This window comes from Musca autumnalis, unplaced genomic scaffold (assembly GCF_047663935.1).
Source record: "Musca autumnalis isolate F117 unplaced genomic scaffold, ASM4766393v1 scaffold_1, whole genome shotgun sequence".
NCBI lineage: Eukaryota > Metazoa > Arthropoda > Insecta > Diptera > Muscidae > Musca > Musca autumnalis.
Genome location: NW_027411644.1, coordinates 69,601,388 through 69,673,476, shown reverse-complemented (window position 1 = coordinate 69,673,476; position 72,089 = coordinate 69,601,388). Strand labels below are relative to the sequence as shown.

Below are 72,089 nucleotides of genomic sequence, written 5' to 3'. Positions count from 1 at the left end.
GTAATGAGACAAATTGGTCTTCTCAGAGGAGGTCGTTTCTATTGAAAATTGAGAAAATTTTCACCAAAAGGCATACTAAATGGCAGTTCCCCATGTGACAAATCAGTTAGGTTAGTTACCACTAGTGAGATGGAGGAGGAACCGAGATAAATCCTGCACATTTTAAAACTGATCAACAACTTTCTTTTGCATATCCTATATGGGAAGTCCAAAAGTTCTTCTACTAGACAGACTACTAAAAGACCTGTGGGCATACTCTCTAACTTCTTAACGACAGTCGATATTGTTTTTTTTTTTTTGTTTTGAGAAACTCGTTTTCACAACATAAATAACAACCTTTGTATTCTGTAAACAAATTTTGACAACTTTTGTTAAAAATGACGTTATGAAAACAATACAAAAATAGTCGTTGTTTAAAAATCGACAAAAATGGTCAATATTGGATTTGCCTTTGGTTTGTGTGTATGTTTTGTTTATGAATACAATCAAAATTGAAAGCTTTTGAAAGTTTATCGACAATTGTCTACATTTTTACAGAATAGCACTATCGTTACTGCAAACAATTTTTAGTGTCGACAACGTTGTCGATTATCGGATTGTTAAAAAGTTACAGAATAGGCCTACTGGAGTTTGATTACAATTTATAATGGACAAACGGACGGACGCACATCGCTATATCGCTTTATCTCGTCAAGATATAAGATATATGTATATAAGATTGGGTCTACGATGAATATTTCGCGGTGTTGCATGAATTTTTAGCAAACAAATTTATAATACGTTTCACACATTGTGGAGATGGGTATAAAGGAGGAGTGATTAAAAGAAGCGATCATATAATGTCTGGAAAGTTTTCTTACAATCATTAGCGAACAAGTTCATGTTCCACTAATTTTTATATTTTCAGTTTCCATTTCTAGTAAAAATATCCCCAACACTTTATCTTAAAAACCACATATTTTATTTTTCTTTCTAAAATCAATCGAGCATGGAAACCAGCAGCTGCAAATGAGCTTTATTTTTGGTTCTTATAATTTTCTTCTTCTACATGCTATAATAAGCAAATTTTCCTTTTCTTAATAACTGCAAAGAAACAACAAGAACAACAACAACAATAATTTAGGGACAAAAATAAGTCCGCTGAAAACAATAAAAAAAACTTGACCAAAGAAACTGCCACAAAAAACACCGAAACGAAACGGAAGTCATTGAATTGGCTGGCCATGACAATGAAAATCTGCAGAACAGAGAAAAAAGCATGCCATTTACATTTGGGTAGTCAGAGATTAAAACTTATTTCGAGCGTATCCTAATCCTGTAGGCGATGGTCCTTTTTTGTTTAGGATTCAATGAAAATGGAAATTATAATTTGTCAGGGCTTATTGTTAAACTTTTTCAAACTTTTTTTGTTATTTCAAGTGCACACAGAGAGAACAATTTGAGGGCAACAACAAATTTAAAGTCAATTTGAAATGATGTTTTTCTGTGGATTTTTTAATGAATTTAATAACATCCCATAATTAAATGAATTGCAATTAGCGTTAGAAAGTGAAAAATATTGGTGTTGCAATTTATTGCCACGTAATTGTTGTAACTAAATTCGTGTGCGCAATTAAAATCGGATGCCCTACAATATAATGCAAGGGCGGATAGAAAAAAACTTTATCGTTGCTGTTCCCACACTTGCAAATTCATACCTTTTTGCAATTTTATTACTGTAGGCTCCAAGGTAAGATCGAGGAAATATTCGAATTCATGACCCGAAAAAATATCGTGTTAGCGGTGGTGTGTAAAACCAAGCTCAACAAAAACTACAGATCACAGCGTTAGGATCGCAACCTATCTCGTTTGAACCTGGCTCTAATTGCCCGCACATGGAAGGTATTTGGGTAACAGTCAAATGGGGAAGTGCCAAGTTAGAGTTTCTTAACGTATACATCCAGCCGATAATTAGCTGTACTCCTGGTTATAGATCCAATATTAGTCCGTTTTTAGATTGTCACAGGGTGTATAGCACTTGCTGAACAGATTGATAGCTTCAACTTTTGCGCAGTCAAAAAGGACTCCCACACATAATTAGCTGAGAGTGCCACAGTTCGACAGACATAGCCATCGTATGACCTTGCCGGCCTGCGACGACGAGTTTGTCACCAAAGTTCTCAACCTGAAGCTAATCATAGATCCCAATGTCTGGGAAAGGGGCAAGAGGGTCACCAGTAATGGTGAATTGTAAAGACCGATTTCTCAAAAGTTCTTTAAGCCAGAGCACAGTGGTTCCGCACGTGGACAAAAATCGAGAAATTTACGGCGACCAATTTGATTGTAAATGAAATAAATATTCTCTAAACACATCAAATTTTTAATATCGAGAATTATTTTTGTCAATTTACAGCGGTAATATGTTATGTTAAGTCAAAGAAGTTGTGATTTGTATGTGGTGCCCTGAAAAAGTAAAATGCATCCGCGAAGCATTCGTAGGTTAGGTGCGAAATTATAAAAAAATTAAGAGGTAAATGTACAGTTTTCAAAATTGAAGTGATAGTCGATGGTATTGGCAATGTTTTTTCGAAAAAAAAACATATTCATAATTCGTTTTCTAACTTCTTTGGCTAAAATCGGCAAAATACCGAAAATCGGGCGGTACCTTTATATGGGGGCTATACCTAAACGTGAACCTATATTGAACTTTTTTTCGAGGAGGTCTCAAAATCCAAAATTTTAACCAAATTGGTTGGAAAATTTGTCTAAATTCTTCAAAATACCACAAATCGGGCGAAACCTTTATATGGGGGCTATACCTAAATGTGGACCTGCACCCACAAAAATTTTTTTCTATCTTTTTGTCTCGTTATAAGAACTATTTTTGGCACACTTTTCCATACAAGTGGGACCACTGTGCAAAGCTCCGATATACTCGCGAGCGAAAATTTGGGGGTATTGTTTTTGTTTTGTTTTTAGGTGCAATGTTTTTGGTGTGTGTGGGGCAAGTTTATTTCGAGGTGCTCGAATTCGAGAAAAGTTTTACTCGCGAGTAAAATTCGAGCGAATTCGAGAAGTATTCGTAGCTCTGCTTAAAGCCATATTTTTCCTCGGAGTCATTAATCAAGCAATGGAAAATGTTGTAGAGGCTTTTCACCGCTACAACATTTTCTTTAGTCCCATTTCGATACGACTTGCCGCTTCCAAGCAAAATCCTAAAAACCTAAAATAAACCTAAAAAGGTGAACTTCGTCCGCGCTGTAAGCGGTTTTCACTTAAAGTTAGTTAAGGTGAACCCTGCATGACATTGTTTTTATACCCTCCACCATAGTATGGAGGGTATATTAAGTTTGTTTTTCCGTTTGTAACGCATTGAAATACTCATTTGCGACCCTATAAAGTATATATATTCTTGATCAGGGTAAAATTCTGAGTCGATCTGTGCACGTCCGTCCGTCCGTCTGTGGTAATCACTATAGCATCCACAAAAATGGAGATATGACGCTGAAATTTTGAGAAAATGCGTCTTTTGTTTGCAGGCAGGTCAAGTTCGATGATGGGCTATATCGGTCCACGTTTTGGTATAGCCCCCATATAACGGTACCCCCCGATTTACGGTATTTTGACGTTTTTAGCTACATTTTCAGACCGATTTAGCTATAATTTGACATTTAGGGTTATTAGGTGTCAATAAACTTATATAACAAAAGTTGTGGACATAGATCAATGTTTTGGAATAGCCCCCATATAACGTTACCGCCCGATTTTAGGTATTTTGACGATTTAAGTCGCATTTCTAGACCGAATTAGCTATAATTTGATATTTAGGGTTCTTAGGTTCGAAAAAATTATGAACATAGGTACATGTTTTGGTATAGCCTCATATAACGGTACCTCCTGATTTTCGGTATTTTGAGATTTTTACCTACAAGTTTTAACCGAATTAGCTGTAATTTGAATATTTGATATTTGAAGTTCTTAGTGGTCACCTCTCCACCAATATTGTCTGAAATGTTGGGAAAATGCGTCTTTTGTTTGCAGGCAGGTCAAGTTCGATGAAAGGCTATATCGGTCCACGTTTTGGTATAGCCCCATATAACGGTACCCCCGATTTATGGCATTTTGACGTTTTTAGTTACATTTACAGACCGATTTAGCTATAAATTGACATTTAGGGTTCTTAAATGTCAATAATATAACTAGTGGACATAGCCCCCATATAACGGTACCTCGGTATAACGGATTTCGGCATGCCCATATAACGGATTTTCGGTATTTTGAGAATTTTACCTACAAGTTTTAACCGAATTATCTGTAATTTGAACATTTGACATTTGAAATTGGTGACCACACCTCTCCACCAAAAATTGCCGAGAAAGGTCGATGTATTGATAAAGCTCCCATATAAAAGTACCTCCCGATTTTCAGTAATTTGATGATTTTAACTACAATATTAAACCGAATTAGCAGTAATTTGACATTTGGAGTTCTTAGTGGTCACAACACCTCTCCATAAAAAATTGTCAACATAGGTCCATGTTCGGATATAGCTCCCATATAACTGTACCTCCGAATTTTCAGTAATTGGCAATTTTAGCTAAAATTTTTAACCGAACTAACTGTAATTTGACATTTGAAGGTTGTAGTGGTCACCACACATCTGCATCAACAATTTTCAACATAGCCCCAATATAACGATACTTCCCGATTTTCGGTACTTTGAGGATTTTACTTAAAATGTTTAACCGAACATAGGTCCATGTTTTGGTATAGCCCCAAAACAAACCTCCCAATTTTCCGTACCTTAGCCTTATTTTTTGGACGAACTTTCTGTAATTTGAAATTTAAAAGCCAACAAAAATTGTTAAGTTCATATTTTCGTATAGCCCACATACATCCGAACTAGCTGTTAATGGCATTTGAAGTTCCCACGTTATGTACCGATTTTGGTTATTTTGAGGATTCTAGCTACAATTTTTAACCGAATTAGCAGTTATTTGACATTAAAGGCTCCCATCAAAAACTGTCAACATAGGTCCATGTTTTGTTATAACCCCTATATAACGGTACCTCCCAATTTCTAGCCCACCAAAAATTGTCAACATACATAGTTAAGTATGGGCACCATAAAAAAGGGCCTCCCGAATGAAGCATTTTATGTAAATTATCTGACATTTTAACGTACCCACTTAAAGTTGGGGACAGGAATGAAAACTAATTATTCCATTTTAGTTCAGAATATTTTATGGTGGAGGGTATGAAAAGTTCGGCCCAGCCGAACTTAACGCTTTTTTACTTGTTTTCATTTTCACTGCTACAAAATTTTCACTAATCCTATTTCGATAGTGCTTGTGCTTTCCAAGCAAAATCGTGAAAACCTAAAAAAGCACTAAAAATGTAAATTTTGACCGCGATTTATTTGAAAATCCCTCCGCCGATTTTTTTTTTCTTTTTTCATCTATGAATATTTTAGTTTCAGAATCCCAGAATCCCAACCTATAAACTTTCAGTGTCAGCTAGCTTATTTTGAGGTCACTGGGTTTGGCTCTACGAAGCTCATCACATGGAAAAATATTATATACATATGTATGTATATATTTTGAAGTTTATATTTTTCAAACCGAGAAAGGCAAAGATTCAAACTGGGAAGACTAGGATTCGCTAATAAGGGCACTCAACTGAGAACTTGTATAATATGCCAAAAAACTTATGGGTTTTCTCGCAGGGTTGCCAACGTTGGACACAATTGTACTGAAACGAGGGAATGGAAAAATATACCTGGAAAATACATACCCGAAGGAGTTGATCAATATGGCCTCCAACAAATATCCAATATAGCATCCAACAGTGTCGACTCCATTCATCCATTGTTTCATATTTTTTCAAATACCTATATGTTTCATTATATTACAGTTATGATTCGGCAATTTTGGTATTGTTGTAGTTATTTTTGCCATGCACATTTTTTTTAGTTTTAACATGTAGTTTTCCCATGACTGCAGATAGAAAGACAGATATTTGTTTTTATATTTTATGCATTGTTGTTGTGTATGATGCTGCTGCTGTTCCTACCAAACAACCGCTATATAAACCAAACCCTAAAACCCCAAAAAAAACATCTGAAACTTTTCATTCGTAAATAATTCCATTTGCAATTTTGTTCCAGTTTTAGTGTTGCATGGGGATTTTTGTGATAGTGATTCGTTTAGTTGATGTTGGCGGTGGTTTGTTGTCGTTATGTGTTTTTTGTTGCGATTTGGACTCCGGTAACGTGGTTTGGTTAACAAATTTGTTACAACTTTGGTGGGTGCAGGGAGATTTTTATTTTTGTTAAATTTATTTTAATAATATTTTTTTCGTCCTGGTTTTCGGAAATTTTAAGTAAATTTTGGTTGCCGGGACTACCTGGATGGCTGGTTTGTTGGTTATTCGACTGGAAATATGTACATAAATCATAATGAAAATTTAATTGTTGCATTCATGATGAGATAACAAGAAATATGTAGAGAATTTTAGCAAAAAAAGCTTTTCCGACATTTGAAGTAAAATCCAATAACACGGAAATCCAATTATCGAATTTATTGCCATAAATATTTATTCGTGGCCGGTCAGTGTTATTAACGTGAATTTGCGAAGAATGTTGTTTGGGTAATTTCAGATACATACAGTGACTGCCACTGAAAATGATGCAACATGAAATAAAAAATGTAATCGTTTGATAACTTCTAAAGGAGTAGAGATATTTTAACAATTGAAACTGTAATTTTGTAGGAAAGTAAGATGGCATAGAAACATGTTTCATTTACAGTATCGTTATACTAAAATTTTACCGGAAAACTAGAAATGGACATTTTTAAATTGAGCATTAAAAATGATGCACTACAATAACATGTACAACACAAAAAATAATTACAAGATAATTCGACCAGATTATGAGAGAGGACCGAAAAAAGAAGACACGTGTATCGGCGTTTTGAAAGTTTACGTCGGGAAGTAACCTAAATAGTCGTGGCAAGTTTCGCCCATTGTTTTGAAATATTCGACATCACATTCCTTGGAATCCTTGCATTTTAGGTATAAAGTGTCATTGACAATATTACTGACAACAATGCGGGGTATCTTTTTATGAAAAAAAATTAACCCTCATGCGAGTCACTAAAAAATTAACCCTCATGCGAGTCACTTTGTGGTCCCTTTTTTCAAAAACGTTTAAAAACTCATTTAAAATGTGATTGTATCAGATCAAAATATTCTACAAAATTATTTATCATAATATTTTACTATAGGTCCCCGAATACACCAAAACTCTAAATCGTACCTACACGCTAGGAATCTACCAAAAGTAAAACCTCGTTTTAGGGTTAATGTTGTACTTTATCTGAGTTTATTAAGTTTTGTCCCACAAAACTTCATTCTAGATAGAAGACGTCAAAGACATACATAATCTCAATCAAATTTAAATATAAGCCGCCGAATAAATATATACATACACCCAAATATTTTTTGAATAAATTTGTTTTGTTCTTTTTCGATTTGATGCTTGAATGTAACATAAAATTTAGTTTTAGACGAAATGTGTTAAAAGAAGAAATGTTCTACACAACATTTCACTGTAAGTCCCAGAGCAAAATAGATATCTAAGTAAACACTTTGTTAAGAAAATGACGTTACAAAATTAGATATTATAGGTAGAAATTACTTGTAAACGTTTAGACTCTTAATTAAAATTTATTCAATACTGAGTCAAAATCTGCTAAAATACCTCACTTTTTGGGGGTTGTGTCAAAAGAAGATATGTTTCAATTCAAATTTCATTATGAGTCTCTGAACAAAAGTAATTTGTTGCTATAATATTTAACATCTCCAGAAGCTTTCGCTTTTTATACCCTCCACCATAGTATGGAGGGTATATTAAGTTTGTCATTCTGTTTGTAACACATCGAACTAATCATTTGCGACCCTATAAAGTATATATATTCTTGATCAGGATAAAATTCTAAGACGATCTAGCCATGTCCGTCTGTCCGTCTGTCTGTCCGTCTGTTGTAATCACTCTAGCGTCCGCAATAATTGAGATAGAGTGCTGAAATTTTGCACCCGAGGGTCTTTTTTCCATAGGCAGGTCAAGTTCGAAGATGGGCTATATCGGTCCACTTTTTGGTATAGCCCCCATATAACGGTACCTCCGGATTTGAGGTATTTTGACGTTCTTCGCCACATTTGCAGACCGAATTAGCTATAATTTGGCACTTAGGGTTCCTAGTGATCAACAAACTTATATCCCAAAGGATATGGGCATAGATACATGTTTTGGTATAGCTCCCATATAACGGTACCTCCCGATTTTCGGTATTTTGAGAATTTTAGCCACAATTTGTAACCGAAATATCTGCAATTTGACATTTGAGGTTCTTAGTGGTCAAGAAACATCTCCACCAAACATCGTCAACATAGGTCCATGTTTTGGTATAGCCCCCATATAACGGTACCTCCCGATTTTCGGTATTTTGAGAATTTTAGCTAAAATTGTTAACCGAACTAGCTGTAATTTGCCACTTGAGGTTCTCAGTGGTCATGAAATATCTCCACCGAGCATCGTCAACATAGGTCCATGTTTTGGTATAGCTCCCATATAACGGTACCTCCCGATTTTCGGTATTTTGAGAATTTTAGCCACAATTTGTAACCGAAATATCTGCAATTTGACATTTGAGGTTCTCAGTGGTCATGAAATATCTCCACCAAACATCGTCAACATAGGTCCATGTTTTGGTATAGCCCCCATATAACGGTACCTCCCGATTTTCGGTATTTTGAGAATTTTAGCTAAAATTTTTAACCGAACTAGCTGTAATTTGCCATTTGAGGTTCTCAGTAGTCATGAAATATCTCCACCAAGCATCGTCAACATAGGTCCATGTTTTGGTATAGCTCCCATATAACGGTACCTCCCGATTTTCGGTATTTTGAGAATTTTAGCTGCAATTTTTAACCGAACTAGCTGTAATGATCGGTATTTTGAGAATTTTAGCTAAATTTTTGTCTATTCAAAAATAATTGTCAATATAGGTCCATGTTTTGGTATATCCCCCCATATAACTGTACCTCCCGTTTTTCGGGAATTTTCAGTGGTCACGAAATTTCTTCACTAAAATTCGTCAACATGGGTCCATTTTTGAGGGTCTACATTGTTTTGATGAAACCACCTTCAATTTGACTCTTGATGTTCCCTGCAGCTATAAAACTTTTCCGCCAAAAAATTTAATGATAGGTTTACTCTTTGATATAGCCCCGTAGGTGGTACCTTTCACCTAGCTGAACACATTTTTTTAGATTAGATCAGATAACACTGTGCAACAAAATGGAGGTGAAAGCCTGGGGCACGGAAAATTCCTCTTGGGGAAGAAAGGCCTTGGTGAGTATATTATGAACCCCGAAGGACAGATCCGCCGTGAGTCGAACTTCCGCGTTATGGCGTGATGAAATTTTTGTTAGAGACCCTGTGGGCCATCAGGAATTATTTGTTCACTGTTGCTTAAGTGCTCTACAAAAACAACAAACAAAGATATAATGCTCATTCATGATGGCTTACAGGGTCTCTTGCAAAAACTTCATCACGCCATAACGCGGAAGTTCGACTCACGGCGCATCTGTCCTTCGGGGTTTTTAATATGCACACACCAAGGGCTTTCATCTCCAAAAAGAATTATCTCTGCCCCAACATTTGTGTTCACAGTGTAATTTAAGCAATAGTGGGAGGCAGTAGGACTCTATCCATTGTCGAAAAGTTGTTCCACCTAAAATTGTAAAAGGACCCTAATTATTCCATTTTAATTAAGACTATTTTATGGTGGATGGTATAAAAAGTTCGGCCCGGCCGAACTTAACGACTTTTTACTTGTTATATATGATTTAGGACCATATTGCACCGTTTTTATTCACATTTTCGTTATCTGCCGTCACAAAATATATTTTATTGATGTTTTTCATAATAAATTCGTTCAGAAGATTATGTGTGCTCGATCCAAACTGTTTTTGAAATATATATGGTGAATATATATAGGGAAAATATTGATAACCCAGATCGGACTTTGAAAAATTACGTATTTTAGTACTATAAACTAAAATAACGTCATCAGGGGATAGTCTACGGATATATATTTCATTTATTCGGCAACTTATATTGAAATTTGATGAAGATTATTTATGTCTTTGACGTCTTCTATCTGGAATGAAGTTTTGTGGGACAAAACTTAATAAACTCAGATAAAGTACAATATTAACCCTAAAACGTGATTTTACTTTCGGCAGATTCCCGGCGTTTAGGTACGATTTACAGTTTTAGTGTATTCGGGGACATATAGTAAAATTTTACGACAAATAATTTTATTTAATTTTGATCTGATATGATCACATTTTAAAGGAGTTTTTAAACGTTTTTGAAAAAAGGGACTAAAAATACCCCTTTAGTGACTCGCATGAGGGTTAATTTTTTTCTTAAAAAGATACCCCGCATTGTTGTCAGTAATATTGCCAAAGACACTTTATACCTAAAGTCTGAGGAATCTGAGGTCGAATATTTCAAAATCGTTAGAAATGGGCGGAATTTGCCACGCATATTTAGGTTACTTCCCGACGTAAACTTCCAAAACGCCGATACATGTGTCTTCTTTTTCTTTTTTTTTTTTTTTTGTCCTCTTTCATAGTCTGTGCGGGGTTTCTTGTAATTTTAAAAAAGTTCGATTTTGTTGTACAGTGTAATCGATTAACAATTTCCAAATTGTTTACTTTTTATGGAAGAATAATTGGTTCCCTATCGTTTTCAGTAATTTTGTCATTGATTCTGATAGAAAAAATGATGTTCCTGACGTAATTTTGGCATGATTGTATGTAATGTTCCTTTCTAGGCAATTTGACTAGAATTTCTAGGTTTTGTAGCTATTTTCCAAAAAATGACAAAAATTTCCAAAAATTACTAAAATCATTAACGGTTATTTCTAGAGTACGTACAAACAATTTAATGGTATATAGAAAGTCCTGTATCGTCCAGTCTTGTCACATAATATACTAGTCTTTAACGGCGTTGCTCTGATAGAGGTAAAAATCTGGGCATAGAACAACTTTTTTGCACTTTTCTATGAAAATAGTTTTTATACCCTCAAAATGTACCTCATCGAAATAATGGTTTTAGACCCCAAGTATTTTTGGACGAAATACGAACCCCCACAAAAGTTCGAAAATGTTCGGAAATTTTGTGCGAATGATAACTCTTGATGGGAGTCACCGATTTAGTTAGTCCGTGCGTTGCACATCCTTAAACTTCAACCAGTTTAAGATGAGGTTCCAATGTGGACTCAATCAGTCCACTCCTTCGGGTACCTCCCACACAACATTTCGGAAAAGTTCAGTTTAGGACTCGAATCGTTTTGATTTTTGTTGTAGCAACTTGTATTCACTTCCCCCCATACGACGGTACAAGTTTCATCAGGGGCAAGCCCATACTTCCTGACAAAATAACCTGAAAGTTATGAAAAAATCCCCGTGACACCGTGTATAGTTGTTGGAGCGCAAGATAACTCGCGAACGGATCTGCCGTTTCGATCTAACATTTGGCCTTCGTAATATTTTGTCTAAACTTAGTTTAAGTTCAAAGATAAGCCATATCGGTCCACTCCTTCATGTACCTACCCCACAAAAGTTCAAAACTGTTCGGAAAAATTGTGCGCACGATAGCTCTTGATGGGATTTGCCGATTTGGTCCATGCTTTACACATCCTAGTATATCTACCAGATATAGATCAGGTTCGAATATGGGCTATATTTGTCCACTCCTTCGGGTACCTCTCACAAAAAATTTTGGATAATTTCACTTTCAGACCTGCTCTCGAATCACTTTGATATTAGTTGAAGCAACTTGCATTCACTGACCCCCTTTACGATGGTACAAGTTTTTCAGGGGCAAGTGAATACTTCCTGAGAAAATAGCTCGTCAGTTGTAAAAATCCCTATGGCACCATGCGTAGTGGCTGGAGCGCACTCGAACTAGTCAACCGATTTGATCGGAAATTTGGCCTTCAACATATTTTGTCCAAACTTAGTTCGAAGATGGGCAATACCAGTCCACAACTTCCAGTACTTCCCCCGCAATTTAAAAAATGTCACTGAAACTTTTCGGACGATACACTTTCTTGAACGGCGTAACCAATTTTGTCTAAACTTTGGATCTTCTAATGTTTTGTCCAAATTTAGTTTAACTCCCAAAAATGGCCCATATTGGTCCTCTCCTTAAGGTACCTTCCCTGCAAAATTACAACATTTTTGTTTAAAGATCCTTTGGAAATGTATACCTATGCTATTCGTTGTGGTCCTGTTTACAGCGATATTATATTCTCCGTGGACAAGTTAATGCTTCCTGGCATACTGGTCCAAATGTTGTACGATGACCCATCTATAGAAAAGATATGACTCCCAAAATAATATCCACTTTTATAATGGACTATGTCCGTTTATTCCTTCAAGTATCTCCTTCGCAACAATGTTTAACCCTAATACACATTTTTATCTGTAAGTTCAAATGTTCAAAAAGGGCCTCAAAATTCTGGAAAGACACTAAATACATTCGATCTGTCCGTAGATGAAAGTTTCAATTCACACAGGCTGAGGGTACAACTCTGTCGGTAACGCCGACTGATACTTTTTTACTTGTTCATATCAGTAACAATTTTGTAGCTAAAAACATCCAAAAACGACAAAAACAAAAACACTGTTTATATATTATTTACATTTGCTGCAATTCGTATTGTCCAATATTGTCCACAGAAGAAATTACCAATTCACACATGCTGATGGTATTCCTTAGAGTTGGGCAATCTCGTTCAATTGAACGATCCGGATCACTGCCCTCAATAAAAGACGAATTAGTAACATCATAAAAATCAACGTGTGATATTAAGTATACGCAGTTTTTGTCAAAGACATTACCGGTGTCCATTGAACGAGATAGTGATCCGGATCGTTCAATTGAACGAGATTGCCCAATTCTAGTATTCCTTTGTCGGCAAAGTCGACTGATATTTTTTAATTCTTTATGAAAATTATGATAAAACGACAACCCTATTTCTTCGACAATTCCAACATCCAACAAAATCCATTAAAATATCTGAAAGATATTCATTTTGAAACAGGCAACAGCGAGTACCAAACATGTTGGGTGGCAACATGGATGTGCCTCGGTTTGCATCATACCGCCGTTGTTCAAACCGTCGTGAATTTGTTCGATACTCTTGCCACAATGTTTAAAGTTGCACTACCTGAATGGTTTGCATTGCATTTTCATATCCGTTGTTGTTTTGTTTGTCGTTTAATTTTGGAAAATTTCTGTTGTTGCTACGTATTTTGTTTTTAAATTTTTTTTGTTAATGCACAATGTTTGAGTATGAGAACATCATCATTATTATTTTTTTATGATTATCTTCACACAAAGTTCTTGGACAACTATTTCAGTTGTCGCGCCACCTTCTCGTAAGTGTCTGTGTTGTTGTTGGTTTGCTTGTGCGGCATGGAGTTTTGTTTTTGAAATTGTTGTTATTTAGACTTCGAGTACTTTCTACTACTTCCCCTCCCTCCCACTTGAATCATACGATTGTCGACGATTTACACAATAACAAAGCATCACCAATAAAGATAGCAAAAAACAAGTAAGAAAAGTCTATAGTCGGACGGAGCCGACCATGGGATACCCTATACCACTATCCCTGGACAATCGCTCTCCACGGAACTTATTTTCAATGATTGTGAAAATTTAATTACCAAATATCAGAGATGTAATGTTTAATACTTATGACCAAAACCAAAAAGTTATCTAGCATGACAAAGACATTTTTGTAGCAGGAAAGGAAAATTTAGTTCACACAAACTAAAATGTAATGAAACCCACTTATGTAACTTAACCGCTACGTTATTGAAATTTTTACCAATTTCACACAAAAGTTCCAGTCCATTTATCCCGCTAAGTATTCTCTGATCTTCACGTTGGTTTGTACGCTTCTTCTTCATCATAAACTCAAACTTTGTTCAAAATTTTGCGGGTTATTATTTTGACCTACAGAGCCGCTACAAAATTGGTTAAAATTTTGTTTTTGGTCCATTTCATCCCCTGAACATTTCACGATCATCACCAAAAACTAATCATTTCTACTCTAGCCCGAACCCAACCTCCTTAAAAAATTCGTTACAATCGGTCCATAATTGCGGCCCTAAGTTTGTTTACAATTTTTAATGGAAGGACACACATCGCTAAATCGCTTTATCTCGTCGAGATATGAATTTTGGCAACCAAATATGGGGTCTAGGACGAATATTTCGTGTTGTTACATAAACTTTTGGAGAGACAATATGTAGCATGGGATAAAAATGTGGTTCTCTACACAGAACCCATTATATATTAGGCAGTAGGCCCGTTATCTAGCAAACACTTTATTGCAAATTACATAAGAGGATAGGTCAGTAGTTTTTTCCCATATGTAGGCTACTTTGCGAAATATATATGTCCTCAAGGAATTAAAATATCGACCAAAAATAAAATTTTTATATTTCTTACAAAAGTAATGGTCCATTTCACCCGCTAAAGAATATCAGATCATCATTCAAAATTGTAGGCATCTTTTTCGACCTATACTCTTACCCGGTGCAAAACTTCGTGACTATTGATGTATAATTGCGACTTCTAGCGAGTTTATTATTACACTACAAACAAATAACGGAATATATTAGGCTGTAACTCTGTTATCTGATCATGCCCACCAATATAATTGGCATCAATTGAAAGGTCAAGCGTTCCACTTTCAAGTATATCTCACTTGTCCGGAATGTCACTTCCAGGAATTAAGATTTAAGCTGTATATTAAAAATTTTCACAATTTTCACACAAAAGTTTTGGTCCATTTAACCCTCTAAATATTATCCTATCGCCATCTCAAATTGCAAGCTTCTCCTTTGTGATATACTCTTACCTTATTTAAAATTACGCGTTGATCGGACTATTATTGAGACCTACAGAGCCGCTAGAAAATTGGATAAATATTATGTTTTGGGTCCATTTCACCCGCTAAATATTTCACGATAACCACCAATAAGAATAGGGATCTATTCTGATCTGAACCCGACCTCCATACAAAATTTCGTGATGATCGGTCCATAATTGCGGCCTGGAGCGTGTTTACAATATATAATGGACAGACGGACGGACGGACTGACGGACGGACACACATCTCAAAATCGCTTTATCTCGTCGAGATATGAAGATTGGTATACCACATTGGGGGTCTCCGACGAATATTTCGCGGTGTTACATGAATTTTTACCAAAACAAACTTATAATACCCTTTTCCACATTGTGGTATAGGGTATAACTACAAAATTAATAACAGGGCCATAGAAAAACAAAATAAAACATTTCAAATATTATAGTAGGAGGGTTGCAAAGGTTAAGAGTAAGTGGGAAAGGTTTTAGGCAATTAACTTCAAAACAGTTTAGGTATTAATTTACTGGATTTTCCACATAGTGGAGTGTGCATCCAAATTTAACGTTTTTTACTTATTTATATTTATAATGATTTTTTCCACTCAAAACTGCCACCATCAATGTATGACTTCGATTTTGAATACCTACTACCGGATATATCGCGGCAACCCTGTTGGTGTCCCCCATTGAGTTAGTTGCTTGGGTTCGCAGCTGTTACGAAACTATTCATTAGATTGGCATCAAACAACAGCGAACGAGGACGACAACAATTCTGAATCGATGGTTGCGAGTATCTGTGTGTGTCTGTCGTTGAATGTGTGTTCGTTCGTGATTTCCTTTTCCCCCAAACTTTTTGTTGAACACTGGGACAACAAAACTCCAATCCAATCAGTTTGTTTATAACCGGTCTCTGGCTTAGTTGTGTGACGGCGGTAATAAAATCGTGTATAAACAATTAAGCGAAGATGTGCGGATAAAAAATAAATAATGGGAATACGACGACAACGACATAAAATTCTATGAAAGAAATTAAATTAATGGAAAAATAATTAAAAAAGCAGTTAAGAAAGATAAAAGGTTTGAAAAAAATAATTGCAAATTGTGGAAAAACGTTTCGAAAAATAAAAAGAAAGAATATTAAAAATTTGAAAGATATTAAAAAAATTACAAAATATCAATTCCTATTGTGCTGAAAAAAAATCCCATGGTGAAAGGAAATTTAAATAAATACAAAACACACAAATTCAGTAGGCCTATTCTGTAACTTTTTAACAACTTCACTCATTATTTATTTTACAACAATTTCATTTGTTTTTTTTTTTTTTGTACTTGTTACAAAAACAAAAGAAATTTTAACAACTTTTCAATCGATAAAAGTTACAGAATAGGCCTACTGATAACCACAAAACACGGTGCTCTTGAAGCAACTTTAAATGGAAGGTGCTTACACCTGGGATGTTTTTGCGGATTCTGAAACTACAATGTTCACAGATGAGAAAAATAAAAAAAAAAATCGCAGGAGCGCTTTTTAAATAATCGACATCGTGCGTCTTCTGCTTCCACTTTGAATTATGCGATTTTCAACAAAATCAACATAAAAACAAATATTGTTTTACAGCGACAACAAAATATGAAGGATAATAAAAGTTTATCAAAGCGTATAATACCTCCCGCTCTGTTGCACCACGCTCATCAACAAAATCAACAGTTAACGAAAAAACAAGAAGCAGAAAAAACAACAACACATTTTCAACTTTGTAATAACTTGGAAAGCATTGCAAAGGGGACGTGGATTGGAATTTTTGATTTATTTTATCTCCAGAATCGAACACCAAGTGGTAAGCGGCAATAATAAACCGGCATAAACATTCAACATCCATCGGGCAATAAATTAAAGTACCTTCAATTTGCCAATATCTTCCACCCCCCCCTCACCGCACCTCTCCCAGAAACAAGTATAAGATTCATCATCGCAAAAAACATATTCGCCAAATACAAATAAAGCTTCGCTGAGAGAATCAGTTAAGGCAAACAACAACGCAAAAAAGCGACAGCATAAGAACGACAAACGACGCGAACCCGCCTATTTGTCTGTCTACTTCGCCATTTCTGTATGTTCATTTGGAACAGAGCACAACCAACACACCTTTTGTTGTGGTCTGTTGGCTAATTCGCGGTTTTTATAAAGTCTTTTGTTGTTGTTCTTGTGGTTGTCTTTGCTGCTGATTTGTGGGGGTTCATCGAATAATCATTTTTTCAAGAATTCAAAAATTAAAGATATTAATAAATTATCAATTTATCAAAGAAGAAGAAAGTTATTAAGTTCGTCCGGACCAATGTCCACAATTTTGTATGGATAAGTTTTTAACCACAGCCCAGCAAAATGTTCGATGCCATTCAATCATGGGTGCAAGTGATCTGGCATGTCATCTTTTTAGCATCTTCATCGATCAATTTTATATGAGCGTGGACCCCAAAAGATGCTATTCATTTTTGGATCCAAAGCATGTCATTTAGACCAATGCTTTGACATGTCATTTTCACCAATGCTTTGGCATGTCATTTCCACTAATGCTTTGGTATGCCATTTTCACCAATCCTTTGCAATGACATTATCATTACGACGAGAATTTTAACAACGTTGGTTGTGATTTCGTGTCTCCGACAACATCAAGCATATTTCAAATATTTAATCTAATATTTTAAAAAATGTCTAAAAAAATATAAACACAAAATTCATCTCTATTGGATCAATGGCATGGGTTCAAATGTTGATAAAAAGATCGGATCGTTCACGACTTCCTTTTTATGGGTTCAAATGCTGATGAAAAGATCGGATCTTTCACGACCTCCTTTGCATTGATTTAAATGCCAATGAAAAAATCGGATCTTTCACGACTTCGTTTGAACCAATGCAAAAGATGCCATGAAATCACGTCATCGCATGGAACCCCTTCCTTCAAATTTTGTTGGAAGGGAATCATAATTGCCAACGGAATTCAATCTTGCCCGAATATGTAGATAAAGACCATTGGGAACCTCAAAAGATAAATTGCAGGTGGTTCGGCAAAAAATCTAACTTCAAAATACCTAAAATAGGAAGGTTGCGTTTTATGGGAGCTATACTAAACGTGGACCTGAGTACTCCATATGTCAAATTACAGGTAGTTCGATCAAAAATGCAGCTAAAATCTTAAAAAAAAAACATGAAATCGGGAGTTGATGTTACAATTTAATGGGAAGTTTTTTGACCACTGGGAAACTCAATTGTCAAATTACAAGTAGTTCAGTTAAAAAATGTAGCTAATATATTCAAAATACCTAACATCAGAAGGTACCGTTATATGATGGTTATATCAAAACATGGACCAGGTTAAAACTTTTTGGGTAGACATTTTGAGGCTATTGGGAACTTCAAGTTTCGAATTACAGGTAGTTCAGTCCACTGTGCATCTCCATTGTCAAATTGCAGCTAGTTCGATTAGAAATTGTAGTTAGAATCCTCAAAACACCGAAAATCGGGGGCGATACCAAAACATGGACTTATGTTCATAATTTTTGCAATATACGTTTTATGATCACTAGGAACCCTAAATGTAAAATTGTAGCTAATTCAGTGTGAAAATGTGTTTAAAAACGTCAAAATACCTGAAATCGGACCGATATAGCCCATCATCGAACTTGACCTGCTTGCAAACAAAAGACACATGTTCCCATTTCAGCATCGTATCTCCATTTTTGTGGATGCTAGAGTGATTACCACAGACGGACGGACGGACATGTTACCCTGATCAAGAATATATATACTTTATAGGGTCGCAAATGATTACTTCAATGCGTTACAAACGGAAAAACAAATTTAATATACCCTCCATACTATGGTGGGGGGTATAAAAAGCCTGAATAAATTTTTCCACTTGAGAATTTTCATAAGGAATTTCACAGTAACATGTAATAAAAAAGATTCTCTCTGAACTTTATTCAGGTTAATTAATCATCTAATTTAAATGGGGGATCATTGTCTTTGTCCTTAGAAAGTATAGAAGTCATAAGAGTTAATTTTTATACCCTCCACCATAGTATGGAGGGTATATTAAGTTTGTCATTCCGTTTGTAACACATCGAACTAATCATTTGCGACCCTATAAAGTATATATATTCTTGATCAGGATAAAATTCTAAGACGATCTAGCCATGTCCGACTGTCCGTCTGTTGTAATCACTCTAGCGTCCGCAATAATTGAGATAGAGTGCTGAAATTTTGCACCTGAGGGTCTTTTTTCTACAGGCAGGTCAAGTTCGAAGATGGGCTATATCGGTCCACTCTTTGGTATAGCCCCCATATAACGGTACCTCCGAATTCGAGGTATTTTGGCGTTCTTCGCCACATTTGCAGACCGAATTAGCTATAATTTGGTACTTAGGGTTCCTAGTGATCAACAAACAAACAACAAAGGATATGGGCATAGGTCCATGTTTTGGTATAGTCCCCATATAACGGTACCTTCCGATTTTCGGTATTTTGAGAATTTTAGCCACAATTTTCAACCGAACTATCTGCAATTTGACATTTGAGGTTCTCAGTGGTCATGAAACATCTCCACGAAACATCGTCAACATAGGTCCATGTTTTGGTATAGCCCCCATATATCGGTACCTCCCGATTTTTGGTATTTTGAGAATTTTGGTTACAATTTTTAACCGAACTAGCTGTAATTAAGCATTTAAGGTTCTCAGTGGTTAGGAAATATCAAACATCGTCAACATAGGTCCATGTTTTGGTATAGCCCCCATATAACGGTACCTCCCGATTTTCGGTATTTTGAGCATTTTAGCCACAATTTGTAACCGAACTATCTGCAATTTGACATTTGAGGTTCTCAATGGTCATGAAACATCTTCACCAAACATCGTCAACATAGGTCCATGTTTTGGTATGGCCCCCTTATAAACGTACCTCCCGATTTTCGGTATTTTGAGCATTTTAGTTACAATTTTTAACCGAACTAGCTGTAATTTGACATTTGAGGTTCTCAGTGGTCATGAAACATCTCCACGAAACATCGTCAACATAGGTCCATGTTTTGGTATAGCCCACATATAACGGTACCTCCCGATTTTCGGTATTTTGAGAATTTTAGCCACAATTTGTAACCGAACTATCTGCAATTTGACGTTTGAGGTTCTCAGTGGTCATGAAACATCTTCACCAAACATCGTCAACATAGGTCCATGTTTTGGTATAGCCCCCATATAACGGTACCTCCCGATTTTCGGTATTTTGAGAATTTTAGCCACAGTTTTTAACCGAAATAGCTGTAATTTGACATTTGAAGTTCTCAGTGGTAATAAAACATTTCCAACGAAAAATCGTCAACATAGGTCCATGTTTTGGTATAGCCCCCATATAACGGTACCTCCCGATCTTCGGTATTTTGAGAATTTTAGCCACAATTTGTAACCGAACTATCTGCAATTTGACATTTGAGGTTCTCACTGGTCATGAAACATCTTCACCAAACATCGTCAACATAGCTCCATGTTTTGGTATGGCCCCCTTATAAACGTACCTCCCGATTTTCGGTATTTTGAGCATTTTAGTTACAATTTTTAACCGAACTAACTGTAATTTGACATTTGAGGTTCTCAGTGGTCATGAAACATCTCCACGAAACATCGTCAACATAGGTCCATGTTTTGGTATAGCCCCCATATAACGGTACCTCCCGATTTTCGGTATTTTGAGCATTTTAGCCACAATTTGTAACCGAACTATCTGCAATTTGACATTTGAGGTTCTCAATGGTCATGAAACATCTTCACCAAACATCGTCAACATAGGTCCATGTTTTGGTATGGCCCCCTTATAAACGTACCTCCCGATTTTCGGTATTTTGAGCATTTTAGTTACAATTTTTAACCGAACTAGCTGTAATTTGACATTTGAGGTTCTCAGTGGTCATGAAACATCTCCACGAAACATCGTCAACATAGGTCCATGTTTTGGTATAGCCCACATATAACGGTACCTCCCGATTTTCGGTATTTTGAGAATTTTAGCCACAATTTGTAACCGAACTATCTGCAATTTGACGTTTGAGGTTCTCAGTGGTCATGAAACATCTTCACCAAACATCGTCAACATAGGTCCATGTTTTGGTATAGCCCCCATATAACGGTACCTCCCGATTTTCGGTATTTTGAGAATTTTAGCCACAGTTTTTAACCGAAATAGCTGTAATTTGACATTTGAAGTTCTCAGTGGTAATAAAACATTTCCAACGAAAAATCGTCAACATAGGTCCATGTTTTGGTATAGCCCCCATATAACGGTACCTCCCGATCTTCGGTATTTTGAGAATTTTAGCCACAATTTGTAACCGAACTATCTGCAATTTGACATTTGAGGTTCTCACTGGTCATGAAACATCTTCACCAAACATCGTCAACATAGCTCCATGTTTTGGTATGGCCCCCTTATAAACGTACCTCCCGATTTTCGGTATTTTGAGCATTTTAGTTACAATTTTTAACCGAACTAACTGTAATTTGACATTTGAGGTTCTCAGTGGTCATGAAACATCTCCACGAAACATCGTCAACATAGGTCCATGTTTTGGTTAGCCCCCATATATCGGTACCTCCCGGTTTTCGGTATTTTGAGAATTTTAGCTACAATTTTTAACCGAACTAGCTGTAATTTGCCATTTGAGGTTCTCAGTGGTCACGAAACATCTCCACCAAACATCGTCAACATAGGTCCATGTTTTGGTATAGCCCCCATATAAGGGTACCTCCCGAGTTTCGGCATTTTGAGAATTTTAGCTACAATTTTTAACCGAACTAGCTGTAATTTGCCATTTGAGGTTCTCAGTGATCATGAAACATCTCCACGAAACATCGTCAACATAGGTCCATGTTTTGGTTAGCCCCCATATATCGGTACCTCCCGGTTTTCGGTATTTTGAGAATTTTAGCTACAATTTTTAACCGAACTAGCTGTAATTTGCCATTTGAGGTTCTCAGTGGTCATAAAACATCTCCAACGAAACATCGTCAACATAGGGTCTCTTGCAAAAACTTCATCACGCCATAACGCGGAAGTTCGACTCACGGCGCATCTGTCCTTCGGGGGTTTTAATATACACACACCAAGTGCTTTCATCTCCAAAAGGAATTATCTCTGCCCCAACATTTGTGTTCACAGTGTAATTTAAGCAATAGAGGGAGGCAGTAGGAGTCTATCCATTGTCGAAAAGTTGTTCCACCTAAAATTGTGAAAGGACTCTAATTATTCCATTTTAATGAAGACTATTTTATGGAGGAGGGTATAAAAAGTTTGGCCCGTCCGAACTTAACGACTTTTTACTTGTTTTGATTAATTATCCGAGGCCACCAGATCAACAGCCAATCCTCTCGGAGATCTATTATGCACTGTGTTCATTCTAAGCAGTTGCAAAAAATTATAATAGGGATAGAAAAAAAACAAGTAAAAAAGCATCAGTCGGCTTTTTCGACAGCCTGTGTGGGCTGAAATACTTTTTTCAAAAAAAAAAAAAAAAACTTATGTATTAAGGGGGTTTTCAACATTTTGGGCGTATGAACCTACAAAAAACAGGGTCACTAGGACACCCCCGGTAAAAATATCCAAAGGATTCTCGAACGGATCCTTACCAAACAAACATGTTGAACATTTGTGTGGTTGGTACCCCAAGCATTGGACCGATAGGGCTCAATTTTGAACATGAACAAAGTTTGGACTAAATATTTCGATATCCAAAGGTTGGACTAAATCAGTTGTTCCGTTTGTGAGATATTGCGAATATTTTCGAACTTTTGTGAAGGAGATACCGGAAGGAGTGGTGGACCTATAAGCACCACCTTCGAATTTCATCTAATATTCGAAGAAATATTACGATATCCAAAGTGTGGACGAACGCAGTATTCGGTTCGAGCCACTACATTTGAAGCCATAGGGGTTTTTTACAAATTTCGGACTGTTTTCTCAAGAAGTATAGACTTGCTCCAGAACAGAATTTTACTGCCGTAATTGAGACAGCGAATGCAAGTTGCTTCAACAAAAATCAATGTGATTCAAGAGCCGGTCTTAAAGTGAATTTATCCAAAATTTTGTGTGGGAGGTACCCGAAGGAATAGAGAAAAATAGTCCATATTCGAACCTCATTTATATCTGGTAGATATATTAGGATGTGCAAAGCATGGACCAAATCGGTCACTCCCATCAAGAGTTATAGTGCGTATTATCGTCCGAACATTTTTGAACTTTTGTGGGGGAGGTACCTGAAGGAGTGAAACGATATGGCTTATCTTCAAACTTAAACTAAGTTTGCACAAAGTATTACGAAGGCCACATTTTAGACCGAATCGGTAGATCCGTTCGAGGATCAGGAAGCATAGTCTTACCAGGATGAACTCTTTATCGCTGTAAACAGGACTACAATGAGTACCTTTTGCAACATTTCCTTGAATTCTCAGATTTTTAATGAACCACTTCTCATGGTCTAGGAATAAATCCTGCTATGCTGCTAAGAATCCACACTCAAATTTTGAAAAATGTGTAATTCAATTCGTAGAAATAAATTCCCCTACCTCTCAGATGTTCAGATATGATTCCTTCAGGTGTTGTAGAGATGTGATTTTTCAGATTCCCCACTTGTAGAGAAGTATTACATATCTGAAATAGTCAGGAAATGTCGCCAACATCACTGAGGGCTATTTTGCCACCGTTGAAAATGTTATGTTGTCAGGCCTGAGAATCGAACCCACGACCTTTAGCATGCAAGGCGGCTGTGCATATCATTGCGCCACGGTGGCACCCAAAAAATGCTCCTGTACTGAATGTATGAATTCTCAAAATCTGCGATTAGACCCTCAAATTTTGAAAAATGTATCCTACGGTTCTAAAAAAATGCTCTACCTCTCAGTTGCTGTGGAAGGATTCCTCAAATAGTAAAGAAAGAGTTTTCAAATTATGATTCTTAAAAACGAATCCTAAAATGCTCAGGGATGAATTATCAGTTGCCGAAATAAGAATACTTAGATATTGAGTAATGAATTCTCAGATGCTGCAGAATATATCCGCAGATGCTGAGGACGGAATCCTATTTAGATTTATAATGTTTGGAATGCTCATGAATGAATGCGTATTGTGTGAAATATTTCTTCAGATGTTAAGGAATGAATTTTCAGATTCACCGGACGATTCTCTCCAATCGAGAGATGGATTAAGCACTCAGACAAGAGCAAAAATAGATACATTCCAAAGAGGATTCAAATGTATGCCATAATTATAAGACCACGAGTAGGATACATGCATGCGGAAGTACTCAAGATATTGAAAGAAAGTCGTAAACTAGAAGACTCCGAAGCTGCAGCTTCATCTTTAACATATCGCTTATTTACTCAAAGAGTGACACATCTCAAAAATCCAGTTTCGAGAAAACCGCGTTTTAATTTGGCGATTGAAATTTGACTTACCAACTTAAAAGATTATTACACAAAAACTACAATAACTAATTGGACCATATTTTGCAAACAGCTTGCCAGATATCAGTGATAAATTTCTGCAAGATCAAGCATGATTTGAACTGTTTTAGTGCTTCATAAACTCAATAAACTTTTGTGTTGAATTATACCAAACTCGTAGTAAACGAGCTGTAACTCGTCGATTTTTAGAGATAGAAATTGCTAACTCAGAAAACGCATTTTTGAGTAATGCCGCTCGTTGAGTAAATTAGCGATATGTATATAATAATGATGTAACGTGCGAATATAAGTAAAAATTTTGAGCATTTCCTAAACTCAGACTTGTAAAAGACCTTATAAATCAATTCTATCTATGGAAGACCTCACAAAGCATTCTATATTCAATATATTATTCTACAAATTGAAGAACTTATAAAGGTCTATCTGCAAAAGGTCTCCGAAAGGTATTTTCTCGATACCTCGTAAAATTCTTCTATATACAGAAGACCTCATAGAGGTATCCTACCTGAGGAAGATCTCACAAAGTTATACTACCTGTGAATGACCTCATAAACCTCTTCCGTCTATTGTGGACCTCATAAAGTTATTCTATCTTTTGAAGATCTTATCAAGTCTATCTATTTAAAACCTTATATAGGCCTTCTACCTATTAATGACCTCATTAAGGTCTTTCATCAATGGAGATCCTCATAAAATTTTTCTATAAATGTAAGGTTATCTAAATGTCTATCTGTAAAAGACCTGATATACCTCTTGTATATATTGTAAATCTTATATAGGTCTTCTGTCACTTAGACCTCATAAAGGTATTCTATGTACCGATGACCTTATTAAGGTCTTCTATCTATTGAAAACCTTCTAAAGTTATTTTAACTGTGGAAGACCTCATAAAGGTATTCAATCTATGAAGGACCTAGTAAAGGCGTTCTATTTATGGAAAACTTCATAAAGACCTCCTATCTACAGAACACATCATAAAGTTGTCATATCTATATAAGACGTCATAAGACTTCCTGCAAAAGGTATTCTTTAGCGGAATTTTATGCAAGCCCTATTTTTGGTCCGATTCATATCAAATTTTGAGACTGGGCTTCTGATTAAATTGTAATCGAAACATCCGAACGGATCAACCGATTCGGTCCAAAATTTTGATTTCGTAATATTTTGTCCAAACTTAGTTTATGTTCGAAGATGGGTTTATCGGTCCACCTCCCCCACAAAAGTTTGAAAATTTCGGGAAAAATTGTGAGAACGATAACTCTTGAAGGGAGTAACCAATTTGGTACATTCTTTGCAAATCGTGAAATTTCTTCCAGACTTAGATGAGGTTCCTATATGGACTCAATCGGTCCACTCCTTCGGGTACCTCTCACACAAAATTACAGAAAAATTCAGTTTAGGACCTGCTCTCAGATCACTTTGATTTTTATTGTAGCAACTTGTATTCACTGTCCCCCATACGACCGTACAAGTTTCATCTGGGACAAGTCCATACTTCCGGTGAAAATAGCCTGAAAGGTGCTAAAAACCCCTGTGACAGCGTGAGCAGTTGTTGGAAAGCACGATAACTCTCGAACAGATCAACCGATTGGGTCCAAAATTTGGTTTTCATAATATTTTGTCCAAACTTAGTTTAAGTTCGAAAATGGGTTATATCGGTCCACTCCTTCCGGTACCTCCCCCACAAAAGTTCGAAAATGTTCGGAAAAATTGTGCGCACGATAACTCTTGATGGGAGTGACCGATTTGGTCCATACTTTACACATCCTAATATATCTACCAGATATAGATCAAGTTTGAATACTCCTTCGGGTACCTCCTATACAAAATTTTGGATCAATTCACTTTAAAACCTGCTCTCGAATCACTTTGATTTTTATTGAAGCAACTTGCATTCGCTGCCTCAATTACGACAGTAAAAGTTTTTTCAAGGTCAAGTCCATACTTTTTGAGAAAACAGCCCGAAAGTTGTAAAAAACCCCTATGGCACATTTGTAGTGGCTGGTGAGCTCGGACCGAATACTGCGTTCGTTCACACTTTCTTCGAATATTAGATACAATTCAAATGTGGTGCTTATAGGTCCACTCCTTCCGTTACTTCTCCCACAAACATTCGAAAATATTCGCTAAAATGGTACGTGCGATATCTCATTGACGTAGCAACCGATTTGGTTCAAATGTTGGATCTCTAAATATTGTCGAAACTTAGTTTATGTTCAAAATTGGGTCCTATATGTTTAATGTTCGACATTTTTGTGTGGTTAAGTGTCTGTTCGAGGATCCGTTGGACATTTTTACCGAAGGTTTTCCTAGTGGCAGCGAAATTATGTTTTTCGTAGGCTAGGTGGTGAAAAAGCACTATCTATCGATATCCTCGCAAATTTTTGAGCGCTAATCCTATCCATATTTTTTTTGTTCGGTTCATACGCCCCAAATTTTGAAAACCGCCTAAATTGGTTTTTTGGGGAAAAAATATTTCAATCCACACAGACTGATACTTTTGTACTTGTTCTGTTTAAAATTCTCTTCAGAAAAGTCTATAAAATAGAGAAATGTATAACCACAGCCACAACCTTCAAAATACCGAAAATCGGGAAGTATCGTTCTATGGGGCCTATATGAAGGCCTGGCTTAAATCTAGTTTAGTAAAAACTCTCCGATTTTTTCGAAATTTTTTCCATAGGTAGATATTTTTACGCTGATTACGGGAATGTAAAATTTTCTTGGGGGACGGACCCGGTTACCCGGTTATTCGACCCGAAAGTCCGGGTACCCGGTACCCGATAGACCCGGTTCTACTGAACCGATTCTTACAAAATGGGTATCGTTGGAAATATGAAAATACCTATCCAACAAGTGGTCATATGATGGGGTTATCTCCAGGGGTTCAGAAGTTATAACCAAAATACCTCTTTTTGGACCCGGGTTTTTCCATAAAACCCTCAAAAAGTCGAAAAAGGGCCCATTATGTGTGCTCAATTAATTCACGTAATTTTATAGCTCATACTTCAACCTTTCCAAAATGGTGCCATTTGTTATAATACCTTCACTGGGTCCAGAGATATTGACCTTAGAATGAGAGAAAAATTTAAAATTTAGAAGAAAATGTTGTTCCCATTCCCTAGATTTGAACCTGTCCATAGGAGAAAGTCTTAAATCCCCGGCCGAAGGCCGGCTACTTAGAGAAAATTTATACTTTAAAAGAAAATGTTGTTCCCATTCCCTAGATTTGAACCTGTCCATAGGAGAAAGTCTTAAATCCCCGGCCGAAGGCCGGCTACTTAGAGAAAATTTATAATTTAAAAGAAAATGTTGTTCCCATTCCCTAGATTTGAACCTGTCCATAGGAGAAAGTCTTAAATCCCCGGCCGAAGGCCGGCTACTTAGAAAAAAATTTACTTAAAAAAGTGATGAATTTAGAAAAACTCTGGACCCAGTGAAGGTATTATAACAAATGGCACCATTTTGGAAAGGTTGAAGTATGAGCTATAAAATTACGTGAATTAATTGAGCACCCATAATGGGCCCTTTTTCGACTTTTTGAGGGTTTTATGGAAAAACCCGGGTCCAAAAAGAGGTATTTTGGTTATAACTTCTGAACCCATATGACCACTTGTTGGATAGGTAGTTTCATAAGCTTTCCAACGATACCCATTTTGTAAGAATCGGTTCAGTAGAACCGGGTCTATCGGGTACCGGGTACCCGGACTTTCGGGTCGAATAACCGGGTAACCGGGTCCGTCCCCCAAGAAAATTTTATATTCCCGTAATCAGCGTAAAAATACCTACCTCTGGAAAAAATTTCAAAAAAATCGGAGAGTTTTTACTAAACTAGATTTGTTCCGAAGGCCTGAACCTAAACCGAAAAATTTTAGGTGGAAAGTTTTTTACCCCCAAGGAAGACTTAATACCAAATTTCAGCCATTTCGGAGGGATATTGAGGCCACAACCTTCAAAATACCAGAAATCCGGAGGTACTGTTCTATGGGGGCTATATGAAGACGGGGACCTATATCGACAAATTTCAGATGTAAAGTTTCATTCCCATAACGAAGACTTAATACCAAATTTCAGCCATTTCGGTGGGATATTTAGACCATAAATACTTGTATATATATTTTGCATATGGTTTTGCATATGCTCAATTTATGCAAATAAGTCAAAATTTGTCAAAATATGTACGATATGCAAAAATGTCTGAGCCTAATTCGTTTCATTTTGTGATAAAACGAGTTTCTTAATTAATTATACCCTCCACCATAGTATGGAGGGTATATTAAGTTTGTCATTCCGTTTGTAACACATCGAACTAATCATTTGCGACCCTATAAAGTATATATATTCTTGATCAGGATAAAATTCTAAGACGATCTAGCCATGTCCGTCTGTCCGTCTGTCCGTCTGTTGTAATCACTAGCGTCCGCAATAATTGAGATTGAGTGCTGAAATTTTGCACCCTAGGGTCTTTTTTCCATAGGCAGGTCAAGTTCGAAGATGGGCTATATCGGTCCACTCTTTGGTATAGCCCCCATATAACGGTACCTCCGGATTTGAGGTATTTTGACGTTCTTCGCCACATTTGCAAACCGAATTAGCTATAATTTGGCACTTAGGGTTCCTAGTGATCAACAAACTTATATTCCAAAGGATATGGGCATAGGTCCATGTTTTGGTATAGTCCCCATATAAAGGTACCTCCCGATTTTCGGCATTTTGAGAATTTTAGCCACAATTTTTAACCGAACTATCTGCAATTTGACATTTGAGGTTCTCAGTGGTCCTGAAACATCTCCACGAAACATCGTCAACATAGGTCCATGTTTTGGTATAGCCCTCATATATCGGTACCTCCCGATTTTCGGTATTTTGAGAATTTTAGCTACAATTTTTAACCGAACTAGCCGTAATTTGCCATTTGAAGTTCTCAGTGGTCATGAAATATATCCACCAAACATCGTCAACATAGGTCCATGTTTTGGTATAGCCCCCATATAGCGGTACCTCGCGATTTTCGGTATTTTGAGAGTTTTAGCCACAATTTGTAACCGAACTATCTGCAATTTGAGATTTGAGGTTCTCAGTGGTCATGAAACATCTCCACCAAACATCGTCAACATAGGTTCATGTTTTGGAATAGCCCCCATATATCGGTACCTCCCGATTTTCGGTATTTTGAGAATTTTAGCTAAAATTTTTAACCGAACTAGCTGTAATTTGCCATTTGAAGTTCTCAGTGGTCATGAAATATATCCACCAAACATCGTCAACATAGGTCCATGGTTTGGTATAGCCCCCATATATCTGTACCTCGCGATTTTCGGTATTTTGAGAGTTTTAGCCACAATTTGTAACCGAACTATCTGCAATTTGACATTTGAGGTTCTCAGTGGTCATGAAACATCTCCACCAAACATCGTCAACATAGGTTCATGTTTTGGTATGCCCCCTTATAACCGCACCTCCCGATTTTCGGTATTTTGAGCATTTTAGTTACAATTTGTAACCGAACTAGCTGTAATTTGACATTTGAGGTTCTCAGTGGTCATGAAACATCCCCAACGAAACATCGTCAACATAGGTCCATGTTTTGGTATAGCCCCCATATAACGGTATCTCCCGATTTTCGGTATTTTGAGAATTATAGCTGCAATTTTTTACCGAACTATCTGCAATTTGACATTTGAGGTTCTCAGTGGTCCTGAAACATATCCACGAAACATCGTCAACATAGGTCCATGTTTTGGTATAGCCCTCATATATCGGTACCTCCCGATTTTCGGTATTTCGAGAATTTTAGCTACAATTTTTAATGCTGTAATGATCGGTATTTTGGGAATTTTAGCTACAATTTTGTCTATTCAAAAATAATCGTCAATATAGGTCCATGTTTTGGTATATCCCCCCATACAACTGTACCTCCCGATTTTCTGGAATTTTCAGTGGTCACGAAATTTCTTCACTAAAATTCGTCAACATGGGTCCATTTTTGAGGGTCTACATTGTTTTGATGAAACTACCCTCAATTTGACTCTTGAAGTTCCCTGCAGCTATAAAACTTTTCCGCCAACAAATTTAAAGATAGTTTGACTCTTTGATATAGCCCCGTAGGTGGTACATTTCACCTAGCTGAACACATTTTTATACCCTCCACCATAGTATGGAGGGTATATTAAGTTTGTCATTCCGTTTGTAACACATCGAACTAATCATTTGCGACCCTATAAAGTATATATATTCTTGATCAGGATAAAATTCTTAGACGATCTAGCCATGTCCGTCTGTCCGTCTGTTGTAATCACTCTTGCGTCCGCAATAATTGAGATTGAGTGCTGAAATTTTGCACCCGAGGGTTTTTTTTCCATAGGCAGGTCAAGTTCGAAGATGGGCTATATCGGTCCACTCTTTGGTATAGCCCCCATATAACGGTACCTCCGGATTTGAGGTATTTTGACGTTTTTCGCCACATTTGCAAACCTAATTAGCTATAATTTGGCACTTAGGGTTCCTAGTGATCAACAAACTTATATCCCAAAGGATATGGGCATAGGTCCATGTTTTGGTATAGTCCCCATATAACGGTACCTCCCGACTTTCGGTATTTTGAGAATTTTAGCCACAATTTTTAACCGAACTATCTGCAATTTGACATTTGAGGTTCTCAGTGGTCCTGAAAAATATCCACGAAACATCGTCAACATAGGTCCATGTTTTGGTATAGCCCTCATATATCGGTACCTCCCGATTTTCGGTATTTTGAGAATTTTAGCTACAATTTTTAACCGAACTAGCTGTAATTTGCCATTTGAAGTTCTCAGTGGTCATGAAATATATCCACCAAACATCGTCAACATAGGTCCATGTTTTGGTATAGCCCCCATATAGCGGTACCTCGCGATTTTCGGTATTTTGAGAGTTTTAGCCACAATTTGTAACCGAACTATCTGCAATTTGAGATTTGAGGTTCTCAGTGGTCATGAAACATCTCCACCAAACATCGTCAACATAGGTTCATGTTTTGGAATAGCCCCCATATATCGGTACCTCCCGATTTTCGGTATTTTGAGAATTTTAGCTACAATTTTTAACCGAACTAGCTGTAATTTGCGATTTGAGGTTCTCAGTGGTCATGAAACATCTCCACCAAACATCGTCAACAGAGGTCCCTGTTTTGGTATAGCCCCCACATAAAGGTACCTCACGATTTTCGGTATTTTGTGAATTTTAGCTACAGTTTTTAACCGAAATAGCTGTAATTTGACATTTGGAGTTCTCAGTGGTCATAAAACATCTCCAACGAAACATCGTCAACATAGGTCCATGTTTTGGTATAGCCCCCATATAACGGTATCTCCCGATTTTCGGTATTTTGAGAATTATAGCTGCAATTTTTAACCGAACTAGCTGTAATGATCGGTATTTTTAGAATTTTAGCTACAATTTTGTCTATTCAAAAATAATCGTCAATATAGGTCCATGTTTTGGTATATCCCCCCATACAACTGTACCTCCCGATTTTCGGGAATTTTCAGTGGTCACGAAATTTCTTCACTAAAATTCGTCAACATGGTTCCATTTTTGAGGGCCTACATTGTTTTGATGAAACTACCCTCAATTTGACTCTTGAAGTTCCCTGCAGCTATAAAACTTTTCCGCCAAAAAATTTAAAGATAGGTTGACCCTTTGATATAGCCCCGTAGGTGGTACATTTCACCTAGCTGAACACATTTTTTTAGATTAGATTAGATAACACTGTGCAACAAAATGGAGGTGAAAGTCTGGGGCACGGAAAATTCCTATTGGGGAAGAAAGGCCTTGGTGAGTATATTATGAACCCCAAGGACAGATCCGCCGTGAGTCGGCTTCAGCGTTATGGCGTGATGAAATTTTTGTTAGAGACCCTGTGGGCCATCAGGAATTAGCGATATATCTTTGTTCACTGTTGCTTAAGTGCCCTACAAAACAACAAACAAAGATATAATGCTTATTCATGACGGATTACAGGGTCTCTTGCAAAAACTTCATCACGCCATACCGCGGAAGTTCGACTCACGGCGCATCTGTCCTTCGGGGTTTTTAATATACACACACCTAGGGGTTTCATCTCCAGAAATAATTATCTCTGGCCCAACATTTGTGTTCACAGTGTAATTTAAGCAATAGTGGGAGGCAGTTGGAGTCTATCCATTGTCGAAAAGTGGTTCCACCTAAAATTGTGAAAGGACCCTAATTATTCCATTTTAATTAAGACTATTTTATGGTGGAGGGTATAAAAAGTTTGGCCCGGCCGAACTTAATGACTTTTTATTTGTTTTTCGTTAGCAACGAGCTTAACGACCAATGATGCGAGTGAAATCTAAATCTTTTCTCTACGACCATCCTAGCCATATGTGCATTTGCATAGGATTCCGCTGTCTATTAATTACACTATGCGACACGAAAATTATTAACCATATTCTGACACCGCAGCGTGATAAAAGACCAAAAATAAGAAGACAAGTGTTCCGGCGTTTTTCCCTACCATTTCAACTTTTGCATTTATGCCCAAAGACCTGAGGCCTTGATGTCAAAAGAAATCATTTTGTCAGGCACATATCTTCTAAACCGCTAAGAATTTGGGTTTGCTCGTGCATGCAGAGTTGTAGCTCTCGTCTTAAAGAATAACAATAACACCTTCAAAGTCAAAATCGTCAAGGTCATATTTCCCTTATAGGTTTTTCTCGGATTTTAGTCTACAGATGGTTGTTGATTATTTTTTTGAATTTTGAACGGTTTAGTATCTGCGGAGCATGAACCAAGAAGAGAGGATAAAAATCGCATTTATTTTGCTATTTTGGCCATTAAGAACCGTTTCCACAGAGTTCGTATGTTCTAGAAAGTTGTTTATAGAAATCTAAGGTGCATTTTTCTAGTTGGTTGTTTGCTTTGATTTTGATCGGCTTGACATCTGTAGACTAAAATCCGAGAAAAATTTATAAAGGAAATTTGACCTTGACGATTTTGACCTTAAAGATGGGGTTGGTTGGATTTTATGTGTTCACAATTATTATTCTCTAAGACGAGAGCTACAACTTTGTTTCGACGAGTAAACCCAAATTCTTAGCGTTTTGGAAGATATGTGCCTGACAAACTGATTCCTTTTGACATCAAGGCCTCAGGCCACGAAAGTTGAAGTGATAGAGAAAAACGCCGAGGCACGTGTCTTCTTATTTTTGGTCTTCTGTCACGCTGCAGTGTCAGAATATGGTTAATAAACCACGACTCTAAAAATGACGCACAGTGTTATGCAGTCATTAGAAACTATTCCCATGTCAATGGGACGCTTTATAGTTCTCCTTCTTCAATTTAAGAGCTTAATACGTCTTCTATTATCAAAATTATGAATTTGCCTCAAAACTCGGTTTACGCCGTTGCTCATTATTCGCCCTTCTTTGAGCCAAAATCCATAGGAAGCCACTTGCATTTAAATTTCAACATAGTACTCAACAAGAACTCCCTCTTCAAAATGTAATTAAGGTTCCGGTAGAAAATAACAAAACCAATGCGGGTTTCCGCCAAAGCCTTTTAGCGGTTCATGGCATTCAATATAAATTGCAGTAAAGTTTTTTGTTCATTTTTTATACCCTCCACCATAGTATGGAGGGTATATTAAGTTTGTTTTTCCGTTTGTAACGCATTGAAATACTCATTTGCGACCCTATAAAGTATATATATTCTTGATCAGGGTAAAATTCTGAGTCGATCTGTGCACGCCCGTCCGTCCGTCCTTCCGTCTGTGGTATTCACTCTAGCAGCCACAAAAATGGAGATAGGACGCTGAAATTTTGGGAAAATGCGTCTTTTGTTTGCAGGCAGTTCAAGTTCGATGATGGGCTATATCGGTCCACGTTTTGGTATAGCCCCTATATAGCGGTACCCCCCGATTTACGGTATTTTGACGTTTTTAGCTACATTTTCAGACCGATGTAGCTATAATTTGACATTTAGGGTTCTTAAGTGTCAATCAACTTGTATAACTAAAGTTGTGGACATAGGTCCACGTTTTGGTATAGCCCCCATATAACGGTAGCCCCCGATTTACGGCATTTTGACGTTTTAGCTACATTTTCAGACCGATTTAGCTATAATTTGACAATTAGGGTTCTTAAGTGTTAATAAACTTATATAACAAAAGTTGTGCACATAGGTCCACGTTTTGGTATAGCCCCCATATAACGGTACCCCCCTTTACGGTATTTTGACGTTTTTAGCTACATTTTCAGACCGATGTAGCTATAAGTTTACATTTAGGGTTCTTAAGTGTCAATAAACTTATATAACTAAAGTTGTGGACATAGGTCTACGATTTGGTATAGCCCCCATATAACGGTACCCCCCGATTTACGGTATTTTGACGTTTTTAGCTACATTTTCAAGCCGATTTTGCTATAATTTGACATATAGGGTTCTTAAGTGCCAATAAACTTATATAAGAAAACTTGTGAACACAGGTCCACGTTTTGGTATAGCCCCCATATACCGGTACCCCCCGATTTACGGTATTTTGACGTTTTAGCTACATTTTCAGACCGATTTAGCTATAATTTGACATTTAGAGTTTTTAAGTGTTAATAAACTTATATAACAAAAGTTGTGGACATAGGTCCACGTTTTGGTATAGCCCCCATATAACGGTACCCCCGATTTACGGTATTTTGACGTTTTTAGCTACATTTTCAGACCGATTTAGCTATAATTTGACATTTAGGGTTCTTACGTGTCAGTAAACTTGTATAACAAAAGTTGTGGACATAGGTTTACGTTTTGGTATAGCCCCCATATAAAGGTACCCCTGATTTAAGGTATTTTGACGTTTTTAGCTACATTTTCAGACCGATTTAGCTATAAATTGACATTTAGGGTTCTTAAGTGTCAATAAACTTATATAACAAGACTAGTGGACATATGTCCATGTTTTGGAATAGGCCACATATAACGCTACCGCCCGATTTCAGATATTTTGATGTTTTAAGTCTGAAATTTTGGGAAAATTCGTCTTTTGTTTGCAGGCAGGTCAAGTTCGATGATGGCTATATCGGTCCACGTTTTGGTATAGCTCCCATATAACGGTATCCCCCGGTTTACGGTATTTTGACGTTTTTAGCTACTTTTTCAGACCGATGTAGCTATAATTTGACATTTAGGGTTCTTACCGATTTCAGGTATTTTGACGTTTTAAGTCACATTTCTAGACCGAATAAGCTATAATTTGACATTTAGGGTTCCTAGTGACCGAAAAAATTATGAACATAGGTACATGTTTTGGTATAGCCCCATATAACGGTACCTCCCGATTTTCGGTATTTTGAGATTTTTACCTAAAAGTTTTAATCGAATTAGCTTTAATTTGAACAGTTGACATTTGAAGTTCTTAGTGGTCACCACACCTCTCCACCAAAAATTTTCAAGAAAGGTCGATGTATTGATAAAGCCCCTATATAAAAGTACCTCCAGATTTTCAGTAATTTGATGATTTTTGCTACAATATTAAACCGAACTAGCAGTAATTTGACATTTGAAGGTTGTAGTGGTCACCACACATTTGTATCAACAATTTTCAACATAGCCCCAATATAACGATACTTCCCGATTTTCGGTACTTTGAGGATTTTACTTAAAATGTTTAACCGAACGTAGGTCCATGTTTTGGTATAGCCCCAAAACGAACCTCCCGATTTCCCATACCTTAGCTTTATTTTTTGGATGAAATTTAAGAGCCAACAAAATTTCTGCAACCTAAATTGTTCATTTAAGTTCATATTTTCGTATAGCCCACATACCTCCGAACTACCTGTTAATGACATTTGAAGTTCCCACGTTATGTACCGATTTTAGGTATTTTGAGGATTCTAGCTAAAATTTTTAACCGAATAAGGAGTTGTTTGACATTAAAGGCTCCCAACAAAAACTGTCAACATAGGTCCATGTTTTATTATAACCCCTATATAACGGTACCGTCCAATTTCTAGCCCACCAAAAATTGTCAACATACATAGTTAGACGTAGGCACCATAAAAAGGGCCTCCCGAATGAAGCATTTTATGTACATTATCTGACATTTTAACGTACCCACTTAAAGTTGGGGACAGGAATGAAAACTAATTATTCCATTTTAGTTCAGAATATTTTATGGTGGAGGGTATGAAAAGTTCGGCCCGCCGAACTTAACGCTTTTTACTTGTTGTTTTTATATTGTTTAAGAATTCATTATACTTATTTCCCTTCAACACTTGAATAATTATCCTTTGTGTTAATTAGCCTATTAGTCACAGAAAAAAATGGAAAGCAAAAAGGCAAATAGAGACAGAGAGAGTGAGGAAAAAGCAAAAAAATAGTACATTGGAGTCTAGCAAGTAAAAGCGAAACTGAAATTAAAACAGTTGGTCAGTTGAATGTGCCACTCGAACTCGTCGAATATTATTATCCTCCGCTGTTGAACAAAGAACACTAATTAACTACAAATAATGTGCCCATTTGTAGTGCTATTTATTCACACTTTTCACACCCTCTGTCAGCTAGTGGGGTCATTAATTTATATGTTTTTCTTCTTTTGCATTTCTGTTGTTGTATTTTGTCACTAGTTCCCCTTCACTACACTCCTCCTAAGCGAGATGAATACTAGAATTTTTGTTGTTTTTATATATAACAAGTAAAAAAGTATCAGTCGACATTGCCGACAGAGATATACCCTCAGCTTGTATGGATTGAAATACTTATTTTTTTTTTTTCAAAAAACGTACGTATTTAGGGGGGTTTTCAAAACAATATGGATAGGATTAAAGCGCAAAAATTTGCGGGGATATCGACAGATAGGGCTCTTTAAACTGAGTTTGGACAATATTTAGAGTACCATGTTAGCGAATATTTTCGAACTTTTGTGGGGGAGGTATTGAAAGGTGCACTCCTTCCACCTTCGAATTTCATCTAACATCACTATGCGACGAAAATTAATAACCATATTTTGACACCGCAGCGTGATAGAAGACCAAAAATAAGAAGACACGTGTCCCGGCGTTTTTCCCTATCACTTCAACTTTCGCGTTTATGGTCCCCAAAGACCTGAGGCTTTGATGTCAAAAGAAATCATTTTGTCAGGCACATTTCTTCTAAACCGCTTGGAATTTGAGATTACTCGTGGAGGCAAGATTGTAGCTCTCGTCCTAAAGAATAATAATTGTGAACACATACAATTCACTCAACTTCATCTTCAAGGCCAAATTTCCAGATTCTAGGAACAGTTCATCAAGCTCAAAATTCGATTATTTTAAATCTTTCTTTCCTGTTCAGGTTCGTAAATAAAACAAGTAAATAGTCGTTAAGTTCGGCCGGGCCGAACTTTTTATACCCTCCACCATAAAATAGTCTTAATTAATAATTAGCGTCCTTTTACAATTTTAGGTGGAACAACTTTTCGACAATGGATAGACTACTACTGCCTCCCACTATTGCTTAAATTTCATTGTCAACACAAATTTTGGGGCAGAGATAATTCCTTTTGGAGATAAAAGCCGTTGGTGTGTGTATATTAAAAACCCCGAAGGACAGATGCGCCGTGAGTCGAACTTCAGCGTTATGGCGTGATGAAGTTTTTGCAAGAGACCCTGTAAGCCATCATCAATTAGCATTATATCTTTGTTTGTTGTTTTTGTAGAGCACTTAAGCAACAGTGAACAAAGATATAACGCTAATTCCTGATGGCCCACAGGGTCTCTAACAAAAATTTCATCACGCCATAACGCGGAAGTTCGACTCACGGCCGATCTGTCCTTCGGTGTTCATAATATACTCACCAAGGCCTTTCTTCCCCAAGAGGAATTTTCCGTGCCCCAGACTTTCACCATTTCCATTTTGTTGCACAGTGTTATCTAATCTAATCTAAAAAATTGTGTTCAGCGAGGTGAAAGGTTCCACATACGGGGCTATATCAAATAGTCAACCTATCTTTAAATTTTTTGGCGGAAAAGTTTTATAGCTGCAGGGAACTTCAAGAGTCAAATTGAGGGTAGTTTCATCAAAACAATGTAGACCCTCAAAATTGGACCCATGTTGACGAATTTTAGTGAAGAAATTTCGTGACCACTGAAAATTCCCGAAAATCGGGAGGTAGAGTTATATGGGGGATATACCAAAACAAGGATCTATATTGACGATTATTTTTGAATAGACAAAATTGTAGCTAAAATTCTCAAAATACCGAAAAACATGGACCTATGTTGACGATGTTTGGTGGGGATGTTTAATGACCACTGAGAACCTCAAATGTCAAATTGCAGATAGTTCGGTTAAAAATTGTGGCTAAAATTCTCAAAATACCGAAAATCGGGAGGTACCGTTATATGGGGACCATACCAAAACATGGTAATATGCCCATATCCTTTGGGATATAAGTTTATTGATCACTAGGAACCCTAAGTGCCAAATTATAGCTAATTCGGTCTGCAAATGAGGCGAAGAACGTCAAAATACCTCAAATCCGGAGGTACCGTTATATGGGGGCTATACCAAAGAGTGGACCGATATAGCCCATCTTCGAACATGACCTGCCTATGGAAAAAAACCCTCGGTTGCAAAATTTCAGCACTCTATCTCAATTATTGCGGACGCTAGAGTGATTACAACAGACGGACGGACAGACGGACATGGCTGGATCGTCTTAGAATTTTATCCTGATCAAGAATATATATACTTTATAGGGTCGCAACTGATTAGTTCGATGTGTTACAAAAAGAATAACAAACTTAATACTATGGTGGAGGGTATAAAAACCTTTCAAATTTTCTTGAGTTTTGAACAGTTTGTTATTTCCAGACCTGAGTAGTGGGAAACATTGAAAATAATTTTATTGTTTGCAAATTTCAGCTTAAAGAATCATTCCTAGAATCTTTTAATGTTCTAGAAAGTTGTTTATTGAAATCTTAGGTTCATTTTTATAGTTGACTGTATCCTTAATTTTGGGGCGGTTCGGTATCTATAGACCAGAATAAGAGAAAAAAGTATAAAAATCTAATATTTTCGAAAGTTTTTGTCTATTTTCGCATTTAAAAACCGTTCATAGACATTTCGTATATTCCAAAAAGTTGTTTGCTGGTATCTTTGCTACATCATTGTGGTTGATTGTTTTCCTGAATTTTGAACGGTTTAGTATTTATGAAGCGGAAACCGAGAAAAGAGAAAAAAATCGCATTTGTTTTGGTATTTTGACTATGTATGTGTTCAACGAGTAATCCGATATTCCAAGCGGTTTAGAAGATATGTGCCTGACAAAATGATCCCTTCTGACATCAAAGCCTCAGGTCTCTGTGGGCCCATAACCGCGAATGTTGAAGTGATAGGGTAAAACGCCGGGACACGTGTCTTCTTATTTTTGGACTTCTATTACGGTGTGGTGACAGATTGTAGTTAATAAACCGTGCATTAAAAAATTGCACACAGTGTATTCGAAGAAATATTACGATATATTTATTACGAACGCAGTATTCGGTTCGAGCTCTCCAGTCACTACATATGCTGCCATAGGGGTTTTTTACAACTTTCGGACTTTTTTCTCAAGAAGTATGGCCTTGCCCTTGAAAAAACTTTTACTGTCGTAATTGAGACAGCGAATGCAAGTTGCTCCAACAAAAATCAAAGTGATCCGAGAGCAGGTCTTAAAGTAAATTTATCCAAAAAAGTGTGTGGGTGGTACCCGACGGAGTGGACAAATATAGTCTATATTCGAACCTGACCTATACCTGGTAGATATATTAGAATGTGTAAAGTATGGACCAAAGATGTCACTCCCATCAAGAGTTCTCTTATGCACAATTTTTCCGAACATTTGTGAACTTTTACCTGAAGGAGTTGACCGATATGGCTTATCTTCGAACTTAAACTAAGTTTGCACAAAATATTACGAAGGCCACCTTTTGGACCGAAACATCAGATCCCTTCAAGAGTTCTCTTACGCTTCAACCACTACACACGGTGTCATAGGGATTTTTTGCACCTTTCATGCTATTTTCTCAAGAAGTATGGACATGCCCCTGATGAAACTTCTACCGTCGTATGGAGGGCAGTGAATACAAGTTCCTTCAACAAAAATCAAACCGATTCGAGAGCAGGTCCTAAACTGAACTTTTCCGAAATTTTGTGTGGGAGGTACCCGAAGCAGTGGACCCATTGAGTCCATATTGAAACCTTATCTAAGTCTAGTACACATTTCACGATGTGCAACGTATGGACCAAATCGGTTACTCCCTTCAAGAGTTATCGTGCGCACAAATTTTCCGAACATTTTCGAATTTTTGTTGGGGAGATACCTGAAGGAGTAGACCGATATGGTCCACCTTCGAACTTAAACTAAGTTTGGACAAAATATAACGAAAACCAAATTTTGGACCAAATCGGTTCATCCGTTTGAGAGTTATCGTGCGCACCAGCCAGCCGGACAGACGGACGGACATTGCTAAATCGACTCCAAATTGTCTGAAACACATTTGGTCCAAACATACTTGGGGTCTAAAACCATTATTTCGATGAGGCACATTTTGCCCGTATGAAAGTGTATATACCCTTTCTAGCCTAAAGGCTGAGGTTATAATACTGCCTTTATGTTTTCAGAGAGCATGAGATGTAATGCAAGGAAGGAAAATAGAAAATGACTGCTAAAATATGGCTAGATTTTAATGAGGTCTTCTATAGATAGAGAAATTCTGTGAGATCTTTCATTAGTAGAAGTGCTGTAAAAGGTCCTCCAGTAACCAAAGACCTTAATGACGACATTCATAAATTAAATACCTTTATTAGGTCTTTTGAAGTTGGGAGGCCTTTATGAGGTCTTATAAAGATAGGAGTGATTTCTATAAATTAGATTAATAATTTTTATTTGGTTTGTTATCTTCATTTTAAGGTGTTCTTCTTACTACAATACATTGAAATAAAGTGTGCAAAAAAATTCACTCGCGCTCACAAGAAAATCAAAACTGAGAGCTTGAAATAATTTCGCATTCCAAAAACACTAAAAGCTGTTGTGAAATGTTAGATTAAAATAAATAGGCTCTGCTGGGAAGAGCTGGATATCAGTAAGTTAAGTAGATGGTTGTGGTGGCATAGAGATGTGCCAGAGCAATGTAAGTACAACACACAAATTTGCCGACAAACTAACATGGACTATGTTCTTGATTCTACGTTCTCGTTAGATTTGAGGGAAGCGAGGGAAACAAAGGTATATATTTGGCTGGGATAGATGAAGGTATTTTATTTGTTTATTGTTAGCAATATTCAATGAATCAGCAGACAGATAGACAAATTGATATTCAATTCTTTGAATAAAGCAAACGATATTACAATAATAGATATATAACTCATTTAGATTGGGTATTGGGAATGAATTGGAAAGAGAAAGATTGAGAGGTAAGCAGAAGATGATTCGTATAAAGGGCAACATTCATACTAGAGCCAAAAACTCGTAGGTAAGGGATCAAAAATTGAAATCTGTTTTAAAAAATCGAAAATGTAAATGTCTATTTTGTACATTATAAGAATTGTGGTGATTTGTGACCTTATACAAGTCCTTCCTCAATTAATTACTAAAGTTTCCAAATGTGTTGCTTTCTTCCTTTTGAAATACAATACACAATTATTCCTTTTAAGATTCCAAGCAATTATTTTTATTCTTGACACGACGAACACAAACTTTGAAAACTATGAAATCATTGTTTCCATTACAATCTCATCCGGCAATGTTTGCGTGATGATGTAAGGGCACAGCAAAAGAAGAGAGAATCAGCAGCATTGTTTTCATTTCTAATTGGAAATTGGAACTTTACAAGAATTTTTATTTGTTCTGCTCAAAACAATCATTCAAATTTTTTTCTGATAAGATAATTGCCAACAATGCTTAGACACGATAAATGAAAAATGCAAACAACAACAAAAACAATGAGAGAGGAGTTAAAATACCTTAAATTCATTGGCATGCAAAGTGATTTGCTCTTTTTTGGTTTCGATAAGAAAATCGATTTTATTTAAAATTGCAGCAACTATTGAAATTTAAGCATTCCTGCAACAGACTTATAAAGGCCGAAAATCAATAGAAGACCTGACGAAGGCGATCTGAAACACCTCAAAAAGTACTCTATCTAGAAATAAGCCCCTGAGGAAATAATATCATAAAAGTATTATATTTGGATAAGGCCTCCTATTATAAGCTGGCTAATATATGTCGTGTAGAAGATCTTATAAAAGTACTTTTATATAGAGGACTCCATAAAGATCTTCTTTATCTAGAAGAATTCATAAAAATCTCTATCTCTATGGGCCATCTACACTGTAGTAGACGACCCTATGAACCCTCTACTCTACAGTAGATGGCACTATGGGTCATCTACTATAGAGTAGAGGGTTCATAGGGTCGTCTACTTCAGTGTAAATGGCTCCATAGGGTCGTCTACTGGTGAGTAGATGATCCATAGGGTCGTCTACTGTGGAGTAGATGGCCTATATGATCGTCTACTGTTGATTAGATGATCCATAGGGTCGTCAACTGTAGAGTAGATGGCCTATAGGGTCGTCTACTGCTGAGTAGATGATCCATAGGGTTGTCTACTGTTGAGTAGAGGGTTCATAGGGTCGTCTAGAGGATTCATGGGATCTTCTACTGTAGAGTAGAGGGTTCATAGGGTCGTCGACTAGATGACCCACAGTGTCATCTACTGTAGAGTAGAGGGTTCATAGGATCGTCCACTGTTGAGTAGATGATCCATAGAGTCGTCTATTGTAGAGTAGATGGCCTATAGGGTGGTATACTGTATAGTAGATGACGCATAAGGTGGTCTACTGTAGAGTAGATGACCCATAGGGTCGTCTACTGCAGTCTAGATGGCCCATAGGGTCGTCTACTGTAGAGTAGATGACCCGTAGGGTCGTTTACTGTAGAGCAGAGGGTTCATAGGGTCGTTTAGAGGGTTCATAGGGTCGTTTAGAGGGTTCATAGGATCGTATACTGTAGGGTAGATGGCCCATAGGGTCGTCTACTATTGAGTAGATGACCCGTAGGGTCGTCTACTGCAATGTATATGGCCCATAGGGTCGTCTACGGTAGAGTAGATGATCCATAGGGTTGTCTACTGTAGAGTAGATGATCCATAGGTTCGTCTACTGTAGAGTAGATGATCCATAGGGTCGTCTACTGTAGAGTAGATGATCCATAGGGTCGTTTACTGTAGAGTAGATGATCCATAGGGTCGTTTACTGTAGAGTATATGACCCATAGGGTCATCTAGAGGGTTCATAGGGTCGTCTACTATTGAGTAAATGACCCGTAGGGTCGTCTACTGTAGAGTAGATGACCCATAGGGTCGTCTACAGCTGAATAGGTGATCCATAGGGTCGTCTACTGTAGAGTAGATGGCCTATAGGGTCGTATACTGTTGAGTAGATGATACATAGGGTCGTCTACTGTTCAGTAGATGATCCATAGGGTCGTCTACTGCAATGTATATGGCCCATAGGGTCGTCTACGGTAGAGTAGATGATCCATAGGGTTGTCTACTGTAGAGTAGATGATCCATAGGGTCGTTTACTGTAGAGTATATGACCCATAGGGTCATCTAGAGGGTTCATAGGATCGTCTACTGTAGGGTAGATGGCCTATAGGGTCGTCTACTATTGAGTAGATGACCCGTAGGGTCGTCTACTGTAGAGTAGATGACCCATAGGGTCGTCTACAGCTGAATAGTTGATCCATAGGGTCGTCTACTGTAGAGTAGATGGCCTATAGGGTCGTATACTGTTGAGTAGATGATACATAGGGTCGTCTACTGTTCAGTAGATGATCCATAGGATCGTCTACTGCAATGTATATGGCCCATAGGGTCGTCTACGGTAGAGTAGATGATCCATAGGGTTGTCTACTGTAGAGTAGATGATCCATAGGGTCGTCTACTGTAGAGTAGATGATCCATAGGGTCGTTTACTGTGGAGTATATGACCCATAGGGTCATCTAGAGGGTTCATAGGATCGTCTACTGTAGGGTAGATGGCCTATAGGGTCGTCTACTATTGAGTAGATGACCCGTAGGGTCGTCTACTGTAGAGTAGATGAACCATAGGGTCGTCTACTGTTGAGTAGATGATCCATAGGGTCGTCTACAGCTGAATAGTTGATCCATAGGGTCATCTACTGTAGAGTAGGGTCATCTACTATTGAGTAGATGATCCATAGGGTCGTCTACTGTTGAGTAGATGATCCATAGGGTCGTCTACTGTAGAGTAGATGACCCATAGGGTCGTCTACTGTTGAGTAGATGATCCATAGGGTCGTCTACAGCTGAATAGTTGATCCATAGGGTCATCTACTGTAGAGTAGATGACCCATAGGGTCGTCTACTATTGAGTAGATGATCCATAGGGTCGTCTACTATTGAGTAGATGATCCATAGGGTCGTCTACTGTTGAGTAGATGATCCATAGGGTCGTCTACTGCAATGTGTAGGGCCCATAGGGTCGTCTACGGTAGAGTAGATGATCCATAGGGTTGTCTACTGTAGAGTAGATGATCCATAGGGTCGTCTACTGTAGAGTAGATGACCCATAGGGTCGTTTACTGTAGGGTATATGACCCATAGGGTCGTCTAGAGGGTTCATAGGATCGTCTACTGTAGGGTAGATGGCCTATAGGGTCGTCTACTATTGAGTAGATGACCCGTAGGGTCGTCTACTGTAGAGTAGATGACCCATAGGGTCGTCTACTGCTGTGTAGATGGCCCATAGGGTCGTCTACTGCTGTGTAGATGGCCCATAGGGTCGTCTACTGTTGAGTAGATGATCCATAGGGTCGTCTACAGCTGAGTAGTTGATCCATAGGGTCGTCTACAGCTGAGTAGTTGATCCATAGGGTCGTCTACTGTAGAGTAGATGACCCATAGGGTCGTCTACTAATGAGTAGATGACCCATAGGGTCGTCTACTATTGAGTAGATGATCCATAGGGTCGTCTACTGTTGCGTTGATGATCCATAGGGTCGTCTACTGTAGAGTAGATGACCCATAGGGTCGTCTACTGTTGAGTAGATGATCGATAGGGTCCTCTACTGTAGAATAGATGACCCATAGGGTCGTCTACTGTTGAGTAGATGATCGATAGGGTTGTCTATTGTTGAGTAGATGACCCATAAGGTCGTCTATTGTTGAGTAGATGACCCATAGGGTCGTCTACTGTAGTGTAGATGATCAACAGTAGACGATCATATAGGCCATCTACTCCACAGTAGACGACCTATGGGCCATCTACACTGCAGTAGACGACCCTATGAACCCTCTACTCTACAGTAGATGGCACTATGGGTCATCTACTCTACAGTAGACGACCATATGGATCATCTACTCAACAGTACACGACCCTATGGGCTATCTACACTGCAGTAGACGACCCTTTGGGTCATCTACTCTACATTAGACGATCCTATAAACCCTCTAGACGATCCTATAGGCCATCTACTCTACATTAGACGACCCTATGGATCAACTACTCAACAGTAGACGACCCTATATGCCATCTACTCTAAAGTAGACGACCCTATCAATTATTTAAGGGCAGCAATTATGGTCCAATGCCATTTCATTGTTGTGGCTTAATTTGTGGAAATCGGATCCGATTTTTCTATAGCTATATAGGCCCCAAAATACCGATCCGATCCGATTTTCATTTCATTTATTCATAATCTAACATGTATCCAAAGCCTTCAGCCCGATTAATGAGAATACAATATGCATAACAATTTTTGTAGGATTTGTTTTTGTTTTTTTTTTTTTTTGGGTCGCCCTAATGGACATTCTTTCTATTTATTGAATATCTCATAAAGTTTCTCCACCATTTTCTTCTTTCAAAACAAATTAAATCACGTCAACATTATTCCCCAGAAAATTGCTTAATAACTGTGTAATTTACTTGTAATCCATACCTCGTACCAAGAGTTCTCAATGTGTTCCCAGAAACAAAGAATCCTCAATGTGCGTTTGTGCCGTCATGATGTTTGGAGAAAAAATACCAACACAGACTCATCAATCCCTTAACAGCATTCACTATATGTCACAAAATTAAAAATTTAATTGGCGTTCTTGTCAAAGAGCTATATGCGATTGCATCCACTTACAGGACGAAGAAAAGCAAAAACAAACTCCAACTCAACAAAACATTGTGATGGTCCCACTATATTGATCGGAGATTTGGAAGGAATAGCCCAACTCCAGTATGTAACCAAACCGAATCATGGAGAATGGCATATAGAAGTCACTAATAACAGCAGGATGACCACCACAGAAGATTACCAAAGCAAGAAGACATTGCTTGCCTAACATTTAGCCAGACAAAAGAAATCATTTTTTACCTTATGACTGAATAAATAAGCGTATAAAGCAGGAGGAACATGGTCAAAGAATTTCATCATAATCTTCTTTGTACAACATAGGCTATGAAGAAAAATTGCACGAAAGAGAAGTTAAAAAAGCAACAGTGAATTCATAACCAAACGCTCATTGTTATGACAAACGCTCAAGTTATTACAGAAGATTTCATGATGCCAAGCATCAGACTAATAATTGCTTGGAATATAATTTAGTTTAGCTGAGGTTAAATAGAGAATCATGATATTGGTAATTAGATCAGTTTTTTAGTGTTACTGTTAATAGGTTCATTATAAACTTCTCGAAAGATAGAAGACCCTTAGAAGGTCTACTGTAAATAGTAGTACATTGTAGGATCTGGGGCACATTAAAGAACATAGTAAAGTAACTGATGTCCTTTTAGGAGAAATGCCACGACTGTTGCCTATGATGTTATCGGTAAAAATCAGTGGTCCTATGAGGATATTACGATTTATTCCTTGCTGCTTTAAATTATTTTTATTTTATTTATTTATTATTATATTAACTTGTAATAAATAGAATGTTAATAGGACATATCATTGGCTGCAATGGCCATCACCTATTAAATTATTTTTAATTCACATAATTTCCTAAAATGTAGCACAAATGATGCCATGGCCTCTCCTATTTACCATTCTCCTCTAAAGATAAAGGTAATATAAACTCCAGAATCAAATTTTCACTTCCTCTCTCTAACCACTCACCCTCCTTCGCTCACAAACAAAAGAAAACGAAACCTAAATTGTTGGAAAAATATTTGTCAGTCTCAATAAGGACCCCTTGTCATTTGGGAATAAACAAAGGCTCTCTCCCCCCAAATAATGGTACATTTAAAATTGCAAGGAATTCATTCCATATCATCGAAAGGCGTATTTTGAAAGGTTGGGTGTGACGGATGCAAGCATTAAACCCAATTTGTTGCAACAATTACAAGAACTACCGTCTCCACAAAAAAAAAAAAAAAACACGACAAGACTCATTTATTTTTTCGTGGGGTTTCTCCATTCTAAATGCCGTTATTTGAGTTTGCTCTGGTACCCCAACTGTTTAGTTAGGATCCTTATATGTTTTGATATGAGCAAAGAAAACTTTGCAGAAAGAGGTTATGTTGAGGCAAGGCTGAGTGGCTACAAAGCCTCAACAAGTTGTTAGCTTATTGCCATTGTTAACGTTTTTCCGCATAGTGAGCCCAAAACGCCATCTTTTGACTTGACACACACGACAAGTAGTTGGTTGCTTGCTAACTTGTTTCGGTACTATTTTGCCAGTTGAATTTGTTTTCTCCATTTTTGTGTTTTTTTTTTTTTATTCTAAAAAAATAATATTTTTACAAAAGGTCGCTACTGCGTATGTGTGTGTCTGTGTATTGTGAAGAATAAAAATGACTAAGCCTGCAATTTGCAAAGTTGTCTATTTCTGCCTAACCTTCTGTGTCTTCTCTTTGTATGTTTCATATCTTCTTGACTTTATACAAACCTAAGTGGCTTACACACATGGAATGGGAGCTATATACTTGTGCACTGAGACAAATTAGTTGTGTGTGATGCATACTTGCTGGTATACACGGACCTCCAACTGGAGGTCTATAAGTACTCTTTTCTGGTCATCTATAAGGTAGACGCCCCAATGGGTCATCTAATCTCCAACAGACGCCCCAATAGGCCATCTTATCTACAGAGCCATATACTCTACAATAGATGCCCCAATGGGCCATCTACTTTACTGTAGACGCCCCAATGGGATATCTACTCCGCAGTAGATGCCCCAATGGGCCATCTACTATATAGTAGACGACCCAATGGAGCACCCTCCTAGTTTATGGACCAAATACGCTACAGTAGCAAGTTTTTAAATATCCCGGTATTCGGAATTTCAAAATTCCTAAACCCGAGTTTTCTACAGTAGACGCCCCAATTGGCCATCTACTCTACAGTAGACGCCCCAATGGGCCATCTACTCTACAGTAGACGCCCCAATGGGCCATCTACTCTATAGTAGACGCCCCAATGGGCCATCTACTCTATAGTAGACGCCCCAATGGGCCATCTACTCTATAGTAGACGCCCAGAGGGCCATCTACTCTACAGTAGATGCCCTAATGGGCCATCTATTCTATAGTTGACGACCCAATGGGCCATCTACTCTATAGTAGACGCCCCAATGGGCCATCTACTCTATAGTAGACGCCCAGAGGGCCATCTACTCTATAGTAGACGCCCAGAGGGCCATCTACTCTATAGTAGACGCCCCAATGGGCCATCTACTCTATAGTAGACGCCCCAATGGGCCATCTACTCTATAGTAGACGCCCCAATGGGCCATCTACTCTATAGTAGACGCCCCAATGGGCCATCTACTCTATAGTAGACGCCCCAATGGGCCATCTACTCTATAGTAGACGCCCCAATGGGCCATCTACTCTATAGTAGACGCCCCAATGGGCCATCTACTCTATAGTAGACGCCCCAATGGGCCATCTACTCTATAGTAGACGCCCCAATGGGCCATCTACTCTATAGTAGACGCCCCAATGGGCCATCTACTCTATAGTAGACGCCCCAATGGGCCATCTACTCTATAGTAGACGCCCCAATGGGCCATCTACTCTATAGTAGACGCCCAGAGGGCCATCTACTCTACAGTAGATGCCCTAATGGGCCATCTATTCCATAGTTGACGACCCAATGGGCCATCTACTCTATAGTAGACGCCCCAATGGGCCATCTACTCTATAGTAGACGCCCCAATGGGCCATCTACTCTATAGTAGACGCCCCAATGGGCCATCTACTCTATAGTAGACGCCCCAATGGGCCATCTACTCTATAGTAGACGCCCCAATGGGCCATCTACTCTATAGTAGACGCCCCAATGGGCCATCTACTCTATAGTAGACGCCCCAATGGGCCATCTACTCTATAGTAGACGCCCCAATGGGCCATCTACTCTATAGTAGACGCCCCAATGGGCCATCTACTCTATAGTAGACGCCCCAATGGGCCATCTACTCTATAGTAGACGCCCCAATGGGCCATCTACTCTATAGTAGACGCCCCAATGGGCCATCTATTCCATAGTTGACGACCCAATGGAGCACCCACTCTAGTGTATGGACCAAATACTCTACAGTAGCAGGGATGTCGAACAGGACAAGTTTTCAAAAATCCCGGGATTCGGAATTTCAAAATTCCTTAACCCAAGTTTTCGGGATTTTTCGGTGGCAATTTCGGGACTACGAGATTTTTCAGGGCTTGCCACTATAAGAGTATTTTGTGAAATAAAAAAATACAATTTTCATTTAAAAATGGAAAAAATTAAACAAGTAAAGTAAGAAAATAGTACTGTAATAAAAACAGGAACAAAGCTTTGAGAGAATACTCCGTCAATGAACACATTATCGACGCTTAGATCTGGGGTTATAACTCTCATAGCTTAAGAATTGTATTTCCAACGACCTGCATTAATTGATGACTTATTTGCAAATAGCACTACAATTGAAGTGCTTACTTTTTTGTTCCATATGTGTATAAAACCCCATTTAAAGCAACTTCCCGGAACCCTGAAGAAATAAATCCCGGCATTCGGGATTTCAGTAATCCCGTAAAAGCCCGGGTATTCGGCATTTCGGGATCGCCATCCCTATACGGTAGATATAGGGTCCATTTACTCCACAGTAAACGTCCTAATAGACCATAGATTCTACACCAGAAGAAGTTATGTCTCTGCTTTATGGTCATCTTCTCTATAGTAGACGGTAACAATGAAACAACACTTTCTTCTACTGTAGATGACATTGTGACCCATCTTTTACGACCCTAAGGGTCATCTACTCTACAGAAGACGAAGATATAGATTTACTCTAGTTGTAGAAGACCATGTGAGCCATCCTCTCTAAAGTCCAAGACCATATGGGTCATCTTCTGTACAATAGACGATAGTCAATAGACGGGGTCATCTTCTCTTCACTAGACGACACTATGAGCCATCAACTCTTCAGTATATGAAACTATGGGCTACTCTACTGTCGACGACTCTATAGGTCATCTTATCCATAGTAGACGATACTGGCCATGGGCCATCTACTCTATAATAGACGACCCGATGGACCATCTTCTCTACAGTGGGCGACATCATGGATAATCTACTCTACAGTAGATGACCCCATGACTATTTACTCTACTGTGGGCGAAAGTAAGGACCATATACTGTACACTAAATGGGCGTACTTTCTTATATCGTTTATGACCGAGTTCCTGGTTTATCTCATCTTTAAGAATTTTCCTTGGAAGCGCCTGTAGAGGCTCCCGTCAGATGTTTGGTAAATGCTAAAATCTATAGTAATATATATTTTGAATTATGTGTGGTGCATACTTCTAGGAGTGTATTTTGTTCAGTGTATTTCCTTCATTTGTTTTGTAATTTGGTTGCAAATCTACTGGAACCCTAGAAAGTTATGTTATTTTTATGTGCTTAACAACAACACTCATCCTGCAGTCGCCCAACTTTGTAGTTCTTCATAATCCTGTATAAAAAATTTTGCCTAAAGCATTACAAATGTAGACAGTTTGTTGTAGAGCTACCAATGTTTTTATGAGTCTCACATGCAACCGATTTCTCTCTTCATTCTCCAACAATTTTTCAACACACACACATTGGCACAGACTGACAACAACAGTATAAAACACATAACCCTAGAATATTACCATTCATAATCTTGAAAGAATATAACAATGAAAGGATAACTCGATTTTCATTTACAAAAAGCAGGAACAAAAAAAGACAAAAACAATTTACGAAAGACTTTGCAGTCGGTTAAGTTAATTTAAAGTTAATAAAGGAGCAATTTAGTTCGTAAACGTATGGCAATTATATTCTTGGCAAAAGATAAACAAAGTTTTATGCAGGATACGGATACAATTGTGGGTATTAAATTAAAGGGGAAAGGAATTGTTACCAAAAAAGTTTTGAGGCAAAAATTAAGGAAAAATTGCCTATGAAGGCTTTTTAGATGTGTGCAGCATACTTTAAGGCGGGTGTACGTATTATTCTATCCATATCTTAGGGTTTATCGCAACTCCTTTTTCTGTTCGACTTTGATTGATCTCCTAGTTCACATCGTCCACTCGTTTTCTTTAGATCGCCTTTCGCCAGCAATCATCTGACAATGGTGTTGCGCATATTTTTAGGCAGCGTCTTGCTTTAACTGGCCTATGAATACTGTAATGACTCATTTCGGTTGGTGTAAAAAGATGGCCCTATGTACCATCTACTCTATAGTAGACGACCCTAGTCGTCGGTACCACTTTAAAAAATTCCTTCTTCATAAAATATATACTCTTTCGAATCTTCACTTGTCTTTGTCAATTCCCTAATCTTTCAACCCTGCAATTACTTACGCATCTCTCTTAAATGCTTAATTTTTTTTTTATCAAATTAAAAAATATTTGCAGCAACTGCATTCAAAATCGCGCATTCTATATGGTTCAACGGAAAACTCAAACTGAAGACGGGTAGGAATCCGCAAAACCAGAGTTTATGTTAACAATGGCAATGTTTTTATCAGCGGCCACAGCTGGATATGCAACCTCATCTTTATTAGGCTGTGCTTGCATGTAAAAAGGGGTCTGTCATACCGCCGACTTCCATGGGTAGTTAATATGACTTTTTCGCCTAAAGCTGTGCGAGGAAAACAATAACACCAATATGTCAGTACATTGTTGCAGCATTAACCAACATCATCCTCCATAAGCTCTATGCTGCAATTTAGATAGCAGCAGTTGGAACTGTTAGAATGAAAGGAATGCATTAGCATGGTGGGCAGTTGTTGTTGTAGTATAAACAAATTCCAATGTTGTTGTTGCAAAATTAGTTCAGCTGTTGTTTCATTGTTACCATCCATTTGTTTGCTGCTCGTGACTCCAATGTAGTCGGATATATGTCGGATTGTCGCCGTTTCTTATATTTGTTGCCCCTGCTGCAGGTTTTGTTAGTGTGGTTTTTTATGTTCTTCTACCTAGTATCAGTTTTTGTCACAAATGCAAGCATTGTTGGGTTGGATTTGCTGTTGTTGTTTAATGTCGCGCTTAAAGCACTCATTTTACTCGCATTGTTAGGGTTGCGGTAATAGCTCTAAGCCATCCATAGAACATTTGGTGTGACATCAACAGACCTACAGAGTACACACACACACATAATCACAACCACACAGTGGGTACCATGGGGACATTCTTTAAAAAATGACTTTATAATTGATAACACCAATAAGGCCATCAACTCTACAGTAGACGACAATATGGGCATCTACTCTACAGTAGACGACCCTATAGGCCATCTACTCTACAGTAGACGACCCTATGGGCCATCTACTCTACAGTAGACGACCCTATGGGCCATCTACTCTACAGTAGACGACCCTATGGGCCATCTACTCTACAGTAGACGACCCTATGGGCCATCTACTCTACAGTAGACGACCCTATGGGCCATCTACTCTACAGTAGACGACCCTATGGGCCATCTACTCTACAGTAGACGACCCTATGGGCCATCTACTCTACAGTAGACGACCCTATGGGCCATCTACTCTACAGTAGACGACCCTATGGGCCATCTACTCTACAGTAGACGACCCTATGGGCCATCTACTCTACAGTACACGACCCTATGGGCCATCTACTCTACAGAGGACGACCCTATGGGCCATCTACTCTACAGAGGACGAACCTATGGGCCATATACTCTACAGTAGAAGACCCTATGTGCCATCAATTCTACAGTAGACGACCCTATGGGACATCTACTCTACAGTAGGCGACCCTATGGGCCATCCACTCTACGGTAGACGAGTCTATGGGCCATATACTCTACAGCAGACGACTCTATGGACCATCTACTCTACAGTAGAAGACCCTTTGGGCCATCTACGCTACAGTAGACGACCCTATGGGCCATCTACTCTAAAGTAGACGACCCTATGGGCCATCTACTCTAAAGTAGACGACCCTATGGGCCATCTACGCTACAGTAGACGACCCTATGGGCTATCTACCCTACAGTAGACGACCCTATGGACCATCTACTCTACAGTAGACGACCATATGAGCCATCTACTCTACAGTAGACGACCATATGAGCCATCTACTCTACAGTAGACGACCCTATGGGCCATATACTCTACAGTAGACGACCCTATGGGCCATATACTCTACAGTAGACGACCCTACGGGCCATACACTCTACAGTAGACGACCCTATGGGCCATATACTCTACAGTAGACGACCCTATGGGCCATCTACTCTACAGTAGACGACCCTATAGGCCATATACTCTACAGTAGACGACCCTATGGGCCATCTACTCTACAGTAGACGACCCTATGGGCCATCTACTCTACAGTAGACGACCCTATGGGCCATATACTCTACAGTAGACGACCCTATGGGCCATATACTCTACAGTAGACGACCCTATGGGCCATATACTCTACAGTAGACGACCCTATGGGCCATATACTCTACAGTAGACGACCCTATGGGCCATCTACTCTACAGTAGACGACCCTATGGGCCATCTACTCTACAGTAGACGACCCTATGGGCCATCTACTCTACAGTAGACGACCCTATGGGCCATCTACTCTACAGTAGACGACCCTATGGGTCATCTACTCTACAGTAGACGACCCTATGGGCCATCTACTCTACAGTAGACGACCCTATGGGCCATCTACTCTACAGTAGACGACCCTATGGGCCATATACTCTACTGTAGACGACCCTATGGGCCATATACTCTACAGTAGACGACCCTATGGGCCATCTACTCTACAGTAGACGACCCTATGGGCCATCTACTCTACAGTAGACGACCCTATGGGCCATCTACTCTACAGTAGACGACCCTATGGGCCATCTACTCTACAGTAGACGACCCTATGGGCCATCTACTCTACAGTAGACGACCCTATGGGCCATCTACTCTACAGTAGACGAACCTATGGGCCATATACTCTACAGTAGACGACCCTATGGGTCATCTACTCTACAGTAGACGACCCTATGGGCCATATACTCTACAGTAGACGACCCTATGGGCCATATACTCTACAGTAGACGACCCTATGGGCCATCTACTCTACAGTAGACGACCCTATGGGCCATCTACTCTACAGTAGACGACCCTATGAGCCATCTACTCTACAGTAGACGACCCTATGGACCATCTACTCTACAGTAGACGACCCTATGGGCCATCTACTCTACAGTAGACGACCCTATGGGCCATATACTCTACAGTAGGCGACCCTATGGGCCATCTACCCTACAGTAGACGACCCTATGGGCCATCTCCTCTACAGTAGACGACCCTATGGGCCATATACTCTACAGTAGGCGACCCTATGGGCCATCCACTCTACAGTAGACGACCCTATGGGCCATCTACTCTACAGTAGGCGACCCTATGGGCCATGCACTCTACGGTAGACGAGCCTATGGGCCATATACTCTACAGCAGACGACTCTATGGACCATCTACTCTACAGTAGAAGACCCTTTGGGCCATCTACTTTACAGTAGACGACCCTATGGGCCATCTACGCTACAGTAGACGACCCTATGGGCCATCTACTCTAAAGTAGACGACCCTATGGGCCATCTACGCTACAGTAGACGACCCTATGGGCCATCTACCCTACAATAGACGACCCTATGGACAATCTACTCTACAGTAGACGACCATATGAGCCATCTACTCTACAGTAGACGACCCTATGGACCATATACTCTACAGTAGACGACCCTATGGGCCATCTACTCTACAGTAGACGACCCTATGGGCCATATAATCTACAGTAGACGACCCTATGGGCCATATAATCTACAGTAGACGACCCTATGGGCCATATACTCTACAGTAGACGACCCTATGGGCCATATACTCTACAGTAGACGACCCACAGTGTCACGACCGTGGCCAAAAATGGTAAAAACTAAATACTTCGTTGAACAAATTTATTGATGGGGAGTGATAGAAAACATATTAATTAAGAAGAATCTGAATTTTGGTACTAATACGTGAAGTAGTTTTTGCTATATGAGGATTTAAATCCCACAATTTTAGTTAATACGTATTTTTGTGTTTTTTTTCTAAAATTAATAAATTATATTATGCGTTAATATTTAAAATTTAAAAGTAGCGGTCGCTGCAAAAATTGTTCCTAAGTTCTCTTGGGATGTAATAAACTTGGCTACACCTTTGTTTGCATGTAAATATTAATCATATGGTGTTTACATTTACCCAAACATGTATTACTAAGTTTATTAATTTTCTGAAGCAAATTTTAAATTGAGTGGAGTGGGAAAAAAATTGTATAAAAATGTATATAGATATTTTTTGCTGTATGAGTAGTAAAAAGTGAGTACTACAAATATATAAAGGTCCCAGCTGCAGAGGTTTGCAGACGAATGTGCCATTTCTCTTTTTCAGCGACCACCTCACTGAGAGGATACCCCCTTTTTTAACAAATCGTTTTGCGGTGTTGGCTATAGCGCGGAAACGAATGAACCGATCATCATATATTTTTTTGGGCTTATTAGGTACCTAATAATCTTGCTTTCAAACGAGAGAATTAAAAAAAAACCAATTTTTAAAAAAACTTTTTTTGTTTGTTTTGTTTATTGTTGAAGATTCAATCTCATTTGATTGCTTAACCTGGAGTATTCCCCCAATGGCTTAACTTCATTTTATTACCCTCTATTACAGAGAGTAATGTTATTCAAAACGAACTGACAGTGTTGCAAAATTTTACTGATCGCTACCAATATCATGATTTCTTCCCGCGCAAAGGAATTTGTAATATATTCCAATAACAACTCACAGGCAACTGTGATGATGTTTTTCAACTTACAGAACTCGATGAGTTCTTAGTTGATACGTGCTGATAGTTGTTTGCAAATATTCTTCTTCTGATGTTTTTTGGAAAAGCCGAAAAGTGAGTGTGATTCTCATTTTTTGAGAATACTAGACACTTAAAGAGTTCGGTTTTTCGCTAAAAAAAGGCATCATTTCAAAAACCTGAAAAGCCAATTGATAATTCCCTTCGCCGGGATGAAATCATGATATTGGTAGCGATCAGTAAAATTATGCAACACTGTCAGTTCGTTTAAAAAAAATTGTGAGCAGCGAATATCAAAATTCGGTCAAAAAAAATTTTTAAAGGAAATTTCTCATATATAAAGACAAGAGTTTGATATATTCAATATGCTTACAATTAATATGAAGACTAAACACCAAATTTCAGTCATATCGGGTGGATATTGAGGCCAAAACACTCAAAATACCGAAAATGAGGAGGCACGGTTCTATGGGGGCTATAGGAAGACGAGGACCTATACCAACATATTTCTGGTGGAAGGTTATAAGTCCCCCAACGGAGACTTAATATCAATTTTCAGCCATTTCGGTGTGATAATCAGGCTAAAATCTTCAAAATACCGATAATCGGAAGGTACCGTTGTATGGGGGCTATATCAAAACGTGGACCTAAGCCCACAATTCTCTGTTGGAATGTTTGATACCTCTGCCGAAGGCTAACCACAAAATTTGAATACTTTCGGTTGGTCATTGTGTCTAAAAATTCAAAATACCGAAAATCGGGAGGTACGGTTCTATGGGGGCTATAACAAAACGTGAACCGACCAACCCAATTTTTTGTCCTGAAGATTGCAAGTCAATAATAGGTACGTGTACCAAAATTGATGCACCTACGACAACTCCTTCTATTTTTGGCCACAGTTAATATGAACTCGCGACATTGTGCGACCCTATGGGCCATCTACTCTAGAGTAGACGACCCTATGGGCCATCTACTCTACAGTAGACGACCCTATGGGCCATCTACTCTACAGTAGACGACCCTATGGGCCATCTACTCTACAGTAGACGACCCTATGGGCCATCTACTCTACAGTAGACGAACCTATGGGCCATATACTCTACAGTAGACGAACCTATGGGCCATATACTCTACAGTAGACGACCCTATGGGTCATCTACTCTACAGTAGACGACCCTATGGGCCATATACTCTACAGTAGACGACCCTATGGGCCATATACTCTACAGTAGACGACCCTATGGGCCATCTACTCTACAGTAGACGACCCTATGGGCCATCTACTCTACAGTAGACGACCCTTATGGGCCATATACTCTACAGTAGACGACCCTATGGGCCATCTACTCTACAGTAGACGACCCTATGGGCCATCTACTCTACAGTAGACGACCCTATGAGCCATCTACTCTACAGTAGACGACCCTATGGACCATCTACTCTACAGTAGACGACCCTATTGGCCATCTACTCTACAGTAGACGACCGTATGGGCCATCTACTCTACAGTAGACGACCCTATGGGCCATCTACTCTACAGTAGACGACCCTATGGGCCATCTACTCTACAGTAGACGACCCTATGGGCCATCTACTCTACAGTAGACGACCCTATGGGCCATCTACTCTACAGTAGACGACCCTATGGGCCATCTACTCTACAGTATAAGACCCTATGTGCCATCAACTCTACAGTAGACGACCCTAGGGGCCATCTACTCTACAGTAGACGACCCTAGGGGCCATATACTCTAAAGTAGACGACCCTATGGGCCATCTACTCTACAGTAGACGACCCATCTACGCTACAGTAGACGACCCTATGGGCCATCTACTCTACAGTAGACGACCCTATGGGCCATCTACTCTACAGTAGACGACCCTATGGGCCATCTACTCTACAGTAGACGACCCTATGGGCCATCTACTCTACAGTAGACGACCCTATGGGCCATCTACTCTACAGTAGACGACCCTATGGGCCATCTACTCTACAGTAGACGAATCTATGGGCCATCTACTCTACAGTAGACGACCCTATGGGCCATCTACTCTACAGTAGACGACCCTATGGGCCATCTACTCTACAGTAGACGACCCTATGGGCCATCTACTCTACAGTAGACGAATCTATGGGCCATCTACTCTACAGTAGACGACCCTATGGGCCATCTACTCTACAGTAGACGACCCTATGGGCCATCTACTCTACAGTAGACGACCCTATGGGCCATCTACTCTACAGTAGACGACCCTATGGGCCATCTACTCTACAGTAGACGACCCTATGGGCCATCTACTCTACAGTAGACGACCCTATGGGCCATCTACTCTACAGTAGACAACCCTATTGGCCACCTACTCTACAGTAGACGACCCTATGTGCCATCTTCTCTACAGTAGACGACCCTATGTGCCATCTACTCTACAGTAGACGACCCTATGTGCCATCTACTCTACAGTAGACGACCCTATGGACCATCTACTCTACAGTAGACGACCCTATGGGCCATCTACTCTACAGTAGACAACCCTATTGGCCACCTACTCTACAGTAGACGACCCTATGTGCCATCTTCTCTACAGTAGACGACCCTATGGGCCATCTACTCTACAGTAGACGACCCTATGGGCCATCTACTCTACAGTAGACTCCCCTTGCGTCTATAAGAACTATATTTACTTACGCTTGAGCTTGTCTATAAAGACACCTTCCAGCTTGGTTATACAGACTCCCTTCAGCTCGTCCATAAAGCTCTTCTCTAAAGGCACCCTTCCGCTTCTTATTTCCAGAAATCCCACTTCTTTCCTCACTGTTTGCCATAACTCTAATTCACATCCTAAGTGCCGTGAATCGCGTTCTGGTGTAAAAGGTAACACAAGCTAAACTTCAGGTGTGGTGATGGTCGATGGTGGTGATGATGTTGTTGATGGAGAGAGTTAATTCTCTGCCTACCCACATGGGTGGCTGTTAACGGTAGCTGCTTCCATTGTTGTGGTTAAATAAGGGAGAACATTATTTGCCATTGCTTGTAGCGTTGAATTTAATCCTTTCTCTTGGTGTTTTTCTTTAGTTGTTGCGGTTGTTGTTGGTATTTTTTGCAGCTTAAAGTTTGTTCTCTCCTAATCAAGAGGGTTTATTGAAATCGGTAGAAGATAATTGAGTTTTATTTGGTGCGCGTGTGTGTATGTATGAGAGTAGAAGGATGTGCGGAAGTCAAGTCTGGCATATGACAATGAACTTATAACCTAGATATTTAATCATGGAATGGATGTTATTTTGAAAATTTTCGACAGGAATTGAACATAGGAACAATTAAACAAATTTTCTTTAAAGGTATCAGCATCTAAAAAGCTATCAATTGATCCGTATTAAAATAGTGGTCTCTTAGACAAGCAGAAGATATGTGAACTAGAAACCTCGTAGTCACCACGTTCTTGGCTATGAAAAAACTCTATACATCTTCGCGCTAGAACACATCATCAAACAACCAAATGAGCTTACAATTTTGCAATTTTTTGAGTCAAATTTCAAAACTTGACAAATAATGTTCGCATTTTCTGATGAATAAAGGGAAACAAAAAATTATGGTAAAACAACGTGTTCTATTTACCGCATTTGACAACTACCACAGAACACACGTTGCAATAGTATCCGCTTAATTCTATTCGGAACCACATAAAAAAACAACAACAACTATAATAACTCTACTACTCTGTGCAACACTGTGGGCCAGCAAAACGGCATTTGTTTTTATTTTTGTGAATCTCATAAACGACATTATCAGATTTTTTTTCATCGAACTGAGTTCGGTTTTGTTTTTCTTCAAAATTTCATCATACAAAATTTCCATGCTGGATATCATATTCAATGCGTAAAAATAAAAAATGTGTCCTGTCCTAGAGACCCCTAACGTCTGGAGAAGGAACTAAGTCACTGACGGCGCTGGCTGGCGGACACATTGCACGGCGATAGCTCAGTCCTTGGGCCGCAGTTCTTGTCAGTGACACTAGACCTCGTTAGGGTGGACAAAAAACCAAAACATTATTGCCAGCTGGATGACAAAAAAAAAAATTAACAACAGTCCTAAATCGTTAATTATGATTAGTTTTACTTGTTGGAGAGTGCTTGGGCAACTATTAACTATTGTATGTGCCGGAGAATTCCCACCCCACCATGGTATTCCTTCTTTCCCAAAATATTGTGGAATACCCCAAATTCTCCCCACCTGTTTATACCCTCAGTATTTATGCTAATGAGGGTATATATATGGGGATTTCTGAGTGAAATCGGACACTTTTTCAAGATGAGGTTTTTGATTTCCTTTATTTTTTGCTGTGGTGATGCCGCTCATTAGCAAAACATTTTAGTATATTTTCAGATTTTTTTTGACTTACGGTTCCAGAGATATCGCGCCTTGAAAAAGTCAAATTCTGTAAAAACTACATGCAAAGAAATACTCATATCTTCTTTAATATTGGTCCAATTTGAAAAAAAAAATTTGTTGATGTTTTGTTGTTTCATCAGCTATTAAATAAAAAATAGCAAAAAAATGTGCACAGTGGGCTTGGATGCTATTTTCGCGATTTAATATTAAAAATCAATTTTTAAAGATGTTCGACCCCTTCGATTTTCTTTTAATTTTTTAGTAGTTTAATACGTTCAATTACAAAATTTTTAAGTCCTATGTGGTAATGGGATTCTGACGATCACTATTTTTTCTGAATTTTTAAAATTTGTCAATTCTATTTTTCCTTTTTACATTTGTGCAAAATTTATTATTTTATTAAAAAAAATACAGGTTTTATTTATTAATATTTGTTTTGATTTTATATTTATGAATTTATCTCAAACATCTTAAAAACTGCGTCATTTTTTGATTTTGAAAATGCATCAGCCAAAATTCCGTTAAAGCCCACTGTGCATTTTTTTCTATTTTTTATGATAAATATATAATATATAATGATAAATATGTACTCTTAGCTTCAAAAATACAGGAAATACAAATTTTGGACAAAGGTATTAAAGAAAAATTGTATTGATAAATTTTAAAAAAAAATCAGAAAAAATAGTAATCGTCCGAATCCCATTACCACATAGGACTTAAAAAGTTTGTAATTGAACATAGTTTAACACTAAAAAATTAAAAGAAAATCGAAGGGGTCGAACATCTTTAAAAATTGATTTTTAATATTAAATCGCGAAAATAGCATCCAAGCCCACTGTGCAAAATTTTTTGCTATTTTTTATTTAATAGCTGATGAAACAACAAAACATCCAAAAACAAGATTTTTTCAAATTGGACCAATATTAAAGAAGTTATGAGTATTTCTTTGCATGTAGTTTTTACAGAATTTGACTTTTCAAGGCGCGATATCTCTGGAACCGTTAGTCAAAAAAATCTGAAAATATACTAAAATGTTTTGCTAATGAGCAGCATCGCCACAGCAAAAAATAAAGGAAATCAAAAACCTCATCTTGAAAAAGTGTCCGATTTCACTCAGAAATCCCCATATACACTTTCATACGGGCAAAATGTGCCTCATCGAAATAATGGTTTTAGACCCCAAGTATGTTTGGACGAAATGTGTTTCAGACAATTTGGAGTTGTTTTAGCTATGTCCGTCCGTCTGTCTGTCTGGCTGGCTGGAGCGCACGATAACTCTCGAACGAATAAACCGATTCGGTCCAAAATGTAGTTTTCGTAATATTTTGGTCCATACTGTGCACATCGTGAAATTGCTATCAGACTTAGATGAAGTTGCAATATGGACTCAATCGGTCCACTCCCACACAAAATTTCGGAAAAGTTCAGTTTAGGACCAGCTCTCAAACCGCTCTGATTTTTGCAGTAGCAACTTGTATTCACTGCCCCTTATACGACGGTATAAGTTTCATCATGGGCAAGTCCATACTTCCTGAGAAAATAGCCTGAAAGGTACAAACAAAAACCCCCTATGACACCGTGTGTAGTGGTTGGAGCGCAAGATATCTCTCGAGCGGTTCTGCCGATTCGGTCCAAAATGTGGCCTTCGTAATATTCTGTGCAAATTTAGATTAAGTTCGAAGATAATCCGTATTTGTCCACTCCTTTGGATAAATTCGAATCACTTTGTTTTTTGTTGAAGCAACTTGCATTCGCTGCCTCAATTACGGCAGTAAAAGTTTTTTTCAGGGCCAAGTACATGCTTCTTGAGAAAACAGCCCGAAATTTGTAAAGACCCCCTATGGCACCATATATAGTGGCTGCAGACCTCAAACCGAATACTACGTTCGTCCACACTTTGGATATTGTAATATTTCTTCGAATATTTGATGAAATTCGAAGGTGGTGCTTATAGTTCCACTCCTTCCGGTACCTCCTCCGCAAAGGTTCGAAAATATTCGCTAAAATGGTACGCGTGATTTCCCACAGACCTAAAAACAGATTTGGTCCAAACTTTAGATCTCTAAATATTGTCGAAACGTAGTTTATGTTCAAATTAGGGCCCTATATGTCCAATCCTTGTAGACCACCCACACAAACGTTCAACATTTTTGTGTGGTTCGAGAATCCTTGGAAATTTTTACCGAAGGTTTTCCTAGTGGCGATACAGCGATATTATGTTTTTCGTAGGCTAGTGTGATAAAAAAGACCTATCTATCGCTATCCCCGCAAATTTTTGAGCTTTAATCTTATCCATACTTTTGTCGGTTCTTACGCCCAAAATTTTGAAAACCCCCCTAAATACATTCTTTTTTTTTAGAAAAACGTATTTCAATCCACACAGGCTGAGGGTATATCTCTGTCGGTAAAGCCGACTGATACTTTTTTTCTTGTTGTGTCTACATTTCCTTACCTTTTAGTTGTTTAGATTGCCATTATAAAAATCATTGATATATTAATTCACGTTATAAAAGGTTTTATTAAAAGCCGTTCTCGATCACAAAATATTTCACTTCATTCTAAAACGTTATTATTCATAAATGTTTGCGCTTAGAAAACAATTTAAAAGAGAAAATTATAAGGTTTTTAAAATTACAAATTCCAAAATAGCAAAAGGAAAAAAATCAAAAATGAATATCTATCTACTAATTAATCAGGAATCTTTTCTTCTTTTTTCAGGTGTAAACAGGCGATGTAGATTTAACGAGTGAATATTTAGCGGCTTTCCTGAAGAGATGGCTATTGGATTGCTTCTTCCACAAGGCGTATTAAGTATCGTAAGGTAAATATTTGTTAGGTAAGTAATCTTAAGTTAAGTATTCACTTTTACCGTTTAATTATATTCCTGGTTTAAATAAAGTACGTGATTTATATATTTTTTCTCTAAGTATACATTTTCGTTTCTTTTTAGTTTTAGAGTTGAAAACAAAAGGGAGACGATGACGCCTGCATTAGATGGCGATAACTTATGTGAAAACAGCCCCCATAAACCCTACATCGAGCTCAACCACGAGTTTTCCGGACTATCTACCCAAAATACGGTGAGTATAGGTTAACTAATTCCCCATTGGTTTCCTTTTTCACTAATAAATGTTTTTACTCCTCTTCTCTTTTCGTACCAACTACCGGGAATCTAATTATTTGGGCCTTCGTCCGTCTGTCTGTCCAAGTTTTGTGTATCACAAGTCTGGGAAGAAATACCAAAGCATGCCGGTCTGGCCATGCATCAACACCGCGCCTCCCTCGTTGGATTGGATGCGTGATGAGTGTGGCTCCAGGAATGTGTTGTCAATCTTTATACTTTATTTTATTTAAATTTGACTTTTGTTTAATGTTCTTTGCGGTTTCTTCTGTTATATTTTAAGTTTTGTTAACTTCAATTGAATTTCCTTTATGTTAAGTGTATATTTGTTTAATAACTTTACTTTGTGTTTGTTACGATCAGTCTTTGTTAATCATATAGTTCAATTTCTTTTCTTCCTTTTATTTCAGGATTTGAATCTTTAATTTTCTTTTCAGGTAATGTAGTGTTTGTTTAATTAATTGTAGTCTTGAATGTTTGCTTTTTTTATTTATTTTTAATAAAAGTTCACAGAACATAAAAGATTAAAATGACCACTGTGTTTTCTTTTCCTCTCTGGTAGCCACACGTCCAATCATCCTCATAGGTAAAGCAAAAAAAGGACAGATTTTCCTATCATTTTCTTACAGGAAATTTCCTCAATTTTCCATTCATCTTTTTATTTCCCCCTCATTGGCATTCTCTCAACCTATTGACCAAACAGCTGTTTTAGTGAATGGCAAACGAAATGCTCTTCTTCTTCTTCGCATTTAACCCTTTTAAGGGCGAACACCACAAATGCAAAAGAAAATTAATTTTAATTTATACTCGAAAAATCAAAGTTACGCTTAACATTTTCATTTCGGTCTAGTGTTATGCGGGTTGATTACGGGTTGAACATAACCCAACAACAACAATTGCTTTGCTTTTTTCATTCCTTTCTCTGTTTTAATTGTTTGGGGTTTTATGACAGTTTACCCACGCACACAAACATTTTATGCCTTTACTCTGTATAATAATTACTGTTGTTAATATTTATAGAATAAATAATGGAGAATATACATTAATTATGTTTTATGTGGTATGACAATAAAAATATAAACCGTTAACGTTTACACGACAGATACTGTTAATTGCTATATTTATTTGACTATTTCCGGACACAGTTTTCCCATCGAAAAAATGGAGTCTTCTGGAGTCACCTACTATAAATTAGATAGCCCATAATGTCGTCTACAGAATAGTCTACAGTAGAGTAGATGATCCCTGGGGACTTCTATTATAGAGAAGATGGGACATAGTGTTGTCTACAGTAGTGTAGATGGCTCATAGGGTAGTCTAGTTTAGTATACATAGATGTTAAATAGTGTCGTCTTCTGTAGTGTAAATGGCCCCTACTGTCGTCTACTTTAGCGTAGATGGTCCATAGTGTCGTCTACTTTAGTGCAAACGGCCCCTAGGGTCGTCTACTATCTATTGTAGTGTAGATGGCCCATAGTGTAGTCTACTTTAGTGCAGATGACCCACAGGATTGTCTATTTTAGTGCAGATGTTAAATAGTGTCGTCTTCTTAAGTGTAAATGGCCCCTAGGGTCGACTCCTTTAGATGGCTCATAGTGTTGCCTACTTTAGTGTATATGTTAAATATTGTCGTCTTCTATACTGTAAATGGCCCTAGTATCGTCTACTTAAGCGTAGATGGTCGATTGTGCCCTCTACTTTAGTGAAGATAGACCAAAAAGTCGTCTACTTCAGTGTAGATGGTCCATAGAATAGTGTACTGTGGAGTAGATGCCACCTGGGGTCGTCTACTGTAGAGTATGTGGCTCATTGAGTCGTCTACTGTAGAGTACATGGGTCACTGTGTCGACTACTAGGGAATACTGTGTCGTCTGCTGTAGAGCCGACGAATCATTGGGTCGTTTACTGTAAACTTGATGGCTCACTGTGTCGTATACTGTAGAGTAGATGAGTCACTGGGTCTTTTCCTGTAGAGTAAAAGTCTCATTGCCTCGTCTACTGTAGAGTATATGGGTCACTGGATCGCTCACTGCAGAGTTTATGACCCCAAGTGTCGTCTACTGTAAATGGCTAGCTTGGAAGATTAGATAGCTCACTGAGTCGTCCACTTAAGATGAGATGGCCCCTGTTGTTGTTGTTGTTGTTGTAAGCGTGTTTATTATTATGATTGTATGTTCGTTCTTCTGTTCAATCTGGCTGCTCAAAGTGGCTGCTTCGATGGGATGTAACCACAGATCCACTGGAGTTAGATGAGTAGGTTTGGCGCCGCAGTTGATAAGGTGTTTTGTGTCGTGCGGGCCCATGCCACATACTGGGCAGATGTCTAGCAATGCGCGGTAGATTTCCGTCCAATTAGAACTGAGACGACTGGAATATCTCGAGCGTAGATGGGCCAAAACTGCTCTGGTTTGTCGTGGCAACTGACGCTCCTCAGCTGCGATAGATGGGGGATGTACTCCAAGGACTTTATTCACACTATATTTGCTTATGGGCTTAGCAACTTCGTCCGTGTGAATCCTATTTAAACCTGTTTGATATGCCTGTTGCCAGCAGATGGTGATTGGGATGGCTCACACGGTAACACCCAAGCAAGTACTGTGGTCACCTAGGGCTAGGGACTTGAGGATCTTGTTCCTGCTTTTCAGTTTGTCGCCGAGAGCTTTGGCGTGCGCTCACGACTTGAAAGTAGTGTCGAATGTGACCTCTAAAATTTTGGGGCAGTTTGTGGTCGGAATTCTGCTACCGTCGACCACGACATTCAACTCTCTTCCAAACTGCGCTGTCCATGTGGTGAACAGAGTGGCTGTAGATTTTGTGGCGGAAATCTGCATATTCCTCGCGTGGAAAAGGTGGTAGATCGGTTAAATAGGAGTTCAGTCTCTCACAGATGTCGTCAGGGAAGGTACCTGACGCCAGGATCGTGCAATCATCCGCATACGTTACGATCTCAATGCCGTCTGGAGGGGGCAGAATACAGGAGAGGTAGAGGTTAAACAGTTCCGTAAATATCATCCCACCTTGGGGAACTCTCCGTTTCACTCTACGGGGTTTGTACTTCTTATTCCTGAATTCCGCGTACGACTGGCGTCCACACATCAAATGACTATCCAACGTTTCTATCACACGGCGGTCTCTGGTTGAGTCCTTGGCAAATATATGTGCAGGTTGCCTGCAGCGCTGTTGTCGTGCTGTGCTGCTTACGGAATGCATGCTGATGATCGGCAACTTGATAGCTATTCCTGATAGCGGGGAGGACTGAGGCCTCAAGGGTCTTTGCTACGGGAGACAAAGCGAATTGGCCTGTACGATTCACATTTGCTGGCATCCTTGCCTGGCTTCCGTAGCGGGACCACCCTGCCCATTTTCCAGATTTCGGGAACAATGAGGGTGACTAGCGACAAGTTGAGAACTTTGGTGAGATACTCCACTCCTGACTCATCCAGCAGCTTCAGCATTACCGTGGAGATCCTATCAGGGCCCAACTCATTGGATGATTTAGCGTTCCTGATGGCATTCGCAACATCATCCATTATAAACTGCGGTTGTTCATCCTCGGCAGGAAGAGATCTGATGCGACGTAATACTCTCCTCTTCGCCCTGTCACTCGCCTGGGGTTGGCTCGACGAAGCTCATCACGCTCATTTGCTAATCCCGTCACCTCTGTTGGGAAGTTGATCATACTTCGGGTATTCGACCAGCAGGGATATGGCGAGCGGCTGCAGCAGTGATGATGTCTCGGAACGTCCTTTCCGCTACCCGAACATCAGAAAGGATTGGACAGTTCTCTGAAGCGGTGATTGGTGAACTCTCTGAAAGTCAGCCAATCAGCTTCACTATGATTGACGAACGTGCGGCGTTTCAAAAAATCCGGTGGTCTGCTAATGGAGACAATTATGGGAAGATGGTCTGATCGAAGGGAAATGACGGGTTGACAAGGTGACGTCATTTGTCAGACCAGGTGACACGATGGTTATGTCTGGCAAACTGTGACACTCTCCTCTAATTGTGGTAGGGGCGTCCTCATTTACCATGCAAAACGTAGAGCTATTAATCTGCTCAGCCAGCGCTGTACCCTCTGGTGGTTTCCGGGGCCGAATGCCACATCTCATGATGCGCTTTAAAGTCCCCAAGGACCAGGCGATTATGACCTTCCAAAAGCGGGCTAATGTCAGGCTCGTAATCTGAGATACAGCTATTTATCGGCGGGATGTATACGTTCAGCAACTCTATCTAGGCAGTTCCACACCTGACTGCTAACCCCATACATTCCATGTACGGGTCGTTATAGACAGGCTCAAGCGAGATAGGTCAGTACTGGACAGACTGATGCAATAGGAATGCTAATCCCCCACCTCCACTTCTGGAGCGATCCTTCTTTAACACTTTGTGACCATCAGAACGTTGTAAGCTACAATTGTTGTTGAGCTTGGTTTCTTGAACCGCCACTACCTTGATGTTCTTCCGACTCATGAAATCTACTATTTCCTTGATCTTACCTCGGAGTCCTTTGCAATTAAATTGCAAAAAGGATGCATTTTATGGGATTCCTACAACATTGCCTGGTGTTAAATGCTGCGTTTGTAGTTGCTGTCGAGGGGACTGCGGCGGTTTCGTAATCTGACGACGACTCACTGGGGACTGTATGCACGCAGCATAAAGCAACATAGTCCCGGTCGTAGTCCTTCACGTGGACAAGTCCAGAGCAACCCCTTAGATGCACCCACTCCTGACATCTATTGCATCTCTCCGAAGGTGGCATATGGGTGAAAATGCGGATGTGTCAAACTGAGCACAAATAAATTGGTCCTGGGTTTTCCTCCGTCCCGGCACGGACCAAAAGAATTCGGAGCAGGCATTCCGGGATATGCTGCTCCCAACGCAGAAAAACGAAACAAATACAAACACATGTACACTGAGGTGGCAGCCGCTGGCCGGAACGCTGATGTTGTGTGACCCCTGTGATCGCCTACTGTAGAGTAGATAGTCCTGGTGTCGTGCAGCGTATAGTAGATCGTATACTCTGTAGTAGTTTGGCCTGAGTTCGTCTACTACAGGATAGGTTTTCGCTAAGATGTATGTTGTAGAGTAGGTGGTCTACTGTAGATTATGTTGCCCCATATATCGTCTACTGTTGGGTAGATGTTCCCTGGAGACGTCCAATGTAAAGTTGATTGCCCATATAGTGAAGTAAGTATATTAGGGTCATCTACGGTAGAGTAGATAATACCTAGGGCCTTCTAGTGTAGAGAAGACAACATAGAGGGTCGTCTAGGGTTGTCTGTTGCAGATAAGTTGACGCTTGTATTCGTCTACAGTAGATTGCTTCTGCGTTCGTGTGCTGTAGAGTTGAATACCATGGGGACTTATATCAAGAACTTATATCAAGAATTGAACCGATGTCGAAAGTTGTTATTCGAGTAATTTTTCGTCCTTGTGAACTTTTTTCCACTATCAGTCTTTAAACTAATGGAAATTTCCTCCGACATATTTGTCTAAAATATATTTTAAACACCCTTATAATACCACTCTTGTATATTAACATAACCATGAACCTTGTACAACATCCAGTGTACGAGTATATGTATTTGTTTAATTGTAAGATTTATCTGTTGCTGCCGTTAGTGTGTATTTTTTAGGTCCATTTCATGTTATTGGCATTTATTTAAATAAATAAAGAGTAAATTGACAACAGCTAATGAAATGAAAGTTCGTTACTCATCACTGATACAATGCCGCACACTTTTAGAGCCTAGGCGTCGATACACTGACGATAAGTGACAAACTAGTGGCGTGGATAACTTGACTTGAAGATAAGAAGTAAAAAAAGTTAAGTTAACCTTTATACCCACCATCATAACTTTTTCTGATACTAAATATGGAATATTATTTTCTTTCCAGTCCACAATTTTAGGTGGAAATATTTTGTGACCACGGATACCTAAAATGCATCTAAAAATGTCTTCAATCGGGCGGCACCTTTATATGGAGCTATATCAAAGAATGGACCTGTGTTGAAAATTTTTGGTGTAGAAGTTTTGTGACCACTGAGAACCTCAAATGTCGAATCACAAATAGTTCGGTTAACAAATGTAGCTGTACTCCTCAAAAACCCTAAAATCGGGTAGTAAAAAATGTCTTGAATCTGGCGGCAAATTTATATGGAGCTATATCAAAACATGGACCATAATAATTTTAGGGGAAGAAGTTATGTGACCATTGGGAAACTCAAACGTCAAATTGCAGATAGCTCGGTGAAAACATATGGTTGAAATTGTCAAAATACCTAAAATCGGAAGGTGCTGCTATATAAAGCTTTACAAAACATGGATCTATGTTGACAATTGTTGGCGAAATGTCAAACTACAGGTAGTTGGGTCAAAAAATGTGGATGAATCCCCAAAACACCTAATATCGGGAGATACCTTTATATGGGGGCTTATACGAAACACACAGACCTGTATTGACAATTTTCAGTGTGTCAAAAATTTTTCAAAATTCTAAAAATTGGGAGAATCCGTTATATGAGGGCTATTACAAAACAGGGATCTATAGTGACCATTTTTGGTGGGGACGTCTTGTCATAACTAACCAAAATTTTGACTTATGTTGTAAATTTTTGGTGGAGATGGGAACCTCAAATGAAAAATTGCAGGTAGTTCGGTGAAATAATGTAGCTAAAATCCCCAAAATACCGAAAATCGGGAGGTACCGTTATATGGAGCCTATACTAAAACATGCATAGGTCCATGACGCTTTTTGGTGGAGATGTTTTGTGACCCCTGAGAACCTCAAATGTAAAATTGCATGTAGTTCGGTCAAATAATGTAGCTAAAATACTAAAAATACCGAAAATCGTTATATGGAGGCTATACCAAAACATGGACCTATGCTCATATCTTTTGGAATATAAGTTTGTTGATCACTAGGAACGCTGAATGTCAAATTATAGCTAATTCGGTTTGAAAATGTGACTAAAAAACCGCAAAATACGTGAAATCGGGCGGTACCGTTATATGGGGCCTATACCAAAACATGGACCAATCTCTATATCTTTTAGAATATAAGTTTGTTGATCACTAGGAACGCTGAATGTCAAATTATACGTAATTCGGTTTAAACATTTGACTAAAAATGGCGAAATACATGAAATCGGGCGATATCGTTATATGGGAGCTATACCAAAACATGGACCCATATCTTTTGGAATATAAGTTCTTTGATCACTATACACTGAATGTCAGATGTGACTAAAAACGGCAAAATACCTGAAATCGGGCGGACCGATATAGCCCATCATCGAACTTGACCTGCCTGCAAACAAAAGACGCATCTTCCCAAAATTTCAGCGTCCTATCTCAATTTCTGTGGATGCTAGAGTGATTACCACAGACGGACGGACATGCACAGATCGACTCAGATCAAGAATATATATACTTTATAGGGTCGCAAATGATTATTTCAATGCGTAACAAACGGAAAAACAAACTTAATATACCCTCCATAGTATGGTGGAGGGTATAAAAATAAAGGAATAGATTTTTATTTTGCATACTATATACATTTAATTGAATTCTTTTGTACGACAAAAAATGTGCTACAACCATGGATCGACTCTAGTGGCTATTTACAGTAGTTGGTTTTAAGGGTTTATATACTCTACTCTCTACCATATGGGCTATCTTCTCTACATAAGACTACACTATGGGTCATCTACTCTACTCTGGGGGCACTATGAACA

At 38.5% G+C, this 72,089-nt stretch overlaps 1 long non-coding RNA gene across 1 annotated transcript; it reads left to right on the top strand.

Moving 5' to 3' along the window:
• The first annotated feature begins 15,921 nt into the window (after nucleotides 1-15,921).
• On the top strand, nucleotides 15,922-64,843 carry LOC141390600 (uncharacterized). The gene is made up of 4 exons (XR_012409415.1): nucleotides 15,922-16,078; nucleotides 16,426-16,839; nucleotides 63,949-64,066; nucleotides 64,181-64,843. It is a non-coding gene; the product is annotated as an uncharacterized lncRNA (long non-coding RNA).
• Nucleotides 64,844-72,089: the final 7,246 nt, after the last annotated feature.